We start from the raw sequence: 63261 nt of genomic DNA, 5'->3' as shown, positions 1-63261 counted from the left end.
AAATACTAATATATCAGAAGACCCAATTGGGAAATAACAGTAGCTAAAATTAATTTTATTAGTCAAACAAATGGAATTTTAAATTTGGGATGAACAGTTTTTTCTTAGAATATCATATTAGGTAACGTTTTAGTTAACATTTTTTTTAAAACGGTTGTCACATATCATCGAATTTTTGATTGAAAGTCGGATTTTGATTTCACGAAATATCAAATTAGCTCATGATTTATCAATATATATTTTTTTAAATAATTTCTTGACCTGATCTCCCAGAGCATTAACTTTTTACTTACAAAGAAATATTATATTAAGGTAAATATAATTATTATTTATTTCGATTTAAATCTGTAAATTCTCTAATTTAAATATTTGCTTTAAATCAAGATTTAAATCAAAAAAAATCACTAATTTTGCTAACCCTAATTTATTCTAATTAGGGTAATGCATTAAATTTAGGTAATCGACAATATCGGAATTTATCTATTTATTACAAAAATAATGATATGGATATGAAATATTTAATGAATTTGGATATGATATTTATTAATAATAAAAAATATAATATATTATAATTTTGGAGTCAACTAAAATGTGACTATAGCTAAATAAATCACTTAAGCAATTTTTTTTTACTACTTTTTGCCACTTTCCTCCATATATTTATTTTTTTATCTTATCTTTCTTATTCATTTTTTTTAAATTCTTGATATTCAATCAAGGAAAAATGAAGAATTGGGGATATAAAATAAGCATTTATTCGGGTTATTTGGTTAATAATATTTTATTTATAATGTTAATGGTCTACGGAACTCGAATAGAGGCCTGGGATATAAATTAGGTAAGTCGGCCAATTCTGATCAGAACTATAGTGATAAAACTGTGCATACACAAAATACTACTTCTACATTTACATAGATTGAATCAGACATATTATTATATTCCATCACCCACTATCTATAATTATTATTAGATTATATTATACTTGTTATAAGAATAATTTATAATGCAAGAAATTTACAATAGAAATTAGAATGAAAATAATAGATTAAACCTCATAAAATTATCGGAGATGATGCTGATTATCTTAGATTTAACGTGTAGCACGAGATGAGGGAATAACAAAAATATCTTGATATTTTTTTGATTCCGATAAGGGACTACAGATGTTTCTTAGAAAGGCTCTCTTACCACACATCTTCTCCTTTCCCCATTCTAATTATCCTCTGGTATCCTGTGATGCTTTCCTCCCACCCCTATTTCTTCCTATATCACAAACTATATAATTTTCTCCTTAACAATCTAACTTCTTCTTTTGCTCTTATCTAATTAGCTTACAGTTATTTATTTATTTTTTTCACATCCACAACACGACATTTGATTTATTGCATTTGAGTTCTTTATTTAGTACATAAATGTTTTTAGGCGCAATTATTATTTTCAGTAGTGTCATTAGGGGATCGCAAAGGTTCAAGAATCCTAGAAAACTTTGATCCTAAAATTTTATATGTCCACTCTTTTTTAGCCAAAATTTGACCAACACCACAGAAACGGTTAACCTGACCCAATACGATGAAGCTGAAAAATTTGTCCAGGCTCAACCAGAATTTACCAATACATCCAGACGTGTCGCGTTCCCGAAAGGTTTAAAATGTGATATCATGAACCATAGCGTAGCCAGGATTTTCTTAAGGAAGGGGGGGAATTAAAAAATTATTGGGGGCTTTGCCCCCAGACCCCATTTTGTGGGTTACCTTATCTATATATATAGTCATAAAATATTTTTACAAGATAGGAAGTTAATTTTAATAAAAAAAAATAAGCCTGGAACAAATATGGAATATATTTTTATTAGTTTATATAAAATATAATAAATTACTTGTAATATTAATATAAAAGCATGGTAATAATTTATTTATTTATAAAAAGTAAGGAGACATATAGTTGATATTCCTCTATTATATAGAATTAGTTACAAAATACTAGGTAAAATTCCAATTTTACAGACATATTGACAGTTGGAGAATATATTAAAGTTAATATTTTAACAAATTTTACTAATCAACGCTCTTCATAATAAATATAGCAATAATTTGCATTCAATTATTTAACGCCATCTATTTATTTAAAAAAATGATATTAAAAATTAATCATCCCACAATTTCTTTAAAAGATATTTTCTGATGTCCTTGTCAATATTTTATAGTTTTCATATAAAATATATAATTCGCTATATTGGTAAAAATTACTTGATTGTCATGATAATTGATAAAATTAGATATACTGTAAATCTACGACATATAATATTCCACTGTTTGTATTGTGCTTTTATTTTTTTATTTAATTTTATCAATAGTTTTATAATTATATTTTTCTTTTATTAAGATAAATAAATTAAAATTACTCACTTTATAAAAAATTATATTTGATATTTTATATTATTTACTAATTTTATGGATCTAATAATTATTACATTTCATTTTTGTCTTAAGACTTATCTTTGGCTTATATTCCATTTCTTAAAAAACATTTTTGGTTCGCTTTTTTATACATAAATGCTTTTTTCTAAAAATGTATAAATTATGATGAATAGTTTTATAAAAAAATAACAACTTTTACATTCTTTCTTTCAAATTATTGCTTATGATATATGCACACATTTTTGGGAGTCAAGGAGTGGTAAAAGGACTAAGGGGGATATTTTTTATTAACCTAAAATGATATTCATAAAAAGTGACAAATTTCTGAAGAGGGGGGGGGATTTCCCCTTGCCCCCTCCCTGGCTACGCCTATGTCATGAACGAAATTATGTCTTTTTGCAACCTCTTACGATTTACTTTTATTACCAGAAGATCTTTTCTTTTCGTAACTTATAACATCTTGCTTTTGAAGTCAAAATAAATAATATTGTATAAAGTCTCATGTACGCAGTTGTATTGCTCTAAAAATGATTCCACATCTTTTAATTTTTAATCGAATTCTAAACCAGAATCATTATTATTGAATATTTAATCAATAATTAGTGTTTGATGAAAGGGGGAGGGGGTATACTAGCTAATAGGAGTTTCTCTCGTGGTGATGGTCTTGATAATGTATTGATGATATAATATTTCATGTTGTAAACACTATCGAGTATCATTTATGAAAAAACTTTATTTATTTTACTCAATTTAGTTGACACTTGGTCTTTCGTGAAGAAGGATTGATCGCGAGAATTACTTCTGAGATCGCATTTTACAAGCCTTCCGCGTTACAACAATATTTATAACATTCTTACTTCTACTGGATTAATGACAAATTGATTTGGGTAATTGTGATACGGCATAATTTTTTTTTTGTTATGAGAATAATTATTATATAACTTTTTCTTGTTATATTATATAAACTTGATTAGTTAAATATTTTATCGCAAAAGCACATCGTTGTTAAAAATAAATTTTATTCATAATTAAATATTTTTTTCTGTAATCATTATAATTTTAGAAAAAATTTTTCCTTACAAATACACAATATACATTTACACATCGTTGTTTAAAATAAATTTTATTCATAATTAAATATTTTTTTCCGTGATCATTATAATTTTAGAGAATTTTTTATGTAACAAATTATATCTTTACAAATACACATTATATATATTTACGTGAGTTTGATTTTAAGATTGAATTTTTTTTTGCCACGCGAATAAAATATTAGATTGGTTGGGTTGAATGCTAAAAAAAATATATAAATTGATTATCTTAAAGGCTGTCTCATTAAGCAATTATGGAGGGATTAAAGATGTAAAAAAAACATGCTAGTAAAATATAGTCGCTCGAAAATTTGGTTATTCCATATCCTATTTTTGTCATAAATCAATATTTTATCTACATACCCGGCCCGGGTTGTATATTTTCAGGATCGGTCCAGAATGCTGAAAGCTATATATTTTTCAAATTATCTAATCTCAACTCTCTATTTCATCGATGGTAATTTCCTTTCTATTTCCTCTTCCCCTTTGAAATTTAATATGGTCATTTTAATAATTACCGGTCATTTTTCACACTCTTCCCTGGCATACGTAATTGCCCGAATTTGGGACTGAGAACAAAGGAGAGATAAAATGATACTTATCTATAAAATAATTTTTTCCCACAAAATATATTCTATTTTGAATATTGGTTTTGATTTGATTGAATATCTATCTATCAATAATGATTATTTTGAATAATATTATACTAGAAATATTTTCTAAGAATCGAAAAAGTGGAAAATATGATATGTGTCATATTGTTCTATGATACACAATTTATACATATTTATTTTTAATTTTTATAGATAATAATAGCGAATTAAAATATTCGACCCTCCCTGGGTAACGGACCTGTAGGTCTCTGAAAAAGATACTTGATTTTAATAGTAGTATTGTTAAACGGTTGAATTTTAAAAAAATATTGTGCGATTCTCGAGATTTTGCTGATAGGTGTCCCAAATCTCCTTTTTTTTGCCATCTACGAGCAAAATTTATAGGTTTGTGAAATATTTTTATAGTTAAAGTATTAAGTTAGCCGAATTTAAAAATCATTAGTGATGTAGGAATTAACTTGGGGATTAGATCAGAAAAATATATTTGATAGGGAATTAAACTCAGGGATAGTCATTAAGCCCTGGCGGTAATAAAATAATTTATTTTCTTTATTAATTTAAATAACTCGTCGGTCTAGAATTGGAGTGCTCCACTCGACATTTTCATTTTGAGTTAGAAGTAGATAATTACTAATTTATTCCCAATATATATAAAAATAAAAACCATTATAAAAAATCTTAATTTTTGCCAAAGTTATAGCTCTGTCAATTTTGCGCTATTTGCATATAACAATGTATTTTTTGCTTCATATGCATGGCCTATCCTATTATGTTATTTATCACGTGTTGTTTTCCCTCCTATTTTAATTTTTTTTTCTATATTGAATCGTAAAATATTTTCATTCCATATCTCTATTCCAAATTAAATGTCAAGGTAAATTTTTTATTATATACAGTAATGAAATTTAACAATTTTTTAAATTATGCTTATAATTTAAGATTTTTATGCATTACTTGTTCATATAAAAATTGAAAATTAAATTATAATGAAATTTAACAATTTTTTAATAATTAACTTGCTCATAATTTAAATAAATTATTAAGCATTACTTGCTCATATAAAAATTAAAAATACAATTTTTTTAATAATTTACTTTCATAATTTAAATAAATTATTAAGCATTACTTTCTCATAAAAATTGAAAATTTTAATATTTATAATGAAATTTAACAATTTTTTAATATTTCTAGAAGCAAAGCAAATGAAAGAAAAAGACTAAGGGAATGTGGTGAGGCCTATATCAATATCAAAGGTGATTTGAAAAGAGCAAAGGTGGTTCAGAATGATCATTCTAATAAATGTATATTTCAATGTCATCTAAAAGTTAATGTAGATCAGAGAAAAATTATTCATGAAGTTTTTTGGAGCTTAACTGATGAAGCTAAGGGATCTTTCTATAGCAAATTTATTGTTAGGTCTCCATGTAAAAGAAGGGTAAAAGATTCTTTAAATTATAAAAACTATTCATACTTATATTTTTTTTGAAGTGGAGAGTGTTAAAGTTAGAGTTTGCACCCAGATCTGATAGAGAATATATCGAAAAAATTATTAATTTTATTCATTTTTATTTATTGTATGAATAGAAAAGAAAAAAAAGATATAGTTATTTATTTATTAAATTACATTAATAAAATATAAATAGAGCATTTTGAACATTAAAAAAAAATCATAAAGTGTTATATTTGCTCTACTTGCATTATGATTTTATTAAATTAAATTTTTTGAGCAAAAATTTTTTAAGCTATAATTAAGCAACAAAAGGATAAATTATCTCTGAAATTTTTAATTAAATTGAGCAATAAGTTTTTCCTATAGATGATTTTAAACTTTAATGTTGATTTTCTCATTTTAAACATTTGCGCAAGTGGAGCAGTCCAATTCTAGGCCGACGAATATAGACTGTAAAAATATATAAATTTTTAGTGTTAAAATTTAAAATAAATAAAATATAAAATCCATAACCTACCATATAATTATTAATTATAATTACATTTTGTATTTCATCAATATTAAATCCGCAAGTTGGAGTATTATTATTTTAAACAATAAGATTTAAAATTTTCTTTGTTTTAGTATATTTTAAAATCATATTATATTATTATTTAAAAAGGTGTTTGGCGTGTTTCACATGTTTGACTAAACTGCAAATGCCAAGGTAAATTGCAAATGCTTAGGTGAAAATTTTGAAATTATTTCCTTGATAATTGTTTCTCTGATAATTATCGTATCTAGGTTTCCATTGATATCTATGTACGTTATTTGCTTGCGTATTCATCCCTTTATCGTGATCATCGTATCTCATCATCCTTCTATCCGTATCCATTTGATTGTCTCTCTGCATCTCTATTTGTTTTATTTCCATAGTTTCTTCTTCTATTTTTATGTTATCAATTTTATTAATTATTTTATACGCTTCTTGTCCTCGATTTCCTTTCCTATTTTTACTATCTCTGGTATATCTACACTTTCTATATGTAAAATTTTCTGCCGTATTTCTTTATTGAAAATATTTTTATTCTCTCAATCGCTCTACTATAATACTGAATTTGTATTTATAACTCAACATACATAATCTAGTTACCCAATCACTGAATGTTTCATTTTTTTCTTGTACAACTTCACTAAATTCTTTAAATACATTATATACGATTTGTCTGGATGTAATAGTCTAAATTTTCGAGTACGATTGACAGATTGCTAAACTCTGTTGGAGTACATATCGCTTCTAGTTTCAAGTATTCTTCTTCGGGAAGTTTTTGCGTGAACGCGTACGCCTTCTCCGCATCTGAAAATTAGGATCTTTAAAATTAGTATCAAATTTGAAAAAAACTTCAATATTATTATTATAATTTGGACACTTGATGAAATTATTTTTAACATTTACTAACGGTTTCATTATATTTTATTATATCATATTATATCAATGTTTTATAATTATAATTTATTATATATATATCAAAATACAATACAACTATTCTATATTGTTAGTGTCTCTAATTTCTTTGATAACGTTTCGTCTTTAATATGAATAGTCTTCCCTTATACCAATGACATATACCTTATACATAAATCAATTTTTTATTAAAAATTGAAATTAAATACCATATAATTTTATTTTTACAATGGGAATTTTTTTTTAATTTATGAGTATAAGAGTCAGAAATTAAATCTTGTAGAGTAGTAATTTATTAATTAAACAATAAAGTTATATTAATTATACAAATTTTAAAGTAAAAAAACAATGAATGTCTTCTATAAGCAAAATTAGTTTCTTTATATACACTGAACTTAGAATAATTATTAAAAAAAATTTTTTAAATTAAACAATAGTCTGGATTAACATTATTTCGTCTGTTTTTACAAAAATATTAAATAATCACTAATTTGTATAACATTATTACGTATCCATAATTTTTTATATAAAAAAAAATTATTTAAAAAAATATATTATGAATATAAAATTATCCTGGCCAAGTACCAAGTTATAGAATTTAAAATAATAAAAACTAATTATTACAACAATATTTACCAGCCTTACAACCTACCTAAATTTTATTTTAAGATTTTAAAATTTAACAAGTATATTATGAAAATATAATCTTAGGAAACCAGATTAATTTTGGTTAGCGCATAATTTTTATATTTGGGTGTAAATACAGGGTTTAACTAAACTACAAATGCTAAGGTAAACTGCAAATGCCAAGGTAAACTGCAAATGGTTAGGTAAAAAATTTTGATATATACTTTAGTATAACTTAATAAAAATTATATTATTATTAGATATAATAATAAAAAATGAATAGATATTAATAGTTGTATTTCCTTTTATCTCATAATAAATAGTAAATCCTTTAATATAAATAAATTTAAAATAATTATTGTTAAAGTTGTTTTGAATGTTAAAAATTTTTGTATATTTTCTTTTTGTAAAATAATTTAAATGACCTTTAACAAATAAGGTTCGGACGACCTTTTCGTATTCATTCTTTCTTTTTCGCTTTTTTAAAATAGATTTATATTTTTAAAAACTTATTATACTTTTCTTTTTTGATATGTAAATAATATATATATATAGAATGTAAAAATATACAAATTTTTAGTGTTAATATTTAAAATAAATAAAATATAAAATCCATAGCCTTCCATAGAATTATTATGTTGGCAGATTTTCTTATCGTTATAACCATGATTTTTATATTCGACAATTTTATGATAATAATAAAAAGGATTGGACATACGATTTACATGAAAGCAAAACAATCATTCTTTTACTATATGACAGGCTAGAAGACATTCATTATGCTTACAGACTTATCAATGGCAAGCGATATATAGATGCACGAACCGTTATCAAAGAAATTAGAGACACTAACAATATAGAATAGTTGTATTGTATTTAGATATATATATAATAAATTATAAATATAAAACATTGATATAATATGATATAATAAAATATAATGAAACCTAGTAAATGTTAAAAATAATTTCATTGAGTGTCCAAATTATAATAATAATATTGAAGTTTTTTTAAAAAATTTGATACTATTTTTAGAGATCCACAATTTTCAGACGCGGAGAAGGCGTACGCGTTCACGCAAAAACTTCCCTAAGAAGAATACTTGAAACTAAAAGCGATATGTACTCCAACAGAGTTTAGCAATCCGTCAATCGTACTCGAAAGATTTAGACTATTACATCCAGACAAGTATATAACGTAAAGAATTTAGTGAAGTTGTACAAGAAAAAAATGAAACATTCAGTGATTGGGTAACTAGATTATGTATGTTGAGTAATAAATACAAATTCAGTATTATAGTAGAGCGATTGAGAGAATAAAAATATTTTCAATTAATAAAGAAATACGGCAGAAAATTTTACATATTGAAAGTGTAGATATACCAGAGATATTAAAAATAGGAAAGGAAAATTGAGGAACAAGAAGCGTATGATAAAATAATTAATAAAATTGATAACATAAAAATAGAAGGAGAAACTATGGAAATAAAACAAATAGAGATGCAGAGAGACAATCAAATGGATACGGATAGAAGGATGATGAGATACGATGATCACGATAAAGGGATGAATACGCAAGCAAATAACGTACATAGATATCAATGGAAACCTAGATACGATAATTATCAGAGAAACAATTATCAAGGAAATTTCAAAATTTTTACCTAAGCATTTGCAATTTACCTTGGCATTTGCAGTTTAGTCAAACATGTGAAACACGTCAAACACCTTTTTAAATAATAATATAATATGATTTTAAAATATACAAAAACAAAGAAAAATTTTAATTTTATTTCTTAAAATAATGATACGCCAACTTGCGGATTTAATATTGATGAAATATAAAATGTAATTATAATTAATAATTCTATGAAAGGCTATGGATTTTATATTTTATTTATTTTAAATTTTAACTCTAAAAATTTATATATTTTTAACACTAAAAATTTTTATATTTTTACAGTCTATATATATATATTATTTACAAAATAAATGTCAAATACTAAATACTAATGTATAAATAATACTGCTTATATTTAATTTTTTGAAAGTCAAATATTATTCTTATTCTTTAACTTTTTTGTTCTTAAAGAAATCTCAAATAATTTTTTCTTTTTCACAAGACAAAATAAAATGAATGAAGGAATTTTTTTTAAAAAAAATATAACAAACGTAATAATAATTTTATTTCTTTTTTTCTCTATATATATCTATTTAATTAATGCATAATAAAAAATAATTTTTTCTAATTTTAAAAATAGCAATTTTTTTTATAATATATCACAAGAATGAATGCGCAAAAAAAAACATTAATCACAAATAAAAATTAAAAGAATAAATGCGCAAAAAAAAATTTAAAAAAAATATTAATCACAAAATAAAATGCTTATTTATACAAAATGACTCCACGCTAACACGATACACATAAGAATAAGTTTTTACATATCAAAAAAGAAAAGTATAATAAGTTAAAGGTCATATAAATATATTTCAAAAAAATGAAAAAGAAAGAATGAATACGAAAAGGTCGCCTGAACCTGTTAAGATGTGTAAATAGTTACAGGCGATTAAATTTAATTTTCATGTTTAAATTTTTCTCATTTTAATGTTATTATGCAAATGTTTTCGATTACTTTAAAACTATAACTTGTCTTTTTTTTATATAAAGATACACATTTTTATTTTGATTTTAATACTGTGATTTCAAAGTGAGAAAGCGGTGGGATACGAACCCTCGCCTCCGGGGAGACAGTTCCTGACTGTCTATCAAGATTACCACTCAGTGTAGATAAGGAAACTATTGATAATATAAGTACAGACAACACAAAAAATAAATTATGGGATATTCCGATTAATTTTAATAAAGTATTAGACGAAACATATAAAGACAAAGAAATATTGGATATTATTAAAGACATAAGGAAAGGTGATGGTATAAAAAAAAACAAATCATACGAAAACATGGAAATGGAATTAAGTATTATAAATAATTGTTTGTTCAAAGAAAACAAAATTGTGATTCCTGCAGGCTGAGAAAAACTATGTTGAAGGAATTACACATCGGACACTTAGGTGCTGGAAAGACCAAAGCATTAGCCAAGGATTATATGTATTGGCCAGGTATGAACACGAGTATCGATCTTGAAGTAAAAAATTGTAAATCATGTAATATTTGGGCATCGAATCCCAATTCAATTCAACATCCATGGGTTACTACTTCTAAACCCTTTGAATGAATACACATAGACTATACGGTGCCTTTTTATCAAAGATTTTGGTTAATAATAATAGATGCATACAGCAAATTTCCAATAATAACTCCAGTCAAATCTATCACAATAGATATCACTTTAAAAGAACTTATGAAAACAATCAGTATTTTTGGAATACCGAAAGAAATAGTAACTGATAACGGTACAAACTTCACGAGTTACTTCGATAAATTTTGCAAAGATCATGGAATCAAACACACCCTAACCGCTGCTTACCATCAGCTATCCAATGATCAGGTGGAAAGGATGGTGGGTACCTTCAAAATAAGTATGAAGAGAAATATGGAAAGAGAGAACACCAATTTAGACATAGCTCTAGAAAGGTTTTTATTTAATTATCGTAATACTCCGAACAGCTCAACAGGCATAGCACCGAGTAAACTATTATTTTCACATGATACAAGGATAAAATGGGATCTATTGAAACCAGTGATCAATAAAGAAAAAATGATGACAAAGATAACAACAACGAACAGCATAATAATGGTAGGAGACAACGTATGGTATAAAACATTCATTGAAAACAAATGGGACAAAGGCATTGTCAGTGAAAAAGAGTGAATTATTATACAGAATAGACACTGGTTGTAAAATAATAAGAAGATATATAGACCAAATAAAAAAAAAGATCATGCGAGACAGTAACGGTGAACAACCCGATAAGAAATTTTGGAGGGGAAAGAGATGAAAGACCTGTAAGAGCAAAACGTTTACCGAGTCATTTCAAAGACTATGTAATGAATGTCAAGGAATATAAAAATTATTTGGAAAAACAGATTATAAACAACACGCGATTTAATAAACATTAAAAAATAGAAATAAAAAAAACGCTATAAAAATTATAATAAAAAATCAATTATCATTCTATCATTATGGACCATTCGATATGCTTCTTATTATAATTATTCTACTATAATTCATTAAATGATAATGATAACGAACAAAGAGACGAACTAAAGAAGTATGATGAGACGTTGAGATGATGAATAGGACAGAAATAAGAGAAACTGGAATAGCAAAGAATTACTCAGAGAGAGAGATGTTAAGATGTGTAAATATAAATAGTTACAGGCGATTAAATTAAATTTTTATGTTTAAAATTTATATTAATGTTATTATGCATATGTTTTCAATTACTTTAAAACTATATATACTTGTCTTTTTTTTATATAAAGATACACATTTTTATTTTGATTGTAATCAACTTGCTTCCATTTCCCCGCTTATACCAAATTTCTTTTCTCTTGCTACCAATCACCAACAATCTTACAATTCAACAAAGAAAAGATACTTTCTGTCGAGGGTATCCAACAAGGTGACCCTCTCGGATCCCTTCTCTTTAGTCTTGGAATCAATGACATGATAAAATCAATAAACTCTTCATGTACTCTATCGCTCCACGCTTGGTATATTGATGATGGAATCTTGAGTGGTCCCTGTAGTGAAATTGCCAAAGCAGTCACCATAATTAAAGAAATGGGCACAGCCATTGGACTTTCGCTTAACCAGAGCAAATCTGAATTCTCACTTTTAAATTCTAATGCTCCCAACACTCACGATTTCAAATTCACATCAAGCGTTGAATTAACACATCTAGGATCGCCTGTTGGAGGACACGAGGCAATAAGCACCTTTCTTCATTCCACACTTGACATACTCCTTAAACTGGAGGACATCTTTACACTTCTTCCATCACACAAGTCCTTTTTTTTGCTAAAAAATTTCTTTTTTATACCAAGGATTCTTTACGCACTTCGGTCAACACCAATTTTTAAATATCCTATTCCTCTCCAAACTTACGAAAAAGGAATAAAGGACTTAACCGAAAAAATAGTAAATATCAGATTCAACGAAACCGCTTGGGCCCAAGCAACTCTTCCAACCAAATTTGGTGGTCTCGGCATCAGATCTCCACTTGACTTAACAACAACTACTTTCATATCGAGTAGTCTCTTGACAAAGCCAATAACCACCGCCCATAATTCTAAAGAAGACCTTTCCTTAATCGTGGCTATGGATATTTGGAAAACAAGGATCAATGCTGATTCTCATCCCCCCACAACCCATAAACAGAAAGACTGGGATGCACCAGTGGTTGCTCGCTGCGTTGAAACTCTCTTATCTAGCATGCAATCTACTGACCGCACCCTATTCTCTTCCTTGCTCAATGGTACGGGACATGAGTTTCTTGAGGCCATCCCATCTACCAATCTTCAGCTTCAACTATCCAACAATGAATTTACCCATGCCATCGGCATTCGTCTAAATTGTTCCATCACTCACCCCCACATCTGCTCAGGGTGCAACTCGCCAGTTGACTCGAAGGGTAGACAGTTTACATTGTCGCTCCTGCAATGGACGATTCATCAGACACAAGCAATGTAATACAATCATCCAACATGCTCTGAAATCCACCCAAATTCCTTCCACGTTAGAACCACAGGGTCTTTTTAGATCTGACGGTAAACGTCCTGATGGGATCTCTCAAATCCCATGGAGGAGAGGCCAACTTTTGGTATGGGACTATTCCTGTATTGACCCCTTGGCCCCATCCAACCACGCCATTAACATCCTTGACCAGAAGGAACAACTTAAAATTTCTAAATACACAGAAATAATAAACGATCATTGCTTCATCCCAATCATATCAACCACTCTTGGCACCTTCGGCAAACTCGCCTTAGCATTTTTCAAAAACTTAGGATCACAAATCAGCAAACTCTCAGAAGAACCACGAGAGGGTTTTTTTCTTCGTCAACGATTATCCATAGCGATTCACAAAGCTAATTATATCAGTTTCAATGGTAGCCTTCTAGCCAAAGAGCTATCATAGACAACGCTTACGTCCCTTTTTCATTTTTGTTTCCCTGCATCACACCATCTCCGTTCTTTTTTTTAATAGTATTATTATATATTTTTCAAACATTTTTAAATATATTAAAATTTATTATAATGAAAATTTAAATTATTATACCTTATATTGATAATAAACTATATAATAAACATTTAATTTTTTTTGTTTTGATCTTTTATTATGTAAATATTGTAATTTCAACATGAGAAAATAAAGTTTTAATTTAAATTGTCACAAAAACCTTATTTGTCAAAGGTCATTTAAATTATTTTACAAAAAGAAAATATACAAAAAATTTTAACATTCAAAACATCTTTAACAATAATTATTTTTAATTTAATTATACTAAAGGATTTAAACTCTTTATTATGAGATAAAAGGAAATACAACTATTAATTTATTATTGAATATATCTAAGAATATAATCTTTTAAAGTTATTTATAGAATAAGAAAATGAACCTCATTAAAAAATTTTATCTAAGCATTTGCAGTTTACCTTGGCATTTGTAGTTTAGTCAAATTGGTAAATAAAAACCTTAAAATTAAAAAAATAGTGATGTTTCTTTGATATTTAATTTATGATTTACGTGTTAAACATTTTCCTAAGAAATATTTTGAAAATATTATGATTTGACGAATGCAAGCTCAAAACCGTACTAAATATTCGATCGTTCAAATTAGCAAGTAATATTAATTGAAAAATGTTCATTTTCGGTTTATATATCTATAAATACGTGTAAAACATTATACCAAAAAATATTTTAAAAATATCGTGATATTGCCGATAATCGATTTGAAATGAAACCGAAATACTGCATTGCTAGCGTTATCCATGGAAAATTCTTTATTTTTGGTTTATACGTGTACATTTAGGTGTTAAGACATTAATTAATTTAAACCATATTCATATGACCTAAATAATATCCATTATAAATTATCTTATTTAGCTATGTTTATTATTAAAAATAATATTTATTTGCATCAAAATTTATAGCATTTTACGATTTTTTTTGCCGTGTGTTTTGAACAATCTAAAGAAAGAATTTTCAAGACCATTATTAATTTTTTTAAAAAAAAAATCTTGTTAATTCTTCTGAACTGTAACCTCCAAGATATTTTGCTTCTGAAACAAAATCAAACCCCTAAACATAACGATTCAGTTCGCTGTAAAATAGGCTTTCCAATCAATTAAAAACGAGAAGGAAAAGAACATGAATCACGAAAAGATGAATTTGTTGATATAATATAAAAGAAAATCTAGGGGGTGGGGGGTAGAAAAGGAAAGGGATAGAAAGATAAGGAAAATAGATGGCATCCATCTTAGTAAGCCTAAAACTTCATATTCCAAAACATATCCCCCACAGAGACTGATGCTTAAAGTTGAAATTGTAATAATAAGAAAGCGTATCCTTACCAGTGTTAACAAACATTCATTACTTTTAACTAGTGTTGTTAAATGGCTCGATTTGAGCCGATTTTTTAAAAACGGCTAACTGATTATTTTATCTACAAAATATCACGCGAGCCTGAAGATTTAGCCAGAAGACGGAACAAAGGTTTAGACATCTATTAGCGAAATCCATATTGGTTTAACCGTTTTAAAAAAATCGGCTCAAAACGAGCCATTTAACAACACTATTTTAACCATAGTATTTTTGCATTATTCCATATTCGTATGTATAATAAAAACATTATTCGATTTGATTCGTCGAATATTCGATTCGAAAAATTAATTTCTTTTAAAATATTTTCAAAACCGGATTATTCAACATTATAAAAAAAAGTCATTTTTTGGTGTGGAAAGATTCATAAGGAAATGTTAAATAATTGTAATTTAAGCGAATAATATATTATCCTTATACATTTGTGTTCATTAATACAATGAGATATATTAATACATACCTAGACTGACGATGCATTCATAATAATACGTTTGAAAGCGTCGTTGAATGCGAATCAGCTGGACCCGCCATTTTGGTAACTCATATATCAACTATTCTCATGTCATAAACTACTATTAAATGGATAATTTGCGCGTCAGACATAGGAATAAATTGGCCTCTCGTTTAAAAATTTTAATGATATGGGTAATCAAAATGGCATCCCCAGCTGTTTTTCACTGATGTGCACTTAGGTATTATTATGTCATTGGTATAATTAGGTATACTTTTTAATTAGAAGTAAAAAATATTTTTTAAAAAAAAATACAAACGTTTATGAAAAATTTTTTTTTTCTTCTAAAAATAATATTAGTCAAAATATAATACACAATAAAATCTAATATCAAATAAATTAGCTATAAATAAAGATGCGGTTTATAAAAGCTTATTACTATCGATATACAACAAAATCAATAAAATTATATATAAATAAATAACAATTATCATATCGTTGTTATAAAATGATCTGTATTATAGGCAATTACTATGATTGGCGTAAACCTTATAAAAAATTTGTTATATCCAAAAATATTATACTACTATCCATCAAGATGTTGAAAATAATATTAGAATAAAGGCATATAATATAATCTTACTGTAATATTATGATAGATACAAATATAATAATATATAAATTAGTTTTATATTTTGAAACGAGTAATGATATGAGCGAATAGTGGAGCAAGCTTATTACTACTTAAAATATGGTTTGGAATCATGCTAAATTGATAGGATTAGTTTCTGTGTTTCTCCGATCCTCTAAAAATTGTGCATGTTTGGCCAATAAATGTGCACAATCACTAGTCGTCAATCTTTTGTCCGTATCTTGAATCAAAGGAATGTTGATGTGTTTATTTTTGAGGCGAATCTGATACAAATATTAAATTATGAATTAACCTTATATTAGTTTAGTACTTTATGGGGGTTTATCCCCAATCTTCAGAAAATTTATGAGCAAGAATAGATTTTTGTGCCAATACGCTTTTGTAGTACCATTGATTTTGATAATTATTTTTGCTTAAAGCTGCGACAGTATTTTGTATATTTTCTTATTATCGTTTATTAACGTAAAGTGTTTTTTGTATATAAGGTATATTCTGTTCAATTGATCAGGGAAGCAATACCAAAATAAAGTTACTTTATAATTTTAATAAAATTTAAAAAGAAATGAATAAAATTAGTAATTTGGGATATCCCTCCAATTAGATTATCGTAAAAAAAGCTAAACTGGTGTGGACGCAGCACATACAAAACGTTAGGTATGCTGTACCTTGCCCAAATAGGCTTCGTGTTGGCGGATTTCGGAGGCGGCATAATTGGCTATAGGGACAGCCCTGGATTGAGCGATGTGGGCTAAGCCCTTTTCTACGTAGTCGCGAAAAAGTTTTGTGCTGGCCGCCAGCTTGGTCTCGATATCGACGAGCGGGTGCGTCAAACGAAAGTCGTATAGTGCCTCAAGACCAGCGCGGCTCGTCTCCCGATCTCCGATCCTAACAAAAATGGCAGCTAAACGATCTTGATCTGACTTAGCCAGTTGAGAAACTGCGACTAATTGGCGAGGTTTCTGGTCATCTCTCGATGCTGGGTTATCTATTCCACTATAAACAAACATAAAAAAGGAAATACAAAAATGTTTGTATAGTGCTAGTGCTCATCCTATAATTACGTAGATTGACACTTAGACATCTGATAAAAATAAATATTCTGATCGATTTATTAGGGTTGTGGTGATATTAAATATTGTATCGAGGGCCAATATTGCCGTTTAAAAAAAAATCATATTGAATTGATATTTTTTAAAAACCAGACCAGATTCAATGTTATCATTGTTTTTGGTTATCTTATGATTTCCTAATGATATATTTCTTGTTAAATCACTTGCAAGAGAAATTAAAAATATTTAACCAATCACATTCAGAATACAAATTTAAGTTTAATATAAAAAATACAGATGAGACTATTAAACAAACATTTTTACTCGAGAGTAACGTTTTGACCGTCGGAGGCATATGATTTGTTTATATTGTTGGAACTTAAGTTAGAAATTCCATTAACATTATTAACGCCAGCAGCGTTGGTTGACCTCAACACTCTGGATATGTAACTCGTTAATTCGGAATAGTCAGATGAGCCTACGTTACCGTAATCGATACAATCCAAAATAGCCTTCCCTTTACATAAGGTCAAAGAATGAACGAGCGTTTTTATGGTACGAATTGGGGTTTCGTTGAGTGGTCCTTTCGAATTGTGTCCACCTTTCCAGAAAGCGTTGGGAAAACAGGTCATGAAAGCGTTGCACTCTTTTAGAACGGCCCCGCAATCCAAAACTTCTATGGTTCTGGCTACGAGCTTCGTCCCTTTCCACACGCACTTCATCGCGAGGTCTAATCGCTTGTCACTGGTTCCTTCGTCAGAGCGATTGGGCTTAGTAACACAAATGAAGCATTCGCGAAATAGGTGAAGTATGGCACACATGACGGTTGTGGGCTGTGAATTCTCGATAATCTTCACGATGAGCATGTTTATCTTGCGGCAAATACCAGGGCCCAGAGTTGGTGATGCGTTCAGTCGTTTGTCAACTAAACCGGAAATAAGCGTTTCCACAAGCGAGACCAGTTCGGGTTCAGACGCCAACCCACCCAATTCCGACCCCAATTCACCCTTAACTGAATTAGTAAATATAAAGTCGAGGACGTTCAAAAGACGATAGTATAAGTGCGACAATTCTTCGAGCCCCCCATCGGCCATGTCGGTCAGATGGACCCTGTGGATGAGAGTAATTTGATCAATCACCGCAAGCAAAAGGAGGCCGAGTCGCGTTTTGACCGCGAATATGGATTTGCGCTTTAACAATTCTTCCAAACCCTGTAGAGCTTCCATGCTGTCAGCAACGGTCTGACTTTCTCTGAGTCTTACTATGGCGTTGTCCGCATGATTAAAAGAGCCTGGGATGGGCACCGATTTGATTGTGCGTGCAGTCGAAATATTAGGAGTTAAGGCAACTGAACCTGAAGATATCATACTGGGACGAGAAGGGTCGGCATTATTCCGATGTAGAAGTGTTTGGGGAAAGACAACGGGTTTGTACAAGAGTTCGTTCATTTCACTCGTGTCTTTGAGGTTTAAGCGACGCCTTGTATCTAATCCCAGAGGACGAAAACTCGTAGGCGCATCTTCTGAGCTACCCGGACTTCGCAGAGGCATCTTGGTGACCTTTTCATTAGGAGGAGACACGAACGTACTATCACATTTGGCGGAATCATCAATGCTATTATGCGACGTCACAATTGATCGGGATTTTTCACCTTGTATATTTATTATAAACATTTCAAGTAAAATTTATAAACTTTAATATAAAAATATCGGGTGGGCCTAAAAAGTGCCCCTTTTCTAAAGCTACGTGAAATGAAAATGGCAATTTATAAATATATTTTTTTTAAGTAAACATATTTACTTTTATTTTATTTTTAACAAATTTGGGGTAAGTCAGTTGGGCCATTTAAAATATATATAAAAATCTTTTAAAATTGGGTGCAAAAAATAAATAAATATCAGAGGGCAAAGAAATGCTCTATGTTTGCCAATCTAATGATCAATCCGTTCCCTATCGTCCCATAGTATCGAATTGGGATTATGTTTATACCTTTAAACAGGTGATGATCATTTACAGCTTAAAAACGTGATTTTTTTTATAACAAAAATATAAGCTTCTTACTGAAATGACTACGCCTAACCATTTTAGAAGCATAAAGACTATAATAGCTACACAGGTTACTACCCATGTACAAATAAACCATGCCACGGACGATTTATTTACTATGTCTAATGAATGCACGAGTATATAATTGATAAATTTTATAATATATTATAGATGCAATCTGCCTTCAAAATTATTTTTTTCAATATCTATGATGAGCCTAAAACTCCAGTTACCTATGCAACTGTATGATGCCAAAGTAAAACCTTAAATATTCTTTTAATCTATCTATATTGTGCAAATGTAGGTTCTCAAACTAAATCATTTTATATACATATACATCATAATTATCATCCTTTAATTTACCATTATATTAAAACTTCCATTTCCTATGCAAGTATTGGATGTCATAGTAATACACCAACATTAAAAGTATTCCACATTTGATATTTAAACCTTGCAATGACTATTAATCCAAGTGTTTTCAGAACAAACTAAAAAGTCGTATATAGAATAATCCAAAAGATTCAGCATGTATTGTTAGTTGATTCATAAAGTATGGCACATCTCGTTCTATTAAAAAACGGAATAGCCATAATAATATGGAAAATTTTCTATACATAATTATTTTGTATATTTAGCCTGGTCATACCTCATTGCTGAATCCGCTTAAGCACACATTAACAAAAACGAAAATAGCAGCCCTTAACAATAATTTTTGGAATTAAATATTCTTTAGGGCTAAATATACGCCAATTTCAAAATCAATGGTCGCATATTGTGGAGAAAAAATTTAAACCTAAAGTCAAACAATAATATTTTTAAATAAATTTAACATATTTATATAAGTATTTTTATGTTTATTGGGTAATAATAAATAAACACATAGAATTAAGGTATATCCGTCAAATCCATTATGGGACGGACTCACCCCCACCACCCCATTCTAATGCTGATATCACATTGAAGAGCATACATCAATCATGACTGGAACAAATTTTTTAGATCATAGTGGAGAAGACAAAAAATTATTAATATTTTCTACCAGATCTCTTCTTTCACGCCTTTGTTTGGCTGAAAAAAAATTTTTTTTTGAGTGGAACTATTAATTCCTGCCATAAATTATTTCATCTTTTATTTGACCATACCTTAATTGTATGTATTTATTATTACCCAATAAACATAAAAATACTTATATAAATATGTTAAATTTATTTCAAAAAAAATTATTGTTTGACTTTGAGGTTTAAATTTTTCTCCACAATATGCGACCATTGATTTTGAAATTGGCGTATATTTAGCTCTAAAGAATGTTTTCTCAGACATTCTTGTTGAGGGCTGCTATTTTCATTTTTGTCAATGGGTGGTTAGGCGGATTCGGCAATGTGGTCTGACCATGCTAAATATACAAAATAATGATGTAAAAAAAATATTTCCGTATTATTATGGCTATTCCATTTCTATTAGAACGAGATGTGCCATATATTATGAATGGACCTAATACAAGATGAATTTCTTGGGTTGTATTCAATATACGACTTTTTAGATTATTTTGAAAACACTTAGATTAATAGTAATACAAGGTTTAAATATCAAATTTGGGTCATTCCACGTCAAATCGACCAAAAAACGAGATTTTCAGACGACCATCTTTAAAATGAACGAAACTTGGCATGATAAGTTTTTATGTTGTATATGTTAATAAATTTAAAAATTTTAAAGTGATAGCTATATCAGATCCAAAGATATAAGTTTTCAAAGAAATCGCGCAATGCGTGCTAATTATATATCATTTTATATAAAATTTTACATTGAAAAATATCGAAAAAAAAAAAAAATTCCTATTCTTCTTATTTCCGGTAAAAATAGAAAATTAACATTGTTAGGAAGGGATTATTTTGGGTGTTGATATTCTCTAAAAATGTTCATTACCTTTTATATCAAGCGATTTATAAATCTCGATGGGCATCGATATTGTAATTTTATTTGGATTTTTGTATATTTATATAAATAAAAAAAGATAATATAGATGGCGTTATATTCAAAAATCATAATTTTTTTTAAATAAAAATATGTATCATATTGGTATTAAAATTTAAAAAATCGATTAAGTAAACCAATATGATGTTCTGGGGCAATAAGTAAGGAAGCAGCCCATAAAGATATGATCATTAAGACGTTATATTGTAAAACAATAAAAAAAATTTATTCCAACTATTATAAAAACATATCTGCTCTTATTAATAGAAATTCCTGAGGTCATATTTTGTAAATATATCCTTTCACTTGTTGTGTATATACTATCATTATTTTTTTTTGAATAATTAATTCAGCAAAAAACCAAGTAAAATATATTACCACTCTGACGTATCAGCTGCACAATATAAAAACAAATTTTTTTTATAAATCTGTGTTATCATGAATCAAATTTTGGTGTAGCAGCTGAATAACATTTTTCAACTACATCCATTGGAAAAGGTCCATGTGACGGCCTTGGCGGAACATTAAAAGATTAGCAGCACGTTCAAGCCTTCAGTGTACCAGTTATGGATACATTTTAACACCAGTTGATTTAAAAACAATACATACCATCAGCAAATTTTACATATATAACCAACAAACAATACAATTTAGAAGAGATTAAACTACTTGAAAGATTCAATTCAGTTTGCCCCATTCCAGGAACTCGGGAAATACATGCTGTATTTCCTTTGAGTTTAAGTAAAAGTCAAAATTGTATTCATATGAAGAGGACTTTCAAATAGACGATATCTCAAATGCCAATCATTTCTTTAGCTGATATTAAAGGATTCGTAATATGTGTTTATGACGATTTTTGGTGGTTAGCCACAGTAATAAAAAAGAATGAAACTACTTGAGATATATATTTCCTTTTTAAACCCCATGAACCATCACCATCCTTCCTTTACCCCACAATTGAGGAAAAGATATGGTGGCCCATTACAATTAATAACGATTATAGATCGCATAACAGTGATAGGACGTACCTACAAATTATAACCTAAGCACAAAATGGGGTTTTTTTATAATTGTTTGTATATAAAATTTATGTTTATTTTAAAATATATATCTTTCTAATAACCATATCCGTATGGGCTACTTCCTTACTGTATTTAAATCGATTTTAATTTTAATACCAATATAATACGTTATATTATAAAAATCTTTTTGATATAACGCCCTCTATATTACCTTTTTTTATTTATAAAAAATGGCTATCGAGATTTTTTATTAAATCGTTTAATATAAATGTAGTAAACATTTTTAGAGAATATCAACACCCCAAAAAATCCCTTCCCCTAACTGTTATATTATATTATGTTATGTAATGTATATTATTTTCGATATTATAATTATATATAAATTTTTGTATTTTTTTGTAATTTAAAAGAAAATAAAAATATTTAGTGTGTGCGTGTCTATTTTTATTTAATAAATTAAAATAAAAATCAAGGTAAAGTTGGTTAACAACATTAAGAAATATAAAAAGTAAAAATTCTAAAAGATGGGTCTATTTATTTAACTAATTAAATAAATTAAACTAAAGTTCTTTAACCAATTAAGAATATATATATAAAAAAGTAAAGGTCCTAAAACTGACAATGTTAATTTTTTTTATTTTTACCGGAAATAAGAAAATAGTCGGAATATTTTTAAATTTTTTTCGAAAATTTTCCAAGGTAAAATTTTTAAGGGCTATAAAATGATATATAATTTGTAACTCTGTCTTAAGTATTTTTTTAAAAAAACAAGATTTAATGAAATAACGCACTTCGCGATTTTCGACTTTGTGAAGGCGTATATCTTTGGAGAAAATTTTGATTTTATTAACATTTTACAACATAAATAACCAACATGCCAAGTCTCCTTCATTTCTGAGATGGTCGGCCGAATCGCTGGTCGATTTGTCACGGAATTACCCATGCGGATACACTTTTGATGTTAGGGGTAGTGTTGATAAACGGCTCATTTTGAGTTGATTTTTTTAAAAAAACGGCAACTCATACGCGAGCCTTAAGATTTTGTTCATGGGTGACACAAAGGTTTGAACATCTATTAACGAAATCTCGAAGCTTCTTGGACAATATTTTACTGGATAAAATATTGAGTTAGCCGTTTTTAAAAATCGGCTTACTTTGAGCGGTTTAACCACACTAATTAGGGGGTGTTCAGGACAAATAATTTGGCTACCCTAACATTTATCTTTTTTTTTATTGACATTGTAAAAATTATAGAACAGGACATGGATCTGAAATTATTACAGTTAGATGATGGAAGGAAAGTTATGGCGAAAAGAAAAATATAGCAAAATAGAGAATAAAATTAGGGAAAATATATTTCTTTATTAAGGGTGTATATATATATACACTCCTATGTAATATTTAGAAAAATTTTCCAGATATTTGTATTCAAAGAAGTCTAATCACATTTAAATTTTTTTTTAAACTACAAACGTCTATTTTGAAAGATGATCTAATAAGTTTTTTTTAATGAAGATCATTTTCTAAATATTTTTTAATAAATTCCCGCAATTAATAATGTAATACAGCCCTCCCCATCGTTTGGGCCAGTTGAAAGTGCCGTGAGCACCGTTCTTGTTTTTTAATCAAAATTTTGAAAAAATCAATTGTCTATTATCTATATTTTTTATGTAACAAGTTACACGTTACTTTTTTAATAAGGTAAAGAGTAACTCCTTTATTTCAAAAGCAAACATGTTTCTTTTTTTTTTGAATTAAAGTTTACAGAAATAAATAATATATAATTAGTAAATCAAATTAGAATCGTTAGAGAATTATATTTTCATGACTAATAATGTAAATCCTAAATTTAAGGGCTCTTATAGAGGACATTCATTACATCACATATCAATAAAATCAATATATTATAGTGATAGCATGTCAATTAACGTCATTCGTTCGCGAATCAAATTGTACACCATCACTTAAATTAAAAGAGTTTTTTATAAAGTGAAAGGTTTGCAATGTTTTAAATTGTAGCCCGCTATTGTTTCGCGTTTAAAATTTTGCGCGGTTACGCTTTATTTAATAATGAGCGGTTGTTATATAACTCCTTGTAATCAAAAAAACTCGAATCTCATTAAAATGGAGTCCCGTTATGGCACTGAAATGGTGATTAGTAGTTGAAACGATTTGTGGTTAATATATGTATTCCAAAAATATTCAATTGACAGTTCTAAGTGAAAAAAAAAGGTTGGGAAAGTGTTATAACTTAATAAAATCTTGAGATATCTAAAACATTTATTAAAGGAAGTAACAGTGATATTATAATTTATTGAAATTCATTGCTTAAAAAAAAGAATTATTATATCAGTACTCGCAATAGAAGGAAGGTATCATTTTATGTACATTTAATACTTTAAAAAAATTGTTTATATGCTTATTTTTATAGCAAAGAAATTACTCTAAAAGAGAAAAATAGAGTGTCTTATAAAGGGCTCTCAAATTCCCAACAAGGGTTATTTTAGGTGTTCATTATTGCTAAATAAATTATATAAACTCATCTAATGTAAGGTTTTCGCAAGAAAACTTTATTTTCTCAATGAGATAATGTGACATGTCAAAAGCAATGGCTCGCATTAAGGCCTAAATTAAATCTAATAAAAAAATATAATATCTGAGCTTTGATAGAAAAGGGGATAGGCCAAACTAGCTTAAAAATAAATGCGATCTGATAAATGGGTTCAAATATCTGCGGAAAATTTTTCAAAAAAGTTAAAACTTGATTCGACTTTGCTTAAAAGAATTAAGAAGCTCATTAGCAAAATGGGATAGTTTTTGTTAAATGGATGGATTTTTAGAAAACGGCAACGATATTTTAGTCAAAAAATTATTATGCAAGCCTAGAGATCTTGCTCATAGATGACATAAATTTTGGACATGTATGAAATTTCTAGGCTTTGCATAATATCAATTTGGGTAAAATCTTAATCCAAAATTAGCTAAGTGGCAGATTTGTCTTATTTAGACATTCTATCTAGGTCATTATACCTTATAAAAGTTAAATTTAATGTACTCAAGGATAAATTATAAAACAATGTTAAGGGAAAATAAATGGATTGAAACTATTGTAGAAATTTCAATAATACTAACGTGAATATCTATTCATTTCTATAACAACTTAGAAAAGTTTTATTTAAAAATTGAAAACTACCTTGAAAATGCTTGGCTGATGTATTATCGAAGCTTGTGGAGTGTTGATCTATAGGTTCGTTTCTGCGATCCACAAAGGTTGCGTCGGCGCAGGGTCGTGGAGGAAGAGCGGCCGACATTTTGCGAATCTTCTCTTCAAAATCAGTGGAAACAGTGGGAGGCGTGTGTTTAAAAATTGCGTTGCCGCATATCAAGTGCAAGGATGCGAGAAGGGCAAGAGAAGAAGAGCGCGTAGCCGCATCGCGGTCGTTAAGAAACGCGGCAGCACATTTGACCGTAGCTGATAGATGAGAGGCCGTGCCGGGGTGCGCGAGTGCTGAGCGAGCCCCAAAGTTGCGGACATTTCGCGCGCATTCTTCCATTGCATCTTGCCGTTGCTTGGCACTCTTGGTGGTTCGGATTAAATCCAGTAAGTGAGGCCAAACGCGCGAAAGCGGATAGGCGCGATAAACGGCGAGCAAAGTTGAGTGGACTTGCTTACGGAGAAGCTCTTTGGGATCACCTAACCGGGCCACCAAGTAAGGTACAAACCCGGAAGCTTCGATTTCATTAAGTGCCCGAGTTCCAATCCCAGCTACTTTGAGGGAGGGATCTTCTTGATCAAATGGACAACCTACAAGTTCAACAAATTATATGGAACCAGATATGGATTATAAAAATACCAACAAAAAAAATATATAGTTTATTTTGAACAATTGAATCGAAATATCCTATCAAAAATATAATAAAGATATAAGACACTTGTATCTTTTTGTTTAACAAGGGAATCTTAGATACAAGAATTCCTCTTTTTTTTTTTATCAAGGATTATTATTTGCCAAAGAAAATATCTGAATTTATAAATTAAGTTTATATTTAATACTAATTCCAAATAAAATATATTCATAATTAAACAATGGATTAATATTATCGACATTATTTAATTATAAAGGATTAGGTCAACAAATTTTAGATCGATTTATTTAAGTCGATCCAAACAGGGTAAAACTCTGGTCCCATTTGGTTTTCTAAAATTGAATTGCATGCAGCTAAACCGGCTACTTTTTGAAAAGGACCGTTTGATAGACTCCTCTCGTCCCTAATCTGTTATTCATCATAACCGAACAATAGGAATATAAATCATTAAGATTTTTAATAACCTTCGGCCATCGATTCAAGGAGTCGCACGCAAAATTCTAGACATTTTAGCAAGAGTGTGGTGTTGGTTTCAAAAAACTTGAGACTTACCCATTTGAGGAGCAAATCGGAACAATTAAATAAATGCTCGATGACTTCCGTACCATGTGATCCCTCTGAGTTCATAATGGCTATGAGACTGTCGAGAGCTTTGATATGAAATCTATCAATAATAAAAAAAATTATATATATATATATTTAACAACCACCATTAAGAATTAGCATAATTTGCATTTTATAATCTTATTTCGGCACACCTCTCCTTCTTCTCTTCCTTCTCTAATTCTATATCTTTTATATATAACCTAAAGTCGTGGTGAAATAAATCGCTTTTAAGAGTGTTCCCAAACACCGGCTCCATTTGATCACGTAGTGCTAACGCGTATTCCGGTTTGGGAGATTGAAAATTCCACTTTAAGCTTTTGCAAGAGGCTTCGTCGCGCAGTCGACCCTCTTTGGCTTGTTTCGTAGCCATTTTTGTGAATAGGCCTTCGCAACTGCTCGTTTCTTTAGCGATGCCAAGGCGAATCGGGGCAGATCCGGCGTTCACGGAAATAGGCGTGGGAATATTAGAAGCGGTAGACGAAGGGGGGCTTGTACTAGACGAAAGTATGGCTTCTTAAATTTGTTGAAAATAATTTAGTGGTAGAAACACAAGTGACATTTAAAAAAAATCGATTTTCGGGGTATATCAGTTGGGGAATTTCAAATCAAATCGATAACTTTACGGCACGACTTTTTTATTTTAATAATATTTTGCAGAGTTGTTAAAAGATACTTTTTAAATGGATCTAGATACAGATACATAGTCTCAAAAGTTATCTAGATACAGATACAGCGTCTAAAAAGTTATCAAGATACAGATACAATTTTTAAATTATGCTCTTATAGGTTTGCATAAAGCTAAATTAATATTATATTGTGAAAATTCATGAAATGAGCTAAAAAATTTATTGACGCGATATATAACATTTATCAGAATATAACTAAAATAATGATTTTAATATAATATATGAAAATATATGATTAAATAATTATAAATAATTATTAGATTTCAGCAGAGTTGTAAAAAGATCTAGATACAAGTATCTAGATATAAAAATGTGGTATCTGTATATGTATCTAGATAGATTTTTGATTAAAATATCGGTATCTAGATATTTTTTAGACGATGTGTCTGTATCTAGATCCATTTAAAAAGTATCTTTTAACAACTCTGGATTTCAGTAATAAAATACTTTCAAAATTTTGATCATTTAGGCATCCTCGTTTATCTGTAAAGACATTTTTAGCAACACTAAATAGTCTTTCAACAGGGGCGCTTGAAGGAATTGTAGTGTTATATTTAATAAATAACAATTTTATATCAGGGTATTCTTTAAAAATGCTAAAATCTCTACATTCATTTTTGAAAAAATTATTTAAAATTTGTTGATTATCAAAATTTAAATCATTATTAGAAATTATATCTGCTGTAGGGTACTGAAAAAAATCTGAAATTAAATTATTTATTTTTTTTGGCAGGTTATTTGCTTGCAGTCAGTTGATGACTTTGATAATTCACCAGCTTATCTTTGTATCAATTGTTTTTATTATTAAGATTTTCTTCCATTTGCAACCATATCCAATCAAGTTTAAAAAAAGGGTGGAGCATGGTTGCTATAATATTATCATCTTCAAATAAGGTCACAATAAATCTAGAATTATTAAATATTTTTAATTTATTATATTAATTTACCTATCCTCAATCCCTTTAAGTAAGGCATCTAAGAGTGGTAAACAGATGAAATAAAATAAATTTTACAGTCAAATATTTTTATTTATAATAAAAAAAGGGGTATATAAAATGTATCTTAAAAAAAGTATCTAAAACAGATACAGATACCTCTAAAAAAATATCTAGATACAGATACCTTTCTAAAAAATCTATCTAGATACAGATACAGATACTACATTTTTATATCTAGATACTTTAACAACTCTGATATTTTGTATAATGAGAGAACATTGTTGTTATAGAAAACATCAAATCCAAAATTTTAGCCTCCAAGTACTAGTAGTTTCTAAGTTATCAATGGTCTAAAGTACCAAAAATGAACTTATTTCAAAATGATGCCACAAATAAAACTTATCTGTCATTTTGTAACTCTATTAAAGGCCGTTTATTAAATATTAAGGAATTTTATATAAAGCAGTTTTTATTTAAGTTATAAATTTTGAATTTGAAAGCTCGAGGTGTGTTAAGCCTTTCAACCTTTTTGAATTTAATAATTTATCACTCACTCATATTATTATCTATATGAAATGGGTTTTTCATTTATTACGATTTAATAAAAAAAATGAATGAATATTTTTTTCAAAAATAGGTGGCGCTCTTATATAAAATAACCAATTTTTGTTTATTTTTTTCTATATCATGAAATTATTTCGCTTGTAATTAAAATTATTTTTTTCTCTCGTAAAAAAAAATTTAATTAAGAAAAATTATTTTAAAAATTTAGCAAATATGATAGGAAAATTAAAATTCACGAAAGATATTATCGACTTTTCATCCAAATTATAATTTTTTAACGCCTTTAATTACGTTTTGCAATAAATGTGAGGCTAACTTCACTGTTAAAATATTATTCTTGGATACGAAAAGGAGATCTGTTGTGCTGGATGGACAAAAGAATTTGATCGTCCTTTAGGATGAAGAAAATTTATTTAGATAACCGATAAAAGTTTGATTAATAAATATTTCTAAAATTAAAGTAAGAATAAAAAACATTTTACTACCAGGTTTAACGGAAATCGGTTCGTAGCCGCCTGTCAGGTTGTCGTTTGATTTTTTTGCCGGGTTTTTTTTCTTCTGCGCAAAAATAATATTTAAAATGGAGGGCTGACTTAGCCATTACATATATTTCAAAGTTGATTACTTAAACAATAATTTATGTTAATATTAAAAACAACTAAATAAATGCTTCTTAATATCGTTATTTTATTAGGAATAAACGATACATTTAGATGGAGCCAATCTTAATAATGTTTATAGTAAACATCCTAGGAAATATATTTCAAATAATATTAACATTCCCCAAAATTTCTGTATAATATATAGAGGGTGGCATACTAAAAATTATAATATACCAGAACATACAAATTCGATCATCTAATTTATAAGCAGGACTTGGTCAGTAATTTTTATTTTAGTCCCGAGGCCAGCCGCAAAATTTTTAATTAAAAGTATTTTCGTATATTTAAATTAAAATTCGCTAATTGCTTTGCGATGTCTTTAATCCTTAGGAAAAATTTGAATTATCATTCTTCCTCAAAAATGGCAGGAATCCACATCCTAAAAAGCTATATCAATGGCGCCATTTATTTCGCCACAGTACTAGAATATTAAGGAGCCAGAAACACATAACTTATAAAAAAAGAGAACCAATTTTCTTACATTTTTTCGTCGATAAGGCCGCATTTATCGTAAACGCGTTTTTGTTATTTAACGTAGCGTTATCACAAAAAAACTAATAAATGGGTATAAATTTATAAACATGAAGCGTTATGATGATAACGCTATGATAGAATTTTAAAAACATATGTTGCGATGCGTTTAAAAAATATGCGATACGGTTATAAAAATAATAGAGAATTAGATAAAAAAAAAAGGTATATGATTTTCCTTTATAGATAAAATAATTATCTGTTTAGCTTTATCTTAAACCAGTTTTCAAAACTGAATCAGCTGTAATAAAGCTGCGTTAAATAACGAAACACTTGAAGATAACGCGTTTACTATAAATGCAGCGTAAGAATGAAATAAGTATGAAATTACTTGTTAAATGACCTATCTTTAGCCAACTCCAAAAGGACTTGATCAAATTCTTTATCATCTTAGAGGTATTTTAAGTCAAATTTTTTAGGCAAAAGCTGGGCCAAACAGTATTGGGAGTTGGCAAAAGTGTTAGGTGATTCAAATCATTAGAAAATACTTTAAATAGTCATTTATCCCAACCAAAATCTAAAATCGCAAAGGCTCCGCCGAATCCCTGATTAAAATTAGCATAGTTATGGCGAAAGCGTAAACCGGGTAAAGTATATATATATGGACAACGAAATAGGTGAGCACGTATAAATATCAAAAACTATTCCCAAATATATCAATCAATCTAAATTTGATATTCCACTAAAAAACTGGTAATTCCGCAATCTTATAGCACTTCAAACAACTGGTGTGGGGGAGGGGGAATTACACAATCAAAGTTAGAAATGTTGATAAGTTTTAAATCGAAACCTGTAGTGCATGTGAGCCGGTTTTAATAACTTTCTTGCCTTTCGATTTTTCCGGGCTATAATAATTAATGATTTAAAAGTGTTGTTTGAGTATGGTTAAATAAAATGTTTATGTATATCATATTTCTCAAAATTTCCTAAATAATAACAAAAGTTATCATAAAGAGAGATATAACGCGGAACTTAGGCTAATATGCTAATCAAATGAGAGCCCCAGGTTAATAAATAATTAAAGTTTCGTGACTAGTATTCAAAAATAATTGTGATAATAGTTAAATTGGCATAAAATAACACAAACTCATTGGTGGATTTTCCGACTTTGTTTGTTGGACCGCCACTGCCACCCGTGCTGGCGGACTCGGTAATCAAGGCCGCTGGGATTGGAGGCGGAACGATATCGCATTTTTGGCAACATTCTTTTATCTTATCGATTTTTATTTTGTCCAAATCGCTAATCAAGGGCAAAATAGCTCTTTCCCCTACAATTTTCATCATAACGCCTGTCATTTTTTTTAAAAAAAAATAAAAAAAATTTTAAAGGGATGTTTCATTGGTTGATTTCTTTCTATTATAATATATCAGAGTTGTTAAAAGATACTTTATAAATGGATCTAGATACAGATACCACATTTTTATATCTAGATACATGTTCTAGATCCTTTAACAACTCTGTCATTTATATATTATAAATCCTAACTGATAACCCACGAGTCAGACCGACCTAAAATATTTCGGGGCCATGGCAAGCAAAAAATGAAAACAAAAAATAGATAAATTTAGATTTGTGTTAGTTATCCTCGTGCTATAAAAGCAATTAACAAATTTTTTTTAAAGTTGTTGAAAACAAAAATATAACATATTTTTTAAAAAAAACAAAGATGCACCAATACCGAAATTTGGCATCGGCATTGGCAGATACTTTAAATTTAAACAGATATCAGTGGCTGATAATAAAAAAAAATAGTAATTACTCTTCAGTATAGAAATTCCTACAGAGAAGAAAAAAAGCGCCTTTAATCTTAATTTACCTAATTTCTCTTTTCTTTTTTCATAAAAATTTAGTAGATTAAAAATAATTAAATAAAATGTTAATTGATGAAATCATATCTTTGTTTTAGGGTAAATATAAGACATAATATTTACGGTATTGGAGATATAATAAGTAATACCGTGTAAGTATGGATGGTATCTGCTTAAAAAGATCAGTGCACATGCGACGAAAAATGTATCCAATATAATGAGATATATAATTCTATAAATTCCCTTGATCTGCATTATCTCTTTCACCATTTTTATAGAAATTATCCATCCCGGCCTATAAAAATTTTTGCAAAATATTTCGCGGGAGTTACCCGGCCTAAAGGTATCCAATTGACAGATTTTTAACTTTAACGCCCACCCATTGTTTTATAAAAATATTTAACCCAATTGCCTGCTTACTAATAGTTTTTTAAAAATCATTTGAATGGTTGGTTTAGCAACTTATTTAATAATATTATGAAACAAAAAATACCATTTTTTTTGCTCTAAAAAATATTTTTAAATGCTTTAGCTAGCCATATGGGTCAGATGAAACCCCGCCAATTACGACCCTCTAATCCAGACTGGTGCACAGTTATTTTTAGCCCGGATTATGAACTACGCAAATCCCCAACACTTTAAAATACTCTTACTGATTGATATAGAAAGAAATCATTCAATCAATATAATAACATGTCATATTTATAATAGAGTACGCACAAGCTGACTCAAACCCTAATAATTAATTAAATGAAAACTGATATTCATAAATTTACCCCAGATATCTCTAAAAAATATAAAAACTAGGAGCCTAAATTGTCCAAATATGGGTTAAGCGAAACTAAGTTTATTTTATAATTTACATATAATTAAAAATCGAAAGGGACTGGACGAATCGTTATACACTTTATTTGTAACTAAATCATTATCATAATGCCATAGAAAACCTAAGGTCTCTGCTGTATATTCCCGCACTAATGGGTCTGGGTCGTTCATTGTTTGTACCAGGGAATTAGCGAAAAGCTTAACGAGCTTTTTGTTCAAGGTCACCATATTGCATTTCCCGAAAGCTCGTCCCAAAAAACTAACCGTTTCTTGGCGTACCGAAGGATTTTTGTTAGCTAAAAATGGTATAAGGTATTAAATATTAATTTCAAAAAAAAGTTGTAAATCATAAACTGCCTATATTATGTTAACCAATGCAAGACGAATTCAATACTTCAATATTAGTTGATATCAGCCCATCTTTTTTAGGGTGTAACCGATATTTTATATCGGATGATCGGGTTAATATTTCATCAATTGTAAAATATCGGTTATCGGTTTTAAAAAAGTCGGTTATCGGCCGATATCATAAAAATTTACGATCCGATCCGATAAATGGCGTCTTTTTTTAAATTTTTTTTTAGATGAATGTACTATATGTTATGAAATTTTAAGAAAAAGAGTTATAGCAAAAAAGCCATTTATTTTTATAAATAAAATCGAAATCCATTTTTTTAAATTAATATTCTGCCATATTGTTATTTTTTTTTTCGCGCATTCTTTTATAAAAGTGTTAGATAATAATTATTTTAAAAATAATCGTTTGTTTCATTATATATATTACGTAAAAATTTTCGACGTATTAAATTAACAAAATATTTCAAGTTGGGCTTCCTATTCGCGTAAAATGTATTTTTTTTAAAAAAATCGGATTCGCCAATGCACATCGCAAAACTTTCTAGAGGTGGGAGATCTCAAATGACATATGCCACAACTAAGTTGATCGAACGCTTCGAAACATGTCATATGGACGCCTTTTCACTTTTAATTAACTAGCGAAAGGGAGAAAAAAAAATTGGAATAAGAATCAGGTTAAGGTAAAAAATTTTATAAATTTAAATCAATAAACATAGTCAAGTCTAGTAAATGAACAAAAAATACGGGACATTGAAGATCTCAGACCCAAAGCCACATCTCTTACATGTCAACCGTATGATAGCATTATATAATCAGCCATTTTCCAAATTGGAAGGATATTGGATTTAATCGATTAGTAAAAGCATTTATGTGGAAACTCTAAAATATATTTCTGAAAAATTTACTAAGAATAAAATGATGTGTCAATCAGATGGATGGGGAAGGGGGGGGGGGGTCCCTTTAATTTTATGAGTGATGTGTAGTCCAAATGAGTCAGATTGGCATATCAGCTTGACTTTGTCATCAGATAAATGAAAATTTCGAACCAATTGCATTTTTGCCTTATGTTGCAACTTTTAATGATTCATATACTGGGCAAAATATTGCGGTTATTATAAACAAGTGATGACCAGTTAAAATATCAACAAAGTAAAATACATGCTATTGTACGTGGCTATGCATCAAATATAAAATCTTGTTGCAATCTAGGTAATTACACAATTGTTTCATGGTTTGCCAAGTTCCTATCAAAATTATTCAGAAGCAATTGAATTAACCCACCCACAGACTTATTCAAGATGTTGACACAAGGTGGGGTTAAACTTTTTACATGCTAGAAAAACCTTGGAGCAAAAAAATGATCTTGCTTATTGATTGCAACGATTTTACCCTTGATATGTTAATACCAAATGAATGGCGTTTAGCAATAAGTAAATCTGGCCCTATTACCAATTCAACGCATCACTAAAAAATTAAATGCCACCATAGCATAGTTATTCGATTTGAAGAATTACATAAAAAAAGAGCTTACTAGTCATGGTGAGAATGCATAAAGATCTTACTAAACGTTTTTTCTAGATTTGTAATGAAGAAATATACTTCATAGCAACAATTTTGGATCCCCGATTTAAAACAATCTTTTTCTCAATTCAATGCAAACTTTAGATAAAAACTACTTCTAGAATATGTTGACGTAACCATTGTTAGAAAATTAAATCCTCCAATGTAATTTTTATTAAATGCCTTAATAAATATTAATTTATTTTATAGTTAATAACTCGTTTTATATTATTATATTAATTAAATAAATAAATTTTTTTATACGCCATGATAATACAAATTAGTTAGTTTTTTTTATTGAAAAAAAATAGGTACATATTACACCTATAAAATTTTATTATGATAATCGATTTATAATTGAGCAATAAAATGGTTTATAGATCGCAAAATCCATGCCTTATGATTATACATATTATAAATGTAAAAATAAGTGATGTCTTTAAACAAGAAATTACAATTGAAAAAAAAAACCTAAATATGTGATGACGTCCTCACTAATCGCCTCGAGAGTCGTCGTTAAAAAAATAGCGTCTATCGCGTTTTTGAGAGCGGCAACGACAATCGGTTTCTTCTCCTTAAATTTTTCGAGGATAGCGGTAACGCAGAGTCCTGAATGAGAGCTAAATTTTTTCCTCAAACCTAATATTTATTTTATTTTATTTAAAAAAATCAATTATTCGAAAACTTTAATATATTCTTATACATATAATTATTTGTATTCAATCGTGATAAAAAAGGAATTTAAAATTTCTTGTTTAAGGTTTATTTTAATTTGGAGGTTAAAAAACGCAAAAAACAAACGGCGCGCATTGCTTAAAATAATTAAATCGCTGGCGTCAAATGTTTTCAGTTTTCCGAGCCCAAACATAAGAATAAAGTATACGTGTATATCACCTTTGGCTAGACGGGTCAGGTTATCAGCGGCTAAGGCAACGACGGCTACATTGGTATCCTTAACAAGGGCCGTCCGGAGAGTTTTGATTAATTCGTGGTAATCACCCGAGGGCTCGTATTTACAGGGAGCCAAAATATCGCGTAGATTTTCCATAGCTTCCTTACGTTGTTGCCAGGCTTTATCCGCCAAATTGTCATAAAACTTACGCGTCACGAGAGATAGCACGTCGCTAGCTTCCAGCAGCTCGTAAGGATCAATCTAGTTGAATAAAAAAAAATTGGTTAGTGGATAAAATGAGGACACTTTGTGATTCCCAATATTAAAATGGCTGTTTTGCCTAAAAATAATATAACGTTAATACTGGAATTGGGAGTAGGAAAAAGAAGGATAATAAATTTAAAAACTGCCTTTGATCCACAAATCGAACAATTGTGTCATGTTTACATGATTATTCGACGAGTTTTATAAATGTCAATCAATTTAGCAGTCATTGATTAGATAATTATTATTGTATTCCAATCTTGGGTACGATTATTTCATTATAGAATTTTTTGCAATATCATTTTGATGTATGACATGGGTGACAAATAATATGCAAAAAATTGGTGACTACCATTGAGATCAAAAATAGATTATTTTAATCACGTTAATAATATTGATAGGGAATAATTATAGACGTAATAGTATAATGTTTCTTTAAACCTCTGTTTCAACGACGGGTCCTGGTTGTTCATTCATGTGGTCGGTGGTGAGACAGGCGCCATCTACCATGCTTCCACCAGCTACCCCGGCCGTCTTAGCCATAAGTTGTTTCTGGGACCTGGTGAAACGAGATTGGCGTGAGAGCTTTTCTCCACTCACCGTCAGCTTAGCAAATTCTGCCTCGAGCTCTTGTAACTGTATGGGCTTTAATGTTTGGAGGGCCGGCTTTATCACGTTTCCGAGCCATTGATAAACTTTTAAGGGCAAAAATAGAAAAATATTGAATGAGTTATAATAGATAAGGATGGTTTTATAAAGCATATACAAGAGTTATTAGTCATGTGATTATAAAATATCGATAAATGCTTATATTCTATAATAAATACAATGCATACTGTTATGTATTAAATTGTTTATTTTATTATTTTTGTAAAATGTTTATTTATTATTTTGGCATTATTTTTGTGAATTTGCATACACATCAAAAATGGGATTTTATGATAAAAATACAATAAATTTTAATTTTGTGACTAAATTACTACTAATATTTGTTAATGATAATACAAAAAAATAATTTTTATAGATAATATAGTGTTTTATAAATATTTATATTACAATTTTATTTAAATCATTTTTATATTATTATATAATGGGGGTGGGGGCACCATTCAATTCAATGATAATAAGTATATATTTATATATTAAAATTGATATTCACAAAGAGAGAATACTAATAAGAAACAGTAGCTACATGACGGGAGGGGAGGGGGGTTGAGGGTAAATGTTATCATATAGCCTTTAGATAGTGAGTAAAAAATTCTTTTAGGGGTGGGAGGTAGGAGGTATTTTTTTTCTCTCATGTAGACGCTGATAAGGAGCAAATCATAATTTATTAGAAAAATGAAAACTAATAAAGATTATAATTAAATATTAAAAATCGAATATAAATTATGTATCAAATATTTTCGGAGCTTGTTCATCTCCTCTCAAGATTCCCCTTTTTATAGCTATGGCTGTTCTAAATAAATAGCGGCTCTATTAATTAGCTACTATTTATAAAAATAATGTAACCACTGATCGCTATATAAAAAAATGTAGCACGCTACTTTTAACGGCATATCTTATGGTGAATAGCTATAACGGTGATGAAACTTGTGAAACAATCGAAAAACATATATCTCTCAATTGATTTATTAAAATGGTGAAGCAGAAAGAGGACATATTCAGTAGACAAAGCATGGCATGATGAACGTACTTCAGGAATATGTTTTTCCTTGTAAAATGACAAAGTTATAAATATCTACTAACTAAACTCAATATATTTACTCTATTTCGGAAGATAATATAAATTTTACATGTTAATGATATTTGCAGAATTTGTTATACATACACTCTCCAAATTCTTCTAAAACTTAGAACTATCAGCTTTATCTTATCAAAAAAAATGGATGAAATTATTAACTTTGACAAGAGGACCTTTTACCTATTTATCATAGATCCTGCAAACTCACTTTTAGAATATAGCAGGTCGGGAACATTGGTATGCCTATGTTATGTGATTTAAATATTTCTCGATAATATATTTTTTTAAATATAAATATATTAAACAAATACTAAAATCACTTATTTTTTTAATTTATATTCTTATATATAAAAAATTATAAGAGTTATAATTTTTACCTAATTTTAACGTGTTTTATTTTTAGGTCAATAATATAAACGACTACTTTATTACTGAAAAGTATATAAGGTGCGCGAAAACCATTATTTGTAAAATATACAATATATAGCAAAAGATGTATAAAAATATAAAATATAAGAAAAATGTAAATAAACGCGAGTTATGATTGCAATTTGATAAAATTAGATATATTATCCAAAAAAAACAAATATATCCATATGTCGATCATAAAGGGATGTATTAAAATATTAAGCTGATTATATTTCGGATTTTTACTATTAACATTCAATCCATTATTAATTTGAATTAATTTGAGCTCATAGGCGTGTTGATATCTTTTAAATTTTTTAATAAAGAATATATTTTAGGATGTGCATAGAGTGTTTTTATTTTGATGCTATAATGATAGCCCTCTAAATGGTTATTCGTCCTAGGACCATTAACTTGATATCTAAATTATAAATATATTGGGTATATATATAACTTTACTTTTTTTAATACCTAGTCCATATGTTATGGAGAAATAAGGCATTAATGGAGAGCCATGTCAGATTCATATGTTGCATAAAATTTGTTAGCAAAGGATTTTCAAGTGACATGCCAAGACACGATGACCTAACTTCAGAGATGTCTTACTCTCGGAAAAAAGGGTAAGGTAGTCATAAGTCTGACTACTTTGTGAACAGTAGAATTTTCTCTATATTCTATTGTTAACCCTAATGCGTGACATTCATATGGTTTATGAAAAGTGGAAGAGAGAGCCTAAAACGTATATTAAATATACGTAATAAATTAACCTTTAATGACCATTGTAGGGAAAACAAATCTTAGAGCTGATATTGCAGCAGCCTCATAATCAGTCTGCCCGTATCTAGGATTAAACAAAATATTATTTTCTGCACAGTATCTTAGAATTATTTGAAATAATTCTATATACAAGGCTCTGGCTTTATCAGGTAAGAGTGCATATGCTATAGGTATCATGGTCTCCTGGTATAAGACATGAATTGTATATAATTGACAATAAAATCGTGGCACAACATAAAAAGGACCCATATATATATTGTATCGTTATCACATGTTTCAATGAACTTTAGCATGCTACATGCACCAAATATCAATATATTATTATTATTATTATCATTACTAGTTAAAAATAAATCCCCTTATTTGTGGTGATATATTCGGGCATTGGAACTAAGTCATCTACGGACTGTAGCAAAGAAGGCCGATTATTTATTTGTACTTTTTATTGAAAAGGCTATCGCCTCTGGATACATATTTAAGTTTGTCGTTTCCAAAGAGCTTTTTCGTAAATATTATGCATAGTTTCTAGAGTATTTCCGGCAACAATATCCTCTAGAACCTGTTGAGTTCTCAGCTTTTCAAACAGATCGATTTAATATTTCTAAAAATCATTGAAACATGTGATAATACCATATATATGGATGGCACATTTTATGTTGTGCCAAGACTTTATTACCAACTATACACAATGCATGTCTTATATCGTGAGACTATGATACCTATAGTCTATGCCCTTCTTTCCGATAAAACCAGGGCCACCTATATAGAATTATTTCAAATAATTTTAAGATGCTGTGGTGAAAATAATATTATGCTTAATCCTAAATATGGGCAGACTGATTATGAGGCTGCTGCAATATCAGCTTTAAGATTTGTTTTCCCTACAATGGTCATTAAAGGTTAATTTATTACGTGTATTTATTATAAGTTTTTATAGGCTGTTTCTTTCATTTTTCCCAAGCAATATGGCGAAAATGTCAGGGATTAGGGTTAACAAAAGAATATAGAGACAATACCACTGTCCACAAAGTAGTCAGACGTATGACTACTTTACCCTTTTGCCGGGAGGAAGATATTTCAGAAGTTAGGTCATCATGTCTTGCCATGTCGCTTGAAAATCCTTTGCTAATACAATTTATGCAATATATGGATTTGACATGGCTTTCCATTAACGCTTTATTTCCCCATAGCCTATGGACAAGGTATTAAAAATTTTAATGTGTATATACAAAATAAATTTATAATTAGATATCAAGTTAATGGTCCTAGGACAAACAACCATCTAGAGGGCTATCATCATAGCTTGAAGCGCAAAACACACTGCACGCATCCTAATATTTATTTTTTAATAAATATTTTAAAAAGTCACCAACACTCGAGTGAGCTCAAATATATACAAATTAATAGCGGGTTGAATATAAATAGAAAATATCGAAAATATATTCAACTTAATATTTTAATAGATAATTTATATTCCCTTTACGAACGGGATATGAATGTATTTGTTTTTTTTAGATAATATATCTAATATAATCAAATTGCAATCATAACACGCGTTCATTTATATTCATTAATTTTATAATTTTCATAAATCTTTTGCAATATATTGTATATTTTATTTACATTTTGAATAGGCCTAGCCACCATTGACATCAGATGAATTATTCCGTGAAACTAAGAACATCGATAGTTTCAAGGTAAGAAAAGTTTTTTTGCTTATTTATAATATTGAAAATTAAATTTTTTTTAAAAATAATATGCTTATTTTTAAGATTTCATATATTAATTTTTTAAAAAATTCCAGGCAGGAACTGGATATTTATTTTTTAAATCTGGGCCAATCCGTGCTTAAATAATTTTTATTTAAAGACTTGACACTAGATTTTTAAAAAAAGTATCGTTGGCTTCAAGCTAATACCTCGTCCTGGTATCGGCCAAAAAATAATGTCAATGCACTACAGGTTATAAAAAAAATCATCTCTATTATGGGTAATGATGGGTAGAGTTGATCGTTTTTGATTTTTATGTTCACAAATTTTATCCTTATATACGAAGGGTAATAGCGTTTGTGGACTAATTGGTTCAGTGAGTGTCTCACAATATGATAGTTCTGGATTCGAATCCAGCAAAAACCATGTTTTTTCCTAAAGCCAACTAGGTTCCGTCCTTAGGAGGGAGGGGTTATATATATAGTAGATCTGACTGGCCTACATGATTCCGTTAATATATATTTAAAAAAATAAATGTTTATTGCATTTTAAAATATTTCAGTTCAGTCGCTGTTCAGAAAATGGCTTATATGCCAGTCAACGTCATTCATCATAACTCCACGATTATTAAGGCGAAAGTGAAATCATAAAAATATGATATTGCTTACTAATAAGGACCAATTGTTTGGTTTCTTCTCGCACCGCAAAATCGCGATTATCCAAAAGAAGCGGGATCTGTTTAATGAGCGGTTTTACTGGTATAATTTTGGGACCAAAGGCTCTGTTTATTGACAAATGTCGTATTTTTTTTATATAAGATTGATTAGCAATATTATCATTATTGTGGTTCTATGGACACTCACCGTGCTCTAGCTCAATCTTGAGAATTTTTAAGAGTGATTTTAAAAAAACTTAACTTCGATTATTTTATGTTTTTATTATGTATTGTTTTATTATATATATATATATATGGGTGGTTCTATACTTTCTTTGTTTAAATATTTTCGTAATTTCAACACACAATATTAAATTTATAAAAATTAAAATAAAGTTTATAATTTCAAAAAAAAAATTAATTAAGAGGGAAAAAAAATATGAATGAAATTATTTCCTTTTTAGGGTTTATATAATTTTTAAAATTATTAAAATAAATATAATTCATCTTATTATGAATCTAATCCTAGTAGTTCATCCCATTCCGTGACCATTGGCCAACTGTCTGCACTCTCCTCCCCCGTATTCTGACCCATTATTTCCTCCTGGAATGGACGTACTACTGCCACCGGTGTACCTGTCTCTTGTTCTTTCTCCCCATTTCTAGACGCCGTCTCTTTCCAGGTAACTACCAGTAATATATACTCTTGAATAAACTGTGACTTCGACTCCGTCGTGAGACTCCTTGAACTTCCCACCGATTATCTCCCGTTCGACTCTGTGTTGGCCTTCGGGGGCATCCATTACGTAAATGTTCCGTGTCCCCACATAAATAACATGTTCTCGCCCGCCTTATTGGTCTTAATCTAGGCATCCTGGGCTCCGGCAACTCTGGACTCATGTTTCGATGGTTCATTGTCCTTCCCATATCCATTATTCCGTCCCTTGAAGATTTTGGCTCCATCGCCTCTTGCCTCAATGGGGGGCAATCTTCAGCCCTCCTTGTCCACTCTTCCTCGATAAATACTAACTCGAATGGTCAATCTTTCCAAATATAAGCACCGATGGACCCCGTTCATTTTTAATTATGTAAAGGAGGAATACTTTATTTAAAATTAAAACAATTAGTTTACTTATTTCCTTTCGAATATATAAGATCTTCTTTTTACGTGAGAAAGAGGGTAAAAAAAATTTCTTTCTTTTTCTTTTCTTTTTTAAAAATTTTTTTTATAATTTTTTTTTCTCACAGTTCTTTGACAGAATTATTAATTTTTCCCATACCAAACTGTCAACTCCCTTTTATTTTACTCTCCCAAAAGTTATAATTCCATCCAGGATGATGTCGATTGTCAAGAACTGGTTAAGGAAATCAAAGTATGGGGGTGGGGAAATTTGGATAGCGGTGGCATATTACAACAATAGTCGAAAGGGAGAAGAACAGTCTCCATCTGAGTAGTTTTTAGGGCGGCAAACCCGGATATTGATAGATTTATTAAATCCGAAGTGGAGAAACCTGAGTTTGTAGTGGGACAAACCGTGTGGGCAAGAATATATGGAGGTACAAGAAGGTGGGAATCTGGGGTGATCATAAAAAACATTGGACATAAATTAAGTCAAGTAAAATTCACTGAAGGAAGAGAAGGAATACGGCATCGGGATCAAATAAAAAGGGGGCTGGAGGTAGGAAGGTTACTATCAGGAGTATGAGGCGGAGTGATATTATATGAAATTAAAGGGAAAATATATATGTCTATGTAATAATAAAGAGATATCTGTATATGTAATAGGAAACATTTTTTTTTAATATCAAAATTAATATATACGAAATTAATCGTAGGAAATTCATATATAACATTGTTGAAAATCCCATTTTTGGAATAATATGTATCTTAAAGTAGCAGTGTAATAATGTCCCAGTCATATGATGCTTAATAAATACGATTGATAAAATTTTTCTACTTCTCTCGCTCATTTTTGTGAAGAGAAATATTAGCATTATTGGCTCATTAACCATCATAAATCAAAAAACTTATGATATAAGACAAAAAAATATTATAGCATTATTGGCTCATTAACCATCATAAATCAAAAAATGATATAAGACAAAAAAAATAATATTATTTGGTGGTGCCCAAATAATAGTGAGTATTAAATTGTCAAGTAAATTGGATATAAAACTAGGCCCAAATATATATTAAAAAAAGGTAGAAGACAAAAAAAAACAGAGGGAAGAAAACAACAGGCAATTTGTTTGGAAAATAATATTGAAAATATTGTTTATTTAAAAGTTGGAGTTTAGTGACATTTATGATTTTGGAAATGTCATGAATCTAGCTAGCTATAAATCAAGAATTTGGAGGGAATTGTAACTTTTGGGAGAGTAAAATAAAAGGAGGTTGACAGTTTGGTATGGGAAAAATAATAAAAATGTTGTTTAATAATTCTGTCAAAGAACTGAGAGAATAAAAGAAAATTATAAAAAAAAAATTTTAAAAAGAAAATAAAAATAAAAATTTTTTACCCTCTTTCTCATGCTAAAAGAAGATCTTATATATTCGAAGGGAAATAAGATTAAAAATGAACGGGTCCATCGGTGCTTATATTGGGAAGGATTGACTATTCGAGTTAGTATTTATCGAGAAAGGGTGGGCGAGGAGGGCCAAAGATTGCCCCCATTGAGGCAAGAGGAGATGGAGCCAAGATCTTCAAGGGAATGGGAAGGACAATGAACCATCGGAACATGAGTCCAGAGTTGCCTGAGCCCAGGATGCCTAGATTAAGACCAATAAGGTGGGCGAGAACATGTTATTTATGTGGGGATACGGGACATTTACGTAATGGATGCCCCCAAGACACAGAGTTGAACGGGAGATAATCGGTGGGAAGTTCAAGGAGCCTCACGACGGAGTCAAGTCACAGTTTAATTTAAGAGGATATATTATTGGTACGTAGGGTGTTACCTCCAGAAGGGAAAGAGACGGCGTCTAGAAGTGGGAAGAAAGAACAAGAGACAGTACACCGGTGGCAGTAGTACGTCCCTTCCAGGAGGAAATAATGAGTCCGAATACGGGGAAGGAGAGTGCAGACAGTTGGCCAATGGTTGACCTATCGGCCACGGAATGGGATGAACTACTAGGATTAGATTCATAATAAGATGAATTTATATTTATTTTAATAATTTTAGAAATTATATAAACCCTAAAAAGGGAAGAATTTCATTCATATTTTTTTTTCCCTCCCAAGTGGGAAACCCTGTATATAAAACTGCAATCCTTGAATGTTTAAAGGTTTATTTTGGTTTGATTTAGTCGCAAATTATTAATCGTTGTTTGTAATCCCAAAATATTATTTAATTTGACAATAATTTTTTTTTAAAAAAATTATAATCGATTTTTTATCATTTTTATTTTTAATTTTTTTTTTTGAAATTATAAACTTTATTTTAATATAAATTTAATATTGTGTGTTGAAATAACAAAAATATTCAAATAAAGAAAGTATAGAACCACCCATATATACAATACATAATTCCCATATTTTTTCTTCTAAAATCCTTCCCTATGTCCTTCTTGAAATTCCCCCCTATTTCTCCCCTAAAATTCCTTAATTATGTATTGTTTTATTATATATATATGGGTGGTTCTATACTTTCTTTATTTGAATATTTTGGTAATTTTAACACACAATATTAAATTTATAAAAATTAAAATAAAGTTCATAATTTCAAAAAAAAAATTAAAAATAAAAATGATTAAAAAATCGATTATAATTTTTTTAAAAAAAAATTAATTGAGAGGAAAAAAATAAAATATGAATGAAATTCTTCCCTTTTTATAGTTCATATAATTTCTAAAATTATTAAAATAAATATATATTTATTAATAATTAGAAAAATATAATATTAATCCTCAATAAAAAAAATATATATATTGGTAATCATATAAAAAAAATATTAACGATGACTATAAAATTTACTATCATATCATAAATTTTTATAACGATGACTAAACTACTATTAAATTATTTTTATTACTAACAAAAAAAATAGAAAAATATAAGAGATTATGAGTAAAATTAGAACCTGTAATAAATGAAGCGTGAAACATGCATACTTAGATCGAATATTTAAAAAAAAAATTCTAATGATTTAACTTGGACGCTTCCTTGAGCAGTTGCGTAGAGGCAATTATTATCTTCGGAGATTTGTTGGATTGTCCTTTGATCAATTCCTCGATGACGATATCCTGTTTTTCCATCTCAATGCACTGCATTAAGATCTCAAAAGCTAATTCCTTGGATTTGGCTTTGGTTGTAAAGCATTTTTGGATAATGTCTTGATAAAAAAATAATAATATGTTTTAAATTAGCCTTTAAAACCAGGGTTGTTAATCAGATTCCTGATATTTTGAACCAGGACACCGAGCTATAAAACCTTATTTCAAGTTTAGGGTTCAAGAATTTTTTCATTTATTTTATTTTTATTAAAATTTCTTTACTTTTTTTTTAAATTATAAAAAAATTTGAAATAGCATGTAAAATATTTATATAACAAAAAAAAAATATTTGTGAAAAATCATTTGTTGAATCGTTTTTTTATTTTATTGTATCCGTTTTGGGTAAATTTTAAAATTTTCTAGACACCGAATCTTGAACCTATTTCAGAAATTTTTCACTGAATCCAAACCCGAATCCCTTTTTTAGAAGGATTCATAGCTCTGTTTAAAACTAATATTTATGAATAAATGAACTCGATCCAAAATTGTCATCGAAACATTCACTAATAAAGTGAACAAAATTGTTGAAAAATTACATTATTTTTTTTTGTTCTATAACAAATCCATTATATTATGAAGACCCCTGTTATTTTATAAACGTCATTATTCGGGTTGAGCAGATATTTAATATAGGATCGGATCGGCACAGATATTTGACGTTAAATATCGGATCGGGCCGATCTTATTTTAAAAACCGATCCGATATTTTTTTTATCGTTTTAAGTTATTACATTTTTATATATAATCATATATAATATTTTATTTTGTAAATAATTTCGTAATAATAGATTAATGAAACTAATAAACAATTTATTTGTTGTAATGTTCAAAAAAAATAGTTTAAAATTTTACACAAGTTTTTTTTTGTCATTCACGAGTCGCATTCAGTTAGTGTTGGCAAACGGCTCTATTCAGACAATTTTAAAAACAATCAACTCAAAAATTTTGGCCAAGAGTAAATTGCCCATGCTCATTGATTTTTTCCCCACAGATATCAGAAAGGTACGGACTTCTATTGGCAAAATTTCGAGGCGTAGGCAATATTTTGGTTAGAATTTTGATTTGGTCCTTTTTAAGTATCGACTAAATGGAGGTGTTTAACAACACTACACATTCACCCGTAAACTTTGTAAATACTTTAAATAATAATATCAACTTATGAAAAATACACTTAATCCTTCGTGAAAGTTAGAAAGTAGAAAATATTGATATATTTATGACATCGATACAAAGATAGGTGGTAAATAAAAATCAATATAAATATCGGATCGGTTTTATTAAAATCGGAAAATATCGGTTCGGATAGGTGAAAAATTTGTAGATCGGCATAGCCCTAGTTATTACTTAAAATTCTTTCGATATTTGATTCTTTTCGTAGCTTAACAATTTAAGGTAAAGTATATGTGTGTAAAATTAATTTTATATTTTTTTCAGAAGTTCTAAAGTTATAAAAGTTTATTGGAACTTACCTCTTCATCCGTGTAACTTTTTTTCATCTGTTTTAGCATTGGTATATTAATTTTTATTAATTAAAAAGTTATATTAACATTAATATTTGAACTGTATCTAAACATTTCTACGTCATCAAATTTATATCTTTATTTAATATCACATTGTGATATTTTAAGACTTTGCTCTTGACAAAAGCTGTCACTTAATGATAAAATAACATTAAATTTATTAAAATTATTAGCTTATAGTTTATTTAATATATTTTTAAAATATGGGAGCTACAAATTAATTAGATTTTGATATATACTTCTAAATTGGGGTCTGAGGATGCCCCACCTATTCACTCGGGGGATTATTTTTCACCTATGCAATGAGGGATGCTTCAATTTTAAATTTATTATCAAAAAAAAATATATCGATATAAAAGCGACAAAACTGTCAACGAAAAATTTAATTTGTAAAGTGAAAAAAAATTGTTGAAAAATTCCATTATTTTTATTCTATATATAATATTAATAAATCCATTATACTAACTAATGAATTTACATTATAAAATGACAATTTATCTATTTAGTATTAAGTGAATATTGAACGTTTGAGCGTTTACATTTTGCCGTCTTTTAATAAAAAAATAAACGTAACGCGTCCTTTGTTTAAAGTGAGGTTGCCTTATTAATATCTATTAATATCGTCTCTTCAAAATTTTAAATAAGTTTTTTTAAAAAAAAAGAATTTGTCTTTGAAAATTGTATTATCGTCTGCCTTCTGATTTCCTTAATTTCTAAATATTCCTTTTTAGGATTATAAGTAAGTTATTTATATTACACTTTTATATAATATTACAAAGCGAAGAATAAAAAAAAGTAATGAAAAAGGAAACCAATTTGCCTTTTTTTAAATGGTTGCTAACGCCAAACGGCCATTTTATCAATTTGCACGAGGCCATTTGAAATGCATTATTTGCGCTTACAACGCAGCGTTCGAAACTCAATTTGTGCGCGCTATAAGGGCTGAATAATTATTTACGATAATAACATCATGTAGAGGCTTATCACTACCTCGAGAAAACTTGGAGCTCATGGAACATTTGAAAATTTTTAATAAAGCCCTGTATTAAACCTCTAGCTACATTTAGATAACTATATAAAAAAAAACTATGCTAAAAAGAGGTCAAGTGGCAATATTGTTGCCAATTTTTTTTTTCACAAATATTTAAAATATTTGGCAAAATATTAGAATTTTAAATTTTCTTAATATTTATTTCGATAATATGATTTTTTTTTTTAAATATTAGAATTTTATAAAAAGATGTTTGTTCAAAATATTTCAATGCATTAGTATACGTATCTGAACGTAGCCTTAAATTATTTCAAAAAATCGTTTTCCAACTCCCCCCCCCCCTCCTCCCGCCCGCTTTGAATGACGAGTTATCCGTACAATTTAAATATAATAATCGAAATTTAAAACTTACTGCCGGCGACTTCGCCAACGATTTTAGAGGCCACGGCGGCGTTTTCGAAAAAAACGAGGGCCGCTTCCAAGGCTTTCTCCTGGGCCACCACGTTAGTTTCTGACACGAAGTTCTTGATGAGGCTCGAGAAGCGGGTCCATTCTCCGGATTTGGGGTCGTCGCATTTGGTGAAAACTTTGGCCGCCTCCTCGTAACCTCCCAGACGAACTTTCCAAGCCTTATGGAGGCATCGTTCCTCGAGGGATAACTTCGACGCATCTGTTCGATACGAAAATAAATTTAATTAGAATTTTGAGATGGACCTCTCCTTTAAATTTACCAGGGACTTCTCCCTCGTTTTACTCGATAAATTGAAAGGATTTTGGCCAAAACTAAGTTTAATAAAGTGATTATTCTTCGCGTTTTTCCTAGTGTCAAAAATTCTTAGATTTTGGTGACTTAAAATAATTTGGCTATAATTTTTAGTTTTTGGATACGTTGACATATTTGTATGCGTTTTAGTGAACATTTTAAATATATCGGAGTTTTTATCAAAAAATTAAATACATTATTCACCTATTCATTTACTTTCGTAATTTCGCTCTTATCAATCGCCGGCACATTAGTGATCTGCATCGTGCCTAATTTTTCAAACACCGGCTGGAAACATTTTAAAAATTTGTCCTGCCCGGCCCGATAGAAATATTTTTGTCTAGAAAGACCCGACCCGAAATAAAAATTATTTGTCCGCCAGGCCCGGCCCGAAATTATTAAAATTTTTAAGCATTTAATTTTTTTTTCTACAAATAAAAAATAAGCGCCTTGTTTCTTGCAAGAATTCATATTTATTTGACAAAATGTAATGATATATTCAAAATATAAACCCAACCCGGCCCGGTTCGAAATTTTTTAAAAAATATTCGGCCCGACCCCGAACCGAAATTATTTTTTAAAAATAGACCCGGCCAATGTCCGTGATTCGTAGATCTCTAATGCATTATTCTTATATAAATGTCATAACCTAGCTATTAATAATTAAATTATTATAATTTATAGTAAATAAACCTGTAACTTTTTAAATAAATGAACTGATTAGAATATATTATATTTTTTTTTAAAAAAAATAAAATTCAATGTTAAAATTTTTCTTTTAAATTTTTATCAAAAGAGCTTGGAATTGGAACCAGAATCCAGGAAACTAAATCAAATGCAGGAATATGAGATCTGCTTTTAGAAAATTATAAGAAATCGGGATCGAAAAATATTCATAAGTCCAGCTCTTCCAGAATGGCCACTCCTTTTGGCCCTTTTAGATGGCGAATTCACGATGATTACAAATGCTTATCAAAATGTTTAAATTATATAATTTAGCACTTCTCTAAGTTGACCAATATGTAACTGCTCTTGAGTGGTGGGCCTACATGTTTGATTCTGCGTTAATAAATAAATCAATACCTAATAAATCCTCTTTTTCAAACCGTAAATTTGTGTTGAAAAAAAAAGAATATAATTTAATGGAAACAAGAAATGGATGAATTATCATTATTTGTGTCAATTGATAGTTTACAAAAGAAGGCTTTTTTGTTTGTTCAAACAAAGGAATATCGTATCAAATTCACATATCTTAATAATGAGGGGTAAGAAAACATGTGGAATATCAGAACAATAAAAAATCTTATCCCAATCCCTTACAGAATGTAACAACCAATCATAAAATGACGTTGTCTGGCAAAAGTAAAAAAAAAAGACATTATAAAAACATTGAAAGTTTAAGCGAAAAAAATGATATTTTAGTTAAAATAAATTTTGGAAGCTCATTCTTATGTATATTATAACCATGACAGACACACGAGTAGCTGATAATCACGTGGAAAAGGATTCCCTTTGGAAAATTTATAAGTTTACATATATATATATTTAAATCCCCTATATTCCTCCTCTCTATCTTCCCTAAGATTTCATAGAAAATAAATATTTAAAAATAATTTGTCCAAGAGTAGGACATTGCCTATTACATCATACCAGAAGATGCTTCATTTCTATAGATACATTTAAAAATATCATTATTTTCCTATTTTTTAAATAAAGTTAATGATTATGATTTAATAATGTAATTTTTCACGGAACAGACGAGTCAGATTTAATAATGTAATTTTTCAGGGAACAGACGAGTCATTCCAAGCCAAATGAGCTAAAAAAATTCAATTGTCAGTGTTATATGCTGTTTTTATAAGTTCACATTATATATCGAACAATATCTTAGAGTATTTAACAACAATATTAACGGAGACAATTGTGTTTAAGAGTTCAAAAATCGCCCTTATTTTCTATTTAAAACTGATGTCAAATAACTAGTCCTTAATATAAAACTAGATAAGGTCAAATATTGAATCTAATATTAATAGCTAAGTTAATAATTGAAAATTAATGCGAAAAGATGAAAATTAATTTTAAAAAAATTTATCTCCGCAAAAAAAAATAAGAAAATTAAATAATAACCAAAAATCTTAATTATTTAAACTGACAACAAAAACTTTATTTTTTTTAAAAAAAAATAACGTTTTTCTTTATGGGAAACCTTGTAAAAATTTAAGTTTTTAAAAATATTACAACCATAGTGATATCATTGTTAAGAAAAGGTGGATCCATGTACTTTGACAAAGCTAGAATCGATTTTAAAACTTTGACTAGAGGGTAGAATAATTATATCTTACATGGTTTAAAAAGAAAATGATAATTCTGTTTAACTTTGGAAAAAAAATATAACTCTGAAAGCAATCTAAATATTGTATCGTACCGCCTAGTGCTGTTAAATGGCTCAGTTTGAACCGATTTTTTAAAAGGGCTAACTCTTCTGGCCTCGAGATTTCGATCATATATGTCTGGACTTTTGTTCTTTCTATGAAAAAATCTTCAGGCTTGCGTAATATTTTTATGAATGAAATAATTGAGTTAGCCGTTTTTAAAAATCGACCCAAAAGTAGCCGTCTAACAACACTAGTAACCGCCTTTACTATTTTAAAGTTATAAATTAGATATTGGTGCCAGTTAACTATTCGTTTAAATTTTACTTAAGCTTAAAATTTATATACTCGTATATCTTAAGCTTATTGCTAAATTTGTATTGGAAATAATTAGGGTTCCTTTAAATATACTTTTTTTAGTAATAACTGTGTCTAGCAATAACTAATTATACCTTTTAAGATTAAAAAGATCCAAAGTGATATATGAATTATTTTTATAGAAGTAGATCATACCTAAAATTTCTAATAAATAATTTTTTTGTCTAGTTCATAATGTGTGTTATTCAGTCAATCATGCCTACTCTACCTTTTTTGAATGATGAAATTGTTATACATTTAATATTGATGAAATTTTGCATTATTGGTGAATTTGTTTTACATTTAATATTGATAAAAGATTATATTTTCTTTATTTGTGTGATTATTTATTGGGATTATATGTGAATGTATAGTATCAATGTTTTTTATTATTATATATATCAAAAATATAATTCTACGCATTATTTCATTATTTGATATATAATTATAATATATTATAAGATTTAATATATTTGCAAAAGTCATTTTAAGGTTTTATTATGTTTTGATTTTAATAAATGATTTAAGATTTAATGTTATGAAAATGGTAAGTGGAGTAGAATTTATAGTATTAATATATAAGAGGTATTGTTATGAATGAAACTTAAAGCTAAAACAAATGAGATTAATAGAAACCTATTTATCCTTTATCATTAGTTTAGCATACTTCTCAAAATAAAACACTAATCATATCTTTTAAATAAAATTTGCCCATTTTACATATATAAGATTTTTTTATAATCAATTAAATTAATAGACTCAAGGGTGACCCAAACCTCTATAATGAACAAAAAAATAACAATATGGCAGAATGTTTATTAATTAATTATTATTATTAAAAAAATATGGATTTCGATTTTATTTATAAAAATAAATGATTTTAGATATAACTTTTTTTAAATTTTATTTTTGTTAAGGACGCCATTTTATATTGAATCGGATCGGCAAATTTTATAATATTGGCCGATAACCGATATTTTATAATAGGTGAAATATCGGCCAGATCCGATCCGATAAAAAATATCGGTACACCCCTAGATATCAGTAATTGAAATATTTATGAAGTGGTCATATTATTTTTTATTATTCTTTTATAAAGATTTGAAAAATAAATCCGTGATAAGATTTTGTAGTCTATGCATTAATTACCTTTTGGACTGGGCTGAAGGCTGGGAAATTAAAACATGTGTTGTTAAGATGCCCAATTTGGGCCAAATTATAAAAATAGTTCAATTAAGATTTTACCCAGAATAATATCATATATGCCTCAAGATTTGGCAAATAGAGATCCAAACCTTTCCATCGGTGGGCAAAATTTCCAGGCTTACATAATATTATTTTGACTAAAACCTTAATTGGGCCATTTTTTAAATTGACCCATATTGGGATTTTTTAAACTTTTACTTCCTTAATATTTTAGGATTCATTTGTCCTAACTTGTATACCCATAGAACTAGAACAAACTATGCATATACCCATCTTTTTAACAAAATTTCAAAATAGGGTCTATAATAACACTATTTTTTTATAAAAAATTTGATTTTCATTAAATATTAGCATATCAAAAGTCATCCAAAAGTTAAAAATTTTTAACTACCAAAAATAAAAATCTAATCTGGACATCATTATCTGTCTATCTTCATGGTCTTAAATTTTAAAAATAAAATATTTCTTATAATCTCCATTAGATTATACTTTATATTATTGATTTATTCATTTCCTTCAAATGATCTCACAATGCCTTTTAGATAATGGTTATCTTATATTTTTCCAATTATATCATTGGATTGAGCTAAGCCAAATAATTTTTTTGCCATTATGTGCTAATATATTATCATTTTTTAAATATTCATTATCTATATTTAATCATTATTAAAAATAAAATATTTCTTATAATCTCATAATATTTCAACTTAAACACAAATACTAATTATGTATTATACCCTGTTATATATTTTTATTATTTTACTTAATGCAGCTTCTTAGAGAGATGTGATAATTATATAATTTGTAGTTATAATATAACATTTTTGTAAAAAATAAAATCTGCTAATAGAACAAGGTACCATAGCATTATAATTAGCAACTAAGAGCAGAAAATTTGCATAACTACAAAAAATACAATGATATTACTCAATAGTTGCTGTTTTAAACTATATTGGATATCTAATTTATAATAGAAATGATATCAATTTATTTATTTTATAAGGTTATTTTAACTATATTATATACTTTGTTCAAAATTTCAAGTTATTAGTATAACATGTTTTACATATACATTATCAAAAAAACTCCAAAAATGTCATATTCTTAATTTAAAATAAAATTATTTTGAATGTTTAATTCCTCTAATAGGAAATATTATACTTTAAAAATATGATTTGATATAAAGATCAAAAATAATTTACCAATATCTTCTGACATAATGACTATTTCCTTACCAGAATTGTTATTTTAATTGATATATTTTATAAAAGGTCCGCAATTATAAAATTTAAAATTATAGATAGAACTAAACATATTTTCTATATATTTTATTATTTAATAAATTCAAATTTAATTTCAATAATAGTTTATATAATTACAAAATTTTAATCTAAAATTTAATAAAAATTTATTTATATTTATTTATATTTAAACCTTTAGTTAAAATCTATTCACAATTCTGATATTTTATATAAAAAATTAAGTAAAGTAAATTAAAATTATATATCAAAATTTAATCAATTATATAAGAAAGATATATTTAAAAAAATGAAACTAAAAGTTGGGGAGGAGGGGGATGTACGCCTACGGGTTATTTCTTAGGATTTCTAGCACCCTTTTCAAATTTTGAGGAGGAGTTTAGCCCTTTCTTCAAAAAATTTATTATTTTTTGTAGAGTATTAAATTTAAATTCTTTCTCTCTTTTATTTTGTTTATTTTTTAGTATCTGTAGTAATATTATATATTTATCTTTTGTATTATGTTTTCAGTTTATAAGTTAACATAATGAAAATTTATATGTTAAATTTCTATTAAATTGATTAATAAGATTTATTTTCTTGTTGAAATAATATATAAATGTTTTTAATATACAATTAACTTTTATCGAAAAATTATATATGTATAATGATAAATTGTGATAAACATTTTTTTTTTAAATAAATGTCTGTAATCCTTGTCTATCTATTTTTACATGGTTGAGGAGAGGGTAGTGTTGTTAATTTGCTGGGGCAAATCGGCTTGGCCGAAAACCCAGGAAGGTTTGAGCCGAAAAAAACGACCTTTAACTTGTGCCAACCCATTTAGCTATGGATCTGACCCGACCCAATTGATCTTATTTGATTCAGGTCGGCTTCCCTTTAGGTTTGCCAGATAAGTCGGCTCTCTGGGAGCAAAATATATAAAAAATTAAAATTAGTTTGTTTTAAGCCTAGTTCAAAGTATTTGATAATAAAAAGATATTCTAAAACCTCTTGTCTAGTAATTAATTGGCACTGACATTATATTTTATTCCACGAGGAAAAAAATCGTGAAGATTTTTATAAGGCCTAGTTAAATGTTTTTGTCTAATCTATGGGCTTAGTCAGCGTCTACATGGCAGAAAATTTGATGGAGGCAAACCCCTCCAAAATCTACCCATACTTACCTAAAAAAAATCCTGCAGCCTTCGGCCGCGAAATTTACAGACCTACGATGGTATAGTGATTTTATTTAAAAAATCTTATCTGCCACCATTTATAACCTTACAACATAATTCTATTTACAATCTTTCAAGCCTATTTAGGGAAAAAAAATTTAAAAATTTGTAAGTGATAATGAACTTTTATTTAAATCAATCTTTTCATAATTTGGTATTCACTTTATTTTCATAAAATATATATAAGTGAATTAAATGAGATAACATATTAATATTTCTATGAAAAAGATCTAAAATATTGTAAAAAATATAAGACGAATAAATTTAAAGAGGTATATTTAGCTTGATTCCACATAATTAAAAACATGTATTGTAAATAGAGCTATTATATAAAATATTAGAATAAAATGAATTATAGTATATTTTGCATTGAAATTATAAAATGTTAAATTAAATATACATTATTTAAAAGCCTATATATTCGCTGTGAAAAAGATACATTAATTATTTTATTAATAATTTGGATAACCTTATTGATGTTAAAGCAAATTATAATATCATCAATTGTAAATTTTTCAAAAACATCAATTTCGCTGGATATTAACAGTAAATTTTCCAAAAATGGGTCCGAAATTTTATTCCGCATTCAAGTTTTGTTAATTTTTACTTTGCTCATGGCTCTTTCGGCTGAACAGGAAGTTGTAGGAAGGGTTAATAAATATTTATATAATAAATTTAAATTTGAATAAGAATTTAATTGATTTAAAAGTCGGTATGGTAATATAAAAGAAAATTTTATCCATTTTTTTATTTTGGTCATGATTTCGCTGTTGATATTTTCTTTGGTAATTTGATCGTTTGCAATACCTTTAATTATATACAATTACAAATAAAATATCAATAAATTACTTTCATCAATATATAACGCGTCATTCTTTTTAACTTTTAAAAGATCTTCGCAAAAAATGATTGATTGAGACTCCAAATATAAAGAGCGAAAATCATTATATTCATCAACAATGTTTTGGACATCCAATTGATAAGTATTACAAATTTCGGATATTTGCCATCCTTCTATTTTTTCATTATCCATAATTCCAGCGGGAGTAAAAATGGATATCTGTGATAAAAAATTTAAACAATCATAATTAAATCGATCATTTAGGTGATTAATTATTGCATTTAGAACAGGGAAAAATATTTCCGTTCTATATCTATAATAATAAATAATAATTTAAATTTTTTTAATTTATTCAACTTGTTTTTTTTTGTTCAACATAATTATTGAATTCTGTTTGATCCAATTTGAATATTGATTTCATATTATACAAATCAGTTATTACATTATTCTTTTTCAAAAAACTATTAGATAAGGAATGTAATTTTAAAAATATATTGTCTCCATTAGCTATATTTTAAAATTATTTATAGAAATAGTAACTAATATTAACCTTTTAGTTTTTGTAATTTATTTTTTGTATGTTGTATTAATTTGGTTACCAAAGCCAAATCATTACCAACTGCCTGCATTTCAATACAAGCCTCATGTGTACATTTCAATATTTCTTTCAAAATAAAAAGACTTAATATAAAATTTTCATCTTTAATTCTTGATAATAACCCATCGGCAATGGAAGAGGTGCTTGGGTCATTAGAATCTTTTAATTCAACTAATGATGCTAAAATATGTTCATAAACATCTAAAAAGATTTCTACAGATTTGTAGGATGATGACCAATTTCTGAAAATATATAAGTTTCAAGTTTCATTAAAAATATTTTATTTACCTTGTTGTGTTTTTAATTCTTTTAAGAGATTTCTTGGACTTTCTCATTTGATATTTAACAAACACACCTTGACGTCTAACTCCATTCATAAAATTATATAACTCATCTAATATTCCCATTGCCTTTTTCATTTCAATTTTGCATCCACAAACATGAGCAACTACTAAATTTAGCCGATGTGCATGGCACCAAATATAGATGGCTTTTGGAGCCTCTTTCAATATTAAAGCCTGCATTCCTTTGTATACTCCTCTTATATTCCCTGCACCATCCATACTTTGTCCAACCAAATAATCAAGAGGAAGACCAAGATCATTAAACTTAGAAAAAACATGTTTCTTTATATTTTCCCCAGTGGTTTCTGATGTTGTAAAAACATGTATGATCCTTTCTACAGAATGTGGATGCAGATCATCTTCTATATACCGTACAAGCAAAGCTATGCATTCTTTTTTAGACACATCAGTTCCATCTAATATGATGCTATAGGCACGATTCTCTTTAATTGTGAATAATGCTTTTTGTTATTTTTATCTTAAAAATTTCAGTTATTTTTTTCACGTGGCCATATGACAGTAAATTTATATAAGGTCTCGAAATTTTATCTGATTTTTTTCTCCGCAATTTTTCGTTGTTATCCATGTATGCACGTAAAGTTGGAACCGTTTTTGCCATTAATTTTATGAGACACATAAAATTACCTTCATTCGAATTAGAACCCCAAAAGGCTATATTACATTTTATAAGGTACATAATGGCATTGATAATATTATGAACTATATTAGGATTTTCCATGATTATATCAAGCATATTTGATAGCAAATGATCTTGAATGCGTTTATTTGCAAGCCAAGTCATGTTTGCATATTCACAATCTTTATGAAGAGAAGATGCTTCGTGTCTCTCTAAGTCACGCTTTATGTTTTTCCAATTATTTACCCCATGTTGAGTCCAAAAAGTATTGGACTTAGGGCCACCAAACATAATACAATATAGACAAAAGACTTTGTCTAAAGTAGTGCTATAAGATAGCCAATTTCTGGAATTGAGGGAACCATCTATATTAACCTTTCTATAATAGGTTATATTCATGCTCCTGTTTAAAAAGTAAAAAAAAATATATTGGTATAGAAATAATGGATGGGTAAAAATTAATGAAAATAAATATTATTTAAAACCTCTTGTTAGTAACAGGATATTGAAATTTATTTGTACATGGCTGACAAGGGCCTACAGCAATTATGAAATTTATCAAAATATTTGTCATCCTAAATAATATAAAGTGAAAAGGGTCATTTGGTTCCTTTTTTTGTATAGCTGAATAAAACTTGGACTTTGAATATCCTCATAATTTATTCCCTTCAAAAGTCATTATATAAATTTTATTTAAATATAATGCCTCATGCAAAGTAAGTGCATCACTAGAACCGGGGATTGGATGAGGAGATAATACAATTTGTGAATCAATATTGGAGATTTGCTATAAATAATGAGTATAATTTGTTTACTTATGAAAATCTATTTTTAATATAATTACAGCCAAATGGTCATTTGCTACATTATAATTAAGTTAATCAATAAATGTTGGAAATATTTAAATGTCCTAATTTATTTTCTTCAAAAGTTATCATATAATTCGTATTTAAATTAAATACCTCATCATGCAAAGTAAGCGCCTCACTGGAACTGGGGATTGGATGAGAAGATAATACAATTTGTGAATCTTCAATATTGGAGATTTGCTATAAAGAGTATAACTTGTTTACTTATGAAAAACATATTTTTAATAAAATTTTAGTCAAATGGTCATTTTATTCTTAACTACATTATAATTAAGTTTTTAATAAAGGTTGGAAATATTTAATTAACCTCATAATCATAATTTATTTCTTTCAAAAGTTATCATATAATTCATATTTAAATTAAATACCTCATCATACAAAGTAAACACCTCACTGGAACTGGGGATTGGATGAGGAGATAATACAATTTGTGAATCTTCAATAACTGAGATTTTCTATAAATAAAGAGGTAATTTCTTTCCTTATGATAACTATATTTTTAATAAATTTTTAGGCAAATGATAATTTTTTTTAACTACATTATAATTAAGTTTTTAATAAATGTTTTAATTCTACATGATGATTGAGAAAACAGGTATTAAAAATATTATGAAGTCCAACATAAAGTTATCAGGTTACAATGGAAAGATGATACAAGTAATAGGTAAAGCACAAGTGAATGTAGACAAAGGGAATTCACATATTTTGAACGCAATAATCATAAACATCAATATGACTTTGTTAGATCATGTAGAAACATTTTTAAAATATACTTGAAAGATTCATAGGCATGATAGATGCAGATTAATATAAAACTGCGATCACATGAAGAAATCATAAAACAATATTATAATGACTATAAAAATAAAAACAATATTAAGTATAAATAAAATTGTGAAATTCATGATGAAAGTATATTATCTAAAGAAATTCTAATAGCTAAATAAAACAATGATAATAAACATAGCTAATATAACACATAATGTAAATAAAGGGGATGAAACTCACACAGATAACATTTTGAAAATAGTTGATTCCAAATCATATTTTATAAGATTTATATTTAAAAAAAAGTAAAAGAATTTGAAGTCTTAATTCAATTAAAGATGAAAAGATTTAAATTAAAAAATTCCTAGAAATTAACATTACCTTATTTTACTACATTATATTAACTTAATAAGTTTTTTTAATACTTTGGTTTTAAATTATTATTATTAACTTATTAAACATATTGTTAAATTGAACTTTATAAAGTATATATAGATATAAAAATAGTGTGATAAACAGTTAAAAAACATTAAATAATAATATATATAATTTATTTTCTCTATACCCTGACTACTTTAATATTAATTTTATTCTGGTAAAATTTTAAATCAGTTTCTATTAATTCACAAATTTATAGTTACAATAATAAATAAAAATATTACTTTTTGGAAGTAAGATGTTATTGTCTTTTTTTGCAACTGGGTTTCAACTCCATTTGTGATATTATATGGAATATCACAATTTAAAGATACCCAATTATTATTATCTCTTTTGATGGCTACCTTTGTAAATTTCATATCAGCTGGCTTGACATGAGGATGTTTATGTTTATAATGTTCATGTATCTTGTCACTTCTTATTTTAGAAGTTTTGCAATTTTTAATATTGCACTTAACTTTAAATATGGTTTTGTTACTTGGCATCTAGAAAGAAATAATTATTATAATATAATTTTTTACATATTATGTTTTTTATTATTCTTTGCTTGCTGATATATATTTTTATGCATGACTCAAAAAATTACCTAAAATTTATCCTGCTAAAATCTATAAATTTATTAAAAAACATAATATAAATATATTAACCTCTAAGAAAAGTACCAAATAGGAAATGTGTAAATATTAACTTGATAAAATGCTAAATGAAAATCGTTGACAAAGAAAATTTATATTATTTATTAATTGACAAATATCTTTACTTTAATTGACATTTTTCAGAAAATCAAACGATAACCATCATAATCGTATCAATTAATGGATTAAAAAAAGATTATAATTCAAATCAAAAATTACCCACCAAAAATCAATACCTACCCCCAAAAAAATAATGCCTACCCCCAAAAAATTAATATCAACCCCTTAAAATCGATACCTACCCCCAAAAATGCTAATATATTTTGGAGGCATTTGTCTCCCCCCCCCCCCGGCCATGTAGACGCTGGGCTTAGTAATAAATTTTACTTTATGAAAAAAATAAATATGAGAATTTTAAAAAAGTTTGTTTTAAGCCTAATTAAAACTTTTTAATATTTATTTACATGTTGGTCAGAGACCTTGAAGGCCCATCCTATGCCGATTTTTTTTTCTCATGGATACAAACAAACCTTGTAACCCAGATATGAGGTTATATGAGGGTGGAACTACACCCAAGCGATATATATATATATGTTTAGTAATAAATAAAGCAGAGAAAGAAGTAGAATATAAGAATAAAAAAGAAAGGCCCTTCTTCCAAAAAACTTATAAATTTTAATAATTATTTTAATTTAATAAATTTAGTTAGAAATTTGTAAATATTAAATTATTATGTAAAAATATAAAATAATGTTATTTGGATATTACTTATTTATTGGAAGGTAAATTAAAATTAATAAATAATATTATAAGAATAAATAAAAAATATGGTGGACATAGAGTAGATATTAAAAATTAATAAAAAATTTAATAATAAACATAATAATTTATAATAATGAAAAAACGTGTTTGGGAAAGTAAGTTTATGTAAAAGATAAATAAAGAGATGTAAAAAAATAGGTTAAAAGTATAATGTTCTAAATTAAAAAAACGTTTTTTTATTTTTATTTATTTTTTTTAAATATTTTTAGAAATTGGAATAACTTGTTAAAGTATGATGGTTAAAAGATAAATAAAAAATGGTGGTTGAAAGGTGACTTGATGGTACTCTTTACTAATACTAATTTACTGATTTAAATAATTTATGCCGGGTTTTTAAATCAGATCAAATACCAAATACATTTATTTTACTTTAAAATCTTTTGTTAAATTTTCAATCTGATTTTACTAATTTAAAATATAAAAAAAAATTTTTTTCACTTATATAATGTCTATTAATAAACAAAATAATAATACAAAAATAAAATATGTCAACAAAAATATCATCGATAAAATATCGCTACATATAAATATAAATAAATATAATCGATAAAATATAATAACTATTAGCCAAGCTTCGTAAAAGGATATTTGAATAAAATATAAGTTAAGAAATAGTAGTTTAATTGAATTTCGGAATTAAGAGAAAATAATTAATTTAAAAAGTAAATTAAATTAGTGTATTATTTAGTTTAATAAGAGGAGTATAATGAATTAGTATAAAAAAAAATGTATTTTAATAGTTAAGAAATTTGGAAGAAGGTAAAATAAAGTGAGTAATGAGATTATAATTATAAAGGTGTTATAAATTTAGTAATCTTATCTATTTTGAATCCATGAAATTGCCACATCAATAATACGAAATGAAATAAAGAATACAAGAATTATTTACAAATAGATAATTAAATTTCGTTTGTCATGTTGATTTCCATATCTTCTAAATATTCTATGAGGTATATTCAAATTCCAATGCCAGATTTTGAATTTTTTTTTTACTTGTAGCATTTTCATCATATGATATAATGCCTTAATCAAAGTTTTAATACTAAAAACATGTTCTAAGACCTTTGGGTATAGCAATGACATCTATAATACTTATACTGACGATTCATTCATTAAAATGCATTTTTAAGTGTCGTTAAAAGCAAATCAGGTGAACCCGCCATTTTGGTAACACATATAGTAATTTTCTCATGTTTAAAACTACTATTAAATTGATAACTTGCTTCCTTATTATCTCGATGATCCGGTAATTCTTTAATAAAGTTTGCATCAGATATAGGAATTTAGGTATTCGTTTAAAATTTTAATACTGATTAGTTTAACTAAGATGGCGTTTCCAGCTGATTTGCATTGATGTACACTTTTAATGAATGAATCGTCAGTCTAGGTATTATATATGTCATTGGGGTATAGTAATATATTGGCATTACCCTTATATTTTACTCCACGAATAAAAAAATTTATTAAAATTAAAAAAAATTTTTTTTTAGGTCTAGTTAAAGTTTTGATGCTAAAAAGATCTTCTAAAACTTTTGGGTTTAGTAATAAATTAGCACTGCCATGTTATTTTATTTTATTTTATTATATTCCATCAGGAATAAAATTATAAAATTTTTTAAGCTCTGTTTTATGCCCATTTTTTGATACCAGAAGGTTGTTCTAAAACATTTGGGTTTAGTAATAAATTGGTACTATTAAATTTTTTTTTTTTAAGCTAAGTTAAAAGTTTTTAATACTAAAATATTTTTCTAAAACCTTTGGGGATAGTAATAGATTGACATTGCCTTTATATCTAGTTATGACTGTTGAATCTTAATACATTAGAGATATAATAAAAAAAGGAATTATTTATATTTTACGAATACAAATAATGAAATTATTAGAATCGAACGTGAATAATAAAAATAATATTAACAGTCGAATTACTTTTTTATCTTTATTTGATAGAATTATTTGTATAATTTAGCAATATTCGAAATAATTTGTAAATATTCAAAATTTTTCATAAATATTTGAAATTATTTAACATGTTCTTTGCAGATTTTTTATTTTATTACTTTTTTCCGTATCTATATTTTAAATAAAAATT

At 27.9% G+C, this 63261-nt stretch overlaps 2 protein-coding genes and 4 long non-coding RNA genes across 10 annotated transcripts in view; 3 read left to right on the top strand and 3 right to left on the bottom strand.

The window, feature by feature from the left end:
* The window catches only part of LOC135931278 (inorganic pyrophosphatase-like), a 10488-nt gene extending 6978 nt beyond the window's left edge, over positions 1-3510 (top strand). The window contains exons 10-11 of the mRNA XM_065468276.1: positions 1523-1641; positions 3172-3510. Of these exons, the coding sequence (XP_065324348.1) occupies positions 1523-1641; positions 3172-3203 (151 nt within the window). The 3' untranslated portion in view covers positions 3204-3510. The remainder of the gene's footprint in view (positions 1-1522; positions 1642-3171) is intronic.
* Positions 3511-8163: 4653 nt separating this feature from the next.
* Positions 8164-9141, top strand: LOC135931884 (uncharacterized). Of its 3 annotated transcripts, none has more exons than XR_010573194.1 (3): positions 8164-8507; positions 8679-8893; positions 9111-9141. It is a non-coding gene; the product is annotated as an uncharacterized LOC135931884 (long non-coding RNA). The 3 variants fall into 3 exon arrangements; XR_010573193.1 differs by having other exon boundaries at positions 8180-8507; positions 8679-8840; XR_010573192.1 differs by having other exon boundaries at positions 8194-8507; positions 8679-8831.
* A 7037-nt stretch (positions 9142-16178) lies between these two features.
* LOC135922299 (cytoskeleton-associated protein 5-like) lies at positions 16179-54078 on the bottom strand. Of its 2 annotated transcripts, none has more exons than XM_065456698.1 (17): positions 53947-54078; positions 48459-48716; positions 45414-45594; positions 41276-41388; positions 36411-36664; positions 35708-35966; positions 35285-35452; positions 33019-33192; positions 31350-31551; positions 31053-31107; positions 29555-29627; positions 27082-27394; positions 26740-26939; positions 25602-26213; positions 17688-19014; positions 16980-17307; positions 16179-16577 (listed from the first exon to the last, which is right to left on the bottom strand). In XM_065456698.1, exons 1-17 carry the CDS (start codon positions 53960-53962, stop codon positions 16425-16427), a joined length of 4686 nt encoding a protein of 1561 aa, XP_065312770.1. In that variant the 5' UTR covers positions 53963-54078; the 3' UTR covers positions 16179-16424. The 2 variants fall into 2 exon arrangements, with proteins under 2 accessions (XP_065312770.1, XP_065312771.1); XM_065456699.1 differs by having other exon boundaries at positions 16443-16577; positions 16938-17307.
* LOC135922300 (uncharacterized) lies at positions 39729-40279 on the top strand. The gene is made up of 3 exons (XR_010570835.1): positions 39729-39797; positions 39836-40100; positions 40155-40279. It is a non-coding gene; the product is annotated as an uncharacterized LOC135922300 (long non-coding RNA).
* A 2375-nt stretch (positions 54079-56453) lies between the features above and the next one.
* LOC135922137 (uncharacterized) lies at positions 56454-57192 on the bottom strand. The gene is made up of 3 exons (XR_010570752.1): positions 56948-57192; positions 56612-56901; positions 56454-56568 (listed from the first exon to the last, which is right to left on the bottom strand). It is a non-coding gene; the product is annotated as an uncharacterized LOC135922137 (long non-coding RNA).
* A 971-nt stretch (positions 57193-58163) lies between these two features.
* Positions 58164-60447, bottom strand: LOC135922394 (uncharacterized). 2 transcript variants are annotated; one of them, XR_010570875.1, is made up of 6 exons: positions 60363-60447; positions 60302-60323; positions 59940-60200; positions 58878-58964; positions 58603-58689; positions 58164-58215 (listed from the first exon to the last, which is right to left on the bottom strand). It is a non-coding gene; the product is annotated as an uncharacterized LOC135922394 (long non-coding RNA). The 2 variants fall into 2 exon arrangements; XR_010570874.1 differs by lacking the exon at positions 58164-58215 and having other exon boundaries at positions 58508-58689.
* Between the last annotated feature and the right edge of the window lie 2814 nt (positions 60448-63261).

This window comes from Gordionus sp. m RMFG-2023, chromosome 1, assembly GCF_954871325.1.
Source record: "Gordionus sp. m RMFG-2023 chromosome 1, tfGorSpeb1-WG-v2, whole genome shotgun sequence".
NCBI lineage: Eukaryota > Metazoa > Nematomorpha > Gordioida > Chordodea > Parachordodidae > Gordionus > Gordionus sp. m RMFG-2023.
This window is presented reverse-complemented; position numbering and strand designations above follow the sequence as displayed.

What these genes read in the sequence shown, in the direction of transcription:
- LOC135922299 (XM_065456698.1), bottom strand. An exon ending in GGACGTCATCACATATTTAG is followed by an intron (nt 33,193 to 35,284) that starts GTTTTTTTTTTC and finishes TACCATTTTTAG; the next exon opens with CTAACAAAAATCCTTCGGTA. An exon ending in GGTCAAAACGTTACTCTCGA is followed by an intron (nt 17,308 to 17,687) that starts GTAAAAATGTTT and finishes GTTTGTTTATAG; the next exon opens with TGGAATAGATAACCCAGCAT.